This window comes from Limanda limanda, chromosome 9, assembly GCF_963576545.1.
Source record: "Limanda limanda chromosome 9, fLimLim1.1, whole genome shotgun sequence".
NCBI lineage: Eukaryota > Metazoa > Chordata > Actinopteri > Pleuronectiformes > Pleuronectidae > Limanda > Limanda limanda.
The window spans coordinates 4396739-4468827 of NC_083644.1; the positions used below are offsets into that span (position 1 = coordinate 4396739).

Genomic DNA, 72089 nt, shown 5'->3' on the forward strand with positions numbered 1-72089 from the left:
CAATACTCATCCATACTGACACCGAGAAGCAGGCTGCCGCTGGAACAGAAACAATGCAGAAGGTATCGATCTGGACGAGTTGATTCTTGTTTGTGTGTGTCTGTGTGTGTGTGTGGACTGGGAGCTTTATCATTGTGTACAAATATGTTTGTTGATTTTTCTGCACTCTCCACTTGGGGATGAATGATCTCCTCGAGTTGTCATAACAACCAGCAGCCGCCATAATTGTGTGAATGTGACTGGGAAACAAAACGGCGAATGTGAGAGCCGGAGGAGAAAGCTGACGCAGCTGGATTTCACCTGAACACCAAACGAGACTCGACCGTCTCAATAAAGGAAGAGTTCAACCTGAATGTAGGACAACGCTTGTTTCCTGTTAATGTTTTTCACTCGTGCAATCATCACGTACGCTTTGAATCGATACAACCTGGAGTTTCACTGAAAGCAGACTAACAAATTCCGTGATTGAATTTGCACAGTATGGTTCCCCCCCCCCGTACCTGAAATAAAACCCTCCAACTCCACTGGAAATATACCTGCAGTCACTTCATTACAGAAGTGTGTTTTTCTGATGGATCCTTCCTTGCAGGGCGGAAAAAGCTTTATTTAATTCCAAAGTTAGAAATATGAGAGTTGGTCATCGTCGCTCTCTGCTGAGATGAAGAGTGAAAATCTACGTTGCCATGGATTCACACTTTATACTTTACCTGAAATTGTATTAAATCCTGTTTAATCAGAAGCCAAGTAAATCCATTGAAATCAATGTGATTTGTTCCACATGCTCAAATTCAGCTGACATAATTCTCTCATTGTTTTAGTTGCGTTATTTTTCATTTCCAATGTTCTAACAAGTACAACTATACTTCATATTTGTGTAAAATCTTCAGTTTTTCCATCGACATGGTTCTTTGGCTTCTTCTCCATCAGTTTGTCAAAAAAAGCATGTGTGTAGCATTGTGTGTTCAGACCGCAGCAAAAGAGCAAATCCTGCTTTGTGTTGCTTTGAATTCAATCGAGAAACAACAAATTTCACACATTCATAGAGTTTTGCTGAAATACTTATTTTTCTTAGCAAGATCCATGAATTATTCCTATGGTGAAAATGCCAAAACGCCCTATGTCCCACTCGGCCCATTGTCGGGATCTGTGCCAAACTTGAATAGGTTCTTTCTTGGCTCATTTCTCATCCTTTTACCAAGTTTCATGAAAATCCTTTCAGTAGCTTTTTGAGGAGTTCTGCTGAAAAACGAACAGACAAGAGTGAAAACATGACCTCTGTGGTAGAGGTTAAAAATAAAAGAAGCCAGAACACCGTCTCTAACCAGGGTCAGATCAGTCTGGCTCTCACATCTTTTTATTTATTTTTTAAATATTACCTCATTCATAAATCACTGAAAGCTTTTTGAGGCTAACCTACATCCTGGCCTGAAGGAATATCCACCTAACAGACCTGGGGCCTCATTTATAACCGTTGCGTACGCACAAAACGGGCCTGAAACGTGCGTACGCCACTTCTCGCGCCAACGTTGGGATTTATAAAAACAAACTTGACGGGGAAATGTGCGTATTTTTACGCAAACTTAGACCCACCCTTACGAGCGTTTTGGGGAGACGGGAAAACGGCGACACAGACGTGAGGTGGTGAACTGCAGCAGATTATTGATCCAATTCATAATTTACATTAAAAACAACAGTTTTTCTCGGGCGACGTATCTGCTCCACACGAGCCTTTTAATTAAAAAAATATAAAACAACTTAAAGCAAATTAGGTTCAGATTCGATTTAACGGCCGAGTTACGGAGCCGATTCATTAATAGGTTTTAATAATATCTTCTAACACTGTGCGTGTATCATCAGATCGCTGCAGTGAACGGGACACAGAGCGCACTGGAGATTACTTATAAGAAATGAGGAAACTTTCCAAATAATATCCCAGAGGAGGTGAGGATCCACTGATGTGAGGGAATCGGTCCGATGCTTTAAATAAATAAATACTGCTGTGACACCGGTGCGGGGTTCTGCTCGATGTGTGCACGTGACTGGAAGGACGAGGAGGAAGTGAGGGTTCAGTGATGTCTGATCTCACACAGTGTGTTATCCACAGCAGCAGCGGCAGAGTGTCAGTGTATTTTCTTTATTAGTGACATCACTGCTGTCCCATAAAGTCGCTCTTCACCTCCACCTCACTAACAGACACCTCCATGTCTGTGTCAGAAAGTTTCACTTCCTCTTCACATCGCTTGATGCGGTGACTCCGTCAGGACTCACGGTGGAAACCCATTGGTCAGCAGCATTATTTAATATTCACGCCGTGCTTTGCGTTGACCATTTATGGTTGAAAGTGGGCGTGTGGAGGGCGGATCTGGAGGCAGATCCACGTACGAACGTTTCCAAGTGGACTGTGATTTTTAAAGCGAACATTGCGTTCAGGTGTCAACGCACGGTTTTATAAATCGGAATTATCTTTTGCGTACGCCATTTCCGGATTTTGTACGTACGTACACTTTTAGTATGAATCCTACGCACTCTTTTATAAATGAGGCCCCTGAAGAGAGACGGCACTGGCAGAGATGCTTTGAACATCTGTTATGCTTAAGTATAACAAACACTAGCTTATTTTATTCACTTTTCCTCCATGTTAAGTTGAGCCAGCTGTATGAGATATTCTACAGGTGAAACTCGCCTGTTTGCTGCTTTGAATAAGTATTGTCTGTAGATTTATTTCATCCAAGGTCGACAACAGCGTGAATATTTTGTATTTTGGGTGAAAACAAAATCTTCAGGTTCAGTCGAAGCAGAGATAAAAAACCAAAGTAAGAGAAATAATTGCCAGTAAATCAAAAAAAACACAGAATCTCATCACGATTTGCAGCAAATGAAATGTGCTTTTCTTGCGTCTGCTGCCTTTGATTGGCAGACTGGTAAACATCAGAGCTCCTCTCATCACAGCTCACCTCACAGCCCCCCACTCTCCCACCGCAGCTGGAATTCTAATACCCACAATACTCGCTCCCAGAGCTGGCTTTCAATGTATGTACCTCGTGTTAAGACCAACTTGGGGAAGACAGCTTTCTATTATAAAGCCCCCTATATCTGGAATGAGGTCCAAAAATCTTTAAAGTTGCGCTCATGTGTTTCATTGACAGAGTTTTCGAGTCTGGTCTCATGTACAGCTGACTTCTCCTGCAATGACTGTAACTGCTAGTTGACTTTGCCATAGTATTTTATTGACGAATTGTTTTATACCTTGTATTACTGTGTATATATATATGCATATTTATTTCATTCCTATTTATTCAATGTATTAACTTTTAATGTATCAACTTTTTTATTGTACCCTCGGCACCATTGAAAATGAGGGTCTTATCCCTCAATGTGTCTTCCGAGGCTTAAATAAATATTCAATCAAAAAAAACACTCATTCACCAGCTCAAGCTAATGAATCGTGACTGCGTCTGCAGGACAAAGTTTTTTGAACTGGTCTGGTAATTGCTCATTGAGCCTCGGTGCCTTTACATATCATAATCATTGCTCCACCACCTTCGGGATCTGTTGTGTTTTTGAAGTAGGAGCAGGCACGGTTGGGGGGGTGGGGGGCGGCAGAATTATGTTTCAGTTCTTTTTCCATTTTTTCTTTGAAAAACATCATCAATACCCATAATTACTCAGCTTGCAGAGACTTAATTGATTTTTCGGGGGAGTGAAAAATGAGTAAATTGTATGACTTTCTCTTACCCCTGCAGTTTCCTGTTCTGTGATCTCATTCCCTCCCACGCTCAGGGTTTGAAAAGCCTTTGGGGAGTTTCGCCTCCTCATTGTTTTTCGGGACTATTTCCCTGAATTTAACGACCTCAAAGTGGGAACAAAGTCACCGTGCAGACTCGTAAACAGAACCTGAGGTGCTGCCTCTCATCCTGTCAGAGCCGCCCCCCCACCTCACTCCCACCACGGAACTGACATGGAACGGATCCGGGAGAAGACACGCTGACATGTGGTAATAAATTCCACCAGTGGCTCATCTCATCAAACACAGCGCTCGCTCCACGTGGCTCTCGACAGGAGCCGGAGTTGAAGGGAGAGCAGACACAGGGAGGTGATGAGAGTTAACCTTCAGGAGCGTGACCTCCCTTTGGTCTGTGGTGTCCCTACCGGTGTTAGAGGAGGAAGCTTCTACCTCAGGTTAATAATTCAGGCAGAAACTCTCAGAAGCAAATCAGTGTTTGAGTCGTCGCTGAATTAAAACTCTGTCTTATTGTAAAAGATTAAACAGAAGCCTGAGTCTTGAACTAGCAGCTTAAGAGACAAGACAGTTTTTAAACACAAAAATGTTTACCGTTCCACTTAAAAGTTTAACCTTAATAACAAATCGTGGACTAGTGACATTTCCAAAGTTCACTGCCGACATGAATCAGCTCCTGAAGCTGGTCTGACTTGTTTACTTTCAGAGAGGACGGATAAACCCAATGTTAGATCAATATATCCACTACACTAAGGAAGTTGTTGATCATGACAACAGCGTATTCACGACAACGATGACAACTTATCGTCTAGCAATTATTTAGCTACACCGAACTTTGACTGATCAGGTGACCAGCTCTTTGTGCAGCAGTATCATGTGGGCGTGGCTTCAGGGTTCTGCAGCCGGAGCCCAGAAGCCACAATGAAACCCTTTCACATTACACAACTTTTAAACTGTCATTCAGCTCGTTAGCTTGCACACTAATTAACTAATTAACTAACAGGGTGCTTTGGTGTGATGCTTTTAGCTTTGAGATGCAACCACATCTTCAGGTTGTGTCTCATCAAAAACAAAACACCGCAGTGCTGTTCTATTTCAAATGGCAAGAAAGGATAATGATGCATCTGAGCAGGATTGTGTTCAGGATTTCCAGCTCAATATGAAATCAAACTGTGATCAAGCCGCACCTCTGCATCGGTAATCCCCGAAATATTGGAACACATGAAATAAGGCGAGAGTTGATCCTCTGCTTTAGCTTGAGAATCAAAATGGTGTTATGGTCGATCTGGTTAAGGAAACAACAAAGTCTGCACAACACTGTCCTCTGATCCTACACGCTCTGGTTTCCTTCCTTCATCTTCTTCTACCTCAGTCGACACACACACACACACATTGTGTAGAAAGAACACTTCAACAATTGGTTGTTATTCTGCTACTCACTTCACTTGTGCACAAAGTGCGGTGTACTGCATGAGCCTAATTGGTGTTTGTGCCATTACCTTGTCTAAACTAGCCGTGCGGTGGAAGCGGTACCTCAGCTCCACCGTCCTGGATCCGTTCAGCCATGGTACTGCCGTGTGCCCGAGACCTCTCAGCTCGATATAGTAGCGTATCTGTGTGTGTGTAAGCGATAAGCGAGAGTGGTGGAAGTGTTGACAAAGGCGTCAGGTCGAGCTTACGTACTTTATGTAAAGTGCGAGCACGGCACAAGCAGATACACAGCTGGTGTAGCCGGCTGCCAGAGTTAATGCAAACAGATGCTTGGGAAGAGTGGGGAGTGAAGATATGTTTCTAACAATGCACTGCAGAGAGAGAGAGAGAGAGAGAGAGAGAGAGAGAGAGAGAGAGAGAGAGAGAGAGAGAGAGAGAGAGAGAGAGAGAGAGAGAGAGAGTCAGACTCCTGCTTCGGCTTATTTCCATCAACTCCTACAGTAAAAATAAATATAAATAGTCCCGTCTCCCCAGACCTGAAACCACGGCTCAACAAACGCTGACACTTGGACTCGGTTCATGCTCGATTTTAGACCTCTGGCCTTCACTCATCCGTAAATGACATTTTGTTTTGCGCACCACTGAATCATATTTGGCAGCAAATTACTTTGATGGATTTACAGCCTTTGTGAGTTAGTGTGTAAGTGATTAAACCTGTGAGTGATATCGCCTTTCAAACACGGTTTCAGTTTTACATCAGCTTGCCTAAGTGCAGTGGAGTCGGTGTCTAGCATTAAAAATGGGCTGTTGGTTGTTCTTGAAGAGACGGACCATGAATTGATCTGCATTAGTTTTATTTAATTTACTAAAATGTTCTAAATCTGTCTGTCTCACACAAAGAGACCCGACCAGGACCAGTCAGTTTAAAGACTGATATCTGAAAACCCTTTGTGAGGCACTTTTACTTTGACCTGTTTGGGATTAACTTTTTTAAATGTTGGGCTTTTTGTCCTTGTGAGAAAAATCCCTGTCTGTTTTGTGAAGTGATGATAAAATGCTGCAACACATGGTCGGAATAACATCATCATTATCTATTTAAAATTTACTTGGAACCATTCCCATTTCCCCGACTCCAATTTCTTTTCAAAACGAGAGGAAATCTAATCAAGTACCATGAAAAAACGCTGCCACAGCTGGGATCTGTTATAACATGATGTTTTAATATCAATTTATCTACAAAATTTTTACTGACACCACTCTATTCTGGTCTTCATGGAAAGTGCACTGTCACCGAAGCAAAGAAACATATAAAAATTACAAACAAACATACTGTACCATATATTATCTTCTTTTTTTTTTAACCATAAAATGTCCGTTGATTTCTGTTTGGCATTCGGTACTTACAGTATCAATGAGCAGAATCATATCGAAACAGGATGGTTCAACGTTATGCGGGTGTATCTGAAACTCTACTGTTGAACTGGTTCCAGTTGTGCATCGTCCTGGCCGATCCACCTCATTTTAATATAATATAGCACTGAAGTTAGTTGCCCACAAAACAATAAACCAAAACAACCAGATAAGTACATTCGTCAGCTGTCCACAGCCGGTCCCCTCCCGGTTTACCAAACAGTTCGGTAATCCACAGAGACGGAGAACGACTTTAAGCCACGATCACGTCCCGCAGTTGTCATGGAGCCAGTGACAGTCCAGATATCGCTTCCAGCAGCTGTTAACTGCACAGCTTGGTGGTCTCGTAATCCATAGAATTGGGCAGACGTGAGCTGAAGGCCTGTAAGGAGGCGTGGATGCGCACCACCTCGCTGGGAGTCAGTTTGAGCCGGTGCCGGAGCAGACAGGCGAACAGGTCCAGCCTCGGTTGACCGGGAGGCGACAGCCGGTTCACCCGGTCCCGGATCTCCAGGAGCTGGAGCATGGCCGTGTCCTGGGAGCCCTGGGTGTACGGGTAGTCCAGCTGGAGGATCAGGTCGCGGATGGCCTCCGGGTCAAAGTGCATGCTGTAGCCAAACACCTGGATGCTGTTGATCTTCATGTAGCCCAGGTTCCGAGCGGGATCCGTGATCTCCAGAGGCTCGTAGTAGACGCTGTCGTTCACCCCCTCGTGAGTCTTTATCCTGCTCCGAAGGTAGATGTGAATGGTTTCAAAGAACGTCTTCCACTTGTTGCCCAGCGTCAGAGTCCAGTTGTAGCACTCGAAGGGCAGGTCCAGCTTCTTGGCCTGCCAGTCCGGGAAGTTGTTCTCGTTGACGGGGATGTACCAGCTCTCTGAGTGGCTCCCTCCGAAGGGGTTGATGTAGAGAGTCAGGACCGGCTCCAGGGTGCTGTTCTTAGTAAGGCAGATCTGGAGGGACACTCCCAGCAGCATGTGGACCATGTTGGACTTATACTTGTTGCTCTTCAGGGTCAGCAACATCCTCTTCCTCCACGAGGGGTCGAACCAGCTGTTGAGTCGCATGTCGTTGCTGATGAAGATGGCGTGGACCTGCAGCAAGCAGACATGGAACAGTATGAGTGTAGTAAGAAAACAACAATAACACTTGAAAAAAAGATATACCGTCTTCTTGATAAACCCCTTGGCCAATGTGGCTACTCTGTTATTTATTAATTATGTCTTGTTTCTTTCCAGATCGTTACCTCTGCCAAGGAGGTTATGTTTCCAGTGCCGATTGTCTGTCAATAAGAAATATTACGCTAAGAACTACTGAACAATGTTTTAGTAACCCGATGGAATTTGCTCCTATTCCAAGCTTGTAGATGTACAGAACATTGTACAATAAATCCAAAGGGAAACAAACTAGGGGAAACTATAAAGTTGCCCAGTAGCCAGAAGGTAAACACTTTGTAAAGCCGAGTGTCTCCCATGAGTTCACGTACGCACCCCCGGCCACAGCTGTGAAGGATGTGACAAGATTAAACAACGGCTAAAAGAGAAATACCTCCAGCCTGCGGTCGGCTCTCTGCAGGAGGTAGCCCAGCTCCAGGTCCTGGAGGTCGGTCTCGAACCCCAGGTAGTTCTCCGTGGAGTCGGCCACCATGGGCCTGCAGAGCCCCTGCACCAGGCCGAAGCCCGGGTTGCAGCTCCCGCAGCGGGTGTGGTTGTCCGGTGCACACGCCGCACACGCCGAGCCTTCCCCGACGGTGCAGGGCGGAGGCAGCTGACACGGGCTGTGCTCGTATCTGCAGCTGCAGCTGTGGAGCTCCTCGGAGAAGGCACCGAGCTGGTTACTCTCCGAGCAGTACAGCAGGGACTGGAAATGACTGAGCCAGTAGGACCGAGGTCTGAACCGGGGGAGGAGAGATAAACAGGAGATGGAGAGAGAGAGACAAGCAGAGAGAGGGAGAGTGGGTTATTGGACAGGACTTATGGGTTTAACTCGTTTGATAAGTAGAGACTTTATTTGGTCCAGGGCACCTGAAGACAGCTTTATCATAAAAAAATGTAAAAGTATTATATATGAGGTCTGAGAGGATTGTGGTAATGGTGGTTTAGATCATTTACACAGAAAGAATCCTGGTGTCCTAGATTTATAAACACAGCCATCATTTCAATCTGTCCATATCAGTGCATACTATATACTATACTATACTATACTATATCTATACTACATAGTAAATTACCGTGTACAACATAAAACCAAATGTTTTGAGGAGACAATTGAACAATGTCCATGATAACCAAGCAAACTCTTTCCACTGATGAAGTTTATAACTGGTTCTGTGCTAACGTCATCAATTCTGAGGGATTCAACATTCAAGCTCAAAAGTAACTTTAAATAATTGAATATGCGTTTGTTGATGGAATAAACAAAAAATGTAGCTCCTCAAAATTATTGCCCTTCTGGAATTTATGATTTTCATACATCACAAGTTTTTTTTAAAGAGAATATAACTCCCATAACTAGAGAAAGTTTCTGTCTGTTCCTTTAAGTTTCAGTTGGATATTCACAGCAGGAAAACAATCTCTAGACGTTTGCATAACAATCCATTAGGACTTTTCTTTCATCAGGATCATTTGTTTGCATTATCAATAGAGTTCTGCCTGAGATTCTTTCGGAGCATTTCCTGCGTTGCCTTCAAGTCTCCTGATGAGAGGAGGATGTACATTCAGAGGATATGGGCACAAACATCGGTGTTTGACAAGGAAGAGGAAGCTGGAGACGGGATGTAGAGAGAAAGTTGTTCTTTGATCAGACTGCGACATTAATATTAGAAGTGCGCTGCAGCTGCAGGGCAACTGGCTCTCAGACATGCACACTGTATAATTCCCCCTTGTGAGCCGGAGTTTGATTCCCGTCTGTGGCACTTTCTCGACTCTGATCCCTTTATGCCTCTGATCCTCTTTGCTCTTTGCTGAGGAGAAGAAATGCACAGCGCATACCGCTGGCTTCCCTTTCAGGAAAACACAGAAGAAGCTTTTTACTTTGATGCCGGTGTATTGTGGTAAACTTTATGCTAATCTGGAAATGTTGCAGATTACCGTCGGGGGGGGCATACTTCCTCCATGTCCCCATCTCATTGTGTGGAATTGACTCCCGAGTTCAGAAAATCACCCATTTGAATATCAAATAACCTTCTAATGGAAAAAAAGCAGCGAAGGGAACTGAACCGAAAATGGCATTTCCTCTCCATCACCCCCCAGCTACCTGTGGGCACAGCAATTCCCCCCCGACAGCGTCAGCGGGGCAAAGCGGGCGCCGGGACAAGCCTGCAGTTGTGCTCTTAGTTCCCCGGTGTGATTGTGTACAGGCTCTCTGCCCCCCCGCAAGCCTGGTTCCCACCCGGCGCAGTAAATCACCGGGCCGTCTCACTCCCGGCGTTGAAGGGGCAGGAAACACAGTTTGGGAGGAAAATAGAGTCGAACTCTGGGAAGTTTGACGTGCTGAAGATTTGTGGAATTTAAAGATTTAAACCCACAGTTGGATTCCCTGACACAAGACCAGAGCCGAGTTTTACTCTTAACGTTTTGACTGAAGTAAAAGGAAAATAACACCCTGACATTACACTTTCAATCCATCGGCACAAATCTGCCACTATACTATCCTTGGCTCCTTCTACATGGTTTTCAAACCTAGCTGAAGAGATTAGCTGCATGTGCATTAATGAGGTGAAGCACAGATCAGAGATCAGTCCTGGCTCCACTTCATCCCACGGCTGAGGTCACAGATGTTTTCAGGTCAACTTCTTTGACTCCAAACTGGGAGAAGTATAAATACAGTAATGCACCTCCTCTTTTATCAATGTTGGTCTTGAAAATCTTTACTCCATTTCATCTCATGTATTTTCTGTGTGGCTGATGATGCATATGGAATATAACATCAAATCATCATGCAGTGCTTTGCACCTTCACTCCTAATTACACTGCAGGGTGTACTTAAAGAATAACTGATGCGTATTTCAAGAATTTCTCTTATGAAAGGACCAGTGTGTAGGATTAAGTTCCTCTATCTGCAAACATATAATAAAATAGTCATAAGTATGATTACATTGGTATATAATCACTACATACTAATGTTATGAGTCTCTTGTGCCATCTTGCACTGTCATGTTTCTACAGCGGCCAATGAAAGACGAGAAGGTTTCATCATGTTTACTTCCCTTACACATTGGGAAGAGGAGAGATATTGCAATACGTCACCTCACCTCTAGATGGCACTACATTCTATACAATGGTCCTTTAACCCCTACGTTCTCTCAGAGGTACTCTACATATGAAAAGATGCTATAGTTATATGGTATTAAAAACCAGCCAAGTAGTAAAGTTAAAAAATATGACGAGTGTAAAGGAATGAAAAGACCACTATCTCCCCCTCTGGCCATCTTCTCCTAATGTGACTGAACCAGTGTGAGGCTGTAAAGATGAGATTGGTCTGAATGCGTCGACAAGTTCATTAAAAATCTTTTCAACATGTTCAGGGTTACATCTTAATTTCACATTTATCACGATCTTTCTGTGCGTTTTAAAAATAAACCTGACTCCTTCTTTTGGGGAAGAAGCGTATGAATAAGAGAAAGGTATTTTTTAAAAATCTAATTAAAGCAGCGGAGGTGAAAACTCCTCTTGAATGACAATGTAGAGGATTTTGCCAAGTGTGCTGTGTGTGTTTTATCATTACAAGCTAATAAAAACCAAGCAGCCTGCCCCCCCCACTGTCTTATCCTCTCATAATTGTCAGCACAGACGAGAAGGAGCCAGCAAAATCAATCACATATCTCTCATCTATCTCAAGGATGCTAAAGAGAGAGTCTCCCTCAGACAAATCTGCCATTTTCACTCTGAGATTTTCTCTGAAGACAGAAAAGAATGAAAGCTTCACAGTTAATGCTGCGGTAATGGAAATAGATAAACACTCCACGGCTGAGGATGATGACGATCCCCATTCCTTCGCCACGCACGGGGGGGTGACGGGGGGGCGGGAGGATCAGCCGCACACATCAGTGATTAATGTGTGTTTCTTTGAAGAGAGGAGTTGAAGGGAGAGGTGAGCCGAGGGAGAGAAAGGGAGAGAGAGGGACTGGACATTGAAGGGACTCCACTGTATAGATTCGTCTGCCGCTTGATTTATGTGTTTGTGCTCCGTGGCGTCTCGCTGCCGTTACCGCGGCGCCTCCGTCAAACTCAACGCGCCGTGACTGACAGTGACGGTTGGATTCATCACCTTCAGCCGTCGTACTCTGTGACAGATGGAGGCAGACTGCTTCTTCTGTTTTTTTGTTTTTCTGGTGATTTGTTGATTCAAGAGCAAGTTAAACCCACATCGGTCAAAACAGTTAAGGGACTGTGACCCTTTTTTAATGTAGAATAAAGTATAGTGTTTATTATTGTCCCCTTGGAAATGGATGCACCTGACTGGAGATTGTTGTTTGTTAGATCTGATCAAATAAAAGCTGTAATAATTAGAACATACACATTGTACATTGTGTTTTGTTATGTGCAGTGAAATATGTGTCGATAACAGCAGGAGCACGAAAGAAAACTAAAAAAGATATGGTTCAAATAACGTATTTTGTTCAAGTTTCAAAATGTTGAAATCTGTTGGATCAATTTGTTTTAAGTGTGAAGCAAACTTTTATTCAAAAGAACCTGGAGATGTTTGTAGTTTTGAAATGAATAACAAAATGTCAGATAAACATGAAACAGTTAAGGGACTGTGACCCTTTTTTAATGTACAATAAGTAAAGTCTCTGCCATTAACCACCTGAAAATGGATGCACCTGACTGTTGTTTGTTATATCTAATCAAATAAAAGCTGTAATAATTAAAACATACACATTGTACATTGCGTTTCGTGCCGGGAAAATATGTTTCAATAACAGCGGGAGCACGAAAAAAAAACTAAAAAGATATGGTTCAAATAACGTATTTTGTTTGTGTTTCAAAATGTTGAAATCTGTTGGATCAATTTGTTTTAAGTGTGAAGCAAAGTTTTATTCAAAAGAACCTGCAGATGTTTGTAGTTTTGAAATGAATAACAAAATGTCAGATAAACATGAAACAGTTAAGGGACTGTGAACCTTTTTTAATGTACAAAAAGTAAAGTCTCTATCATTAACCACCTGGAAATGGATGCACCTGACTGTTGTTTGTTAGATCTAATCAAATAAAAGCCGTAATAATTAGAACATACAAATTATACATTACATTTTGTTATGTACAGTAATATATGTGTCGATAACAGCGGGAGCACGAAAAAAAACTAAAAAGATATGGTTCAAATGATGTACTTTGTTTGTGTTTCAAAATGTTGAAATCTGTTGGATCAATTTGTTTTAAGTGTGAAGCAAAGTTTTATTCAAAAGAACCTGCAGATGTTTGTAGTTTTGAAATGAATAACAAAATGTCAGATAAACATGAAACAGTTAAGGGACTGTGACCCTTTTTTAATGTACAAAAAGTAAAGTCTCTATCATTAACCACCTGGAAATGGATGCACCTGACTGTTGTTTGTTAGATCTGATCAAATAAAAGCTGTAATAATTAGAACATACACATCATACATTACGTTTCGTTACGTGCGTTAAAATATGTTGATAACCGCGAGAGCACGGAAAAAAAAAAATGATTTAAATAACCTGTAGTGTTTTGTTTGTGTTTCAAAATGTTGAAATCTGTTGGATCAATTTGTTTTAAGTGTGAAGCAAAGTTTTATTCAAAAGAACCTGCAGATGTCGTTAGTTTTGAAATAAATAATAAAATGTCAGCACTTCTTTAATTTCTCAAGGTTAATTGACTTGCACGTTTTATCTTTACAGAGTTTATTGATAGAAAAATACTCCAAAAGGGAAAGATAGGAATGTCGGCCCCTCGTGAACCATTCTGATGTAATATGAATAATAACCCAAAACCACCATTAAAAGGGGAATTTCTTCCTTTGAAGCCATCAAACCAAATTTGAAAGGATATCATGGAGATGAAGCCCTTTTAAATGAAATTAAGTTTTCATGATTTTCTGTAAATATTTAATGGGGATTTCTCTGAAGTTTACTTTTATTGCAGCCAAAGACAAAGAGTGTATTAAAGAACAGACGTCTCACTTGTTTTACTGACGTTGATGACTGCTTTCCAGCTCTGAGCCGGATGAACGTATTTGTTGGTGAGAGCTGAACAATAGAGATTAAAATATGAAATCCTTTTGCACACACTGGTATTGTTGCGGTGGCATTTCTCCCGTGTTCACTTTGCAAAGAAGCCATCAGCTTGTTTACCTCCACCTACGTCTCCTGGATTAGTGAGAGAGAGAACTCCCGTGACTCAACGTAGCCTCGGGGCGAAGAAATGCCAGAACTTTGCTTCTCCTGTGTGGGTTAACATCAACATGATGTGTGGGAATTCACTCAAAGAAAATGAGATGTCTTATTTACTCAGGAAAGTTTCCCTTGACCAGGAACGTGTGGAGAATGGAATGGAAATGCATGTTTCGGGTGGGCTGGCGCTTACCGGTCCCTCGCCAGTCGAACTTGCGGCTGCTTGTGACATCTTTTACTGAGACTGAAGAGCTTGAAGATCACCCGCTGCGCTCGTCTGGAAAGGACCCGCATGCTGTTCTCCAGCTGCTCGTAGCGCCACTGGAACGAACCGTCCAGGGACCACAGATGCTGGATGGTCGACACGTTGAGGAAGTAGCTCTGGGGCAGACGTGCGTAGAACCCCTTGAATTCATCTGTGGCGGCAAAAAGACGGAAGACACAAGTTTAAGCCAAATGTGAAAAATATGGTTTTATGACACTGGTATTCATGTGGATGGGTAAATGGGCTCTCTTATTAGAGTTGTGGTTAAAGAACATCTCTGTGGCGCTCTAGCAATAACGGGAGAGAGGGTTTGAACGTCTGCTCTGATTGGCCGACTGTCCTCTGATGGACGAATGGCCAGACCAACCACAGGAGGCGAATCGGAGCCTCCTACTGTAGCTTGGTAAAACTCTAAAAGCGATAACAAGCACTGAAATGACCAAAACAAACCAATTTAGACGAATGCACTGGAGGCTTTGGTCTGACTCGGTTGCAAACCCCTGGAACATCTGTCTGTAATGAGGTGATTGTCCACATGGACCCTGTGGACAGACCGGTACAGTGCCCATGTGCATCGAGGGGAGCCTGCCTGGTTGCAGGAGGAACATGAGGGACAAGGATGGGGGGGTGGATTGGCAGCTGAGTCAAATGTGCAGAAGGAGAAGGAGCAGCCCAGCGATCCGTCACCAGCAGACCATGTGGCGTTTTGAATGGGATTGTTTTGGGACTGCAGACGAGAGGCCGTGGCATGACTGTGGAGTATGTGGGGAAATTATGCTGGAAATATGCTTTGCCCGGGAAGCGGCAGCTTATCCTTCCTCTTTTCTCTGAGCCCTCACTCCGGGCGGTAGATTTCATCCCTTAACTGTGAGTAAGCGAGTTTTCAGTCCACGCAGCCGTGAGATCGTCTGGGTCTCAGTCCGAGTGCAACTCACAGAACAACAGGATTGATCAAACTGGGAGAATGAAAAACGGCAAAGATAACGGTAATCCGACGATTGGTTGAAACAAAATATAGATATTTACAAACCAGACCTGCTTTATCATCGATGGAGATATGTAAATACTAATATAAGATATGTAAATCTCACTGTATACAATATATGGAACCTTTATCCATCCAACCTGCTCACACTGATGCATCTTAAAGTTATGAATAATTTACTTCTTATACATTTTGACCAAACAAGAATCTAACATTGTCTTTCAATATCTAGAAATACTATTTGTGAATTGAAGTAAATGCACAGTTGTTGTTTTGAAGTTCTTACATCAACGTTGATATGTATATAATTAGGCTTTACTCTTATTGTGTGGGTTTAAATACCAGCAGTGAAAACACAAGTCGTATAATGACTGAGGTTTACCATGTTAATAATAAATGTGTCTAAGTGGCCTAACTTTGATTTTCCTGCCCTACATGTTTGCGTCCTTCAGCAGCGTTTTTCATGCGTCCTGGTCTTGTCATATATTTACTAATCGATGATGACAACGTGAAACCAGAAACCTCGACAAGGCTCATTTCAAAGCTCTATTAAACCATTGATAGGTGCACATTGGATTGTGTTCTAGACACCAGAGGAAGCAGCAGAGCAGACGCTGCTTCTCTCTGTCGCTCAGAGGAACCTTTGAAATTGAAAGCGACCTTGGCAGCCGGTTTTATTTGGGCTGGAAACGTGGACTTTGTAGAAGCTGCTCTGGGACACGGCGTCTGGCAGGTGCCGCTGTGAGAAAGATCACTTCTAGCAATTTGAATCATCTTCGGCAAAGCAAAAAGGAAATCAAAGGCTACTAGGATGTCACTTAGGAGGGTAAAAGATGAGGAGGGGGGTCTGTTCTGCAGCAGGAAGCCAAATGTTTTATGGGAACTGTGGTTTTAAATCTTGCAAAAAAACGCCGGCGCTGTTGGATTGAGCTTTACCACGGTATCGTTAACATTTACTGACTCATCATCGTCAAGTTTGAAATGATTAACATCGCATCACTGGTGGTTTTATTACTGCAAATGCTACTCTTACTATTATAGATTATTGTGATTCTTATTTGTGCATCTTCCTCTACTGCTGCTGAGGCCTGGGAGACGGTCAGTCAGGAAGAAGGTTCTCCTGGCGCCTCCTGGTCACATGCTATCTTTATCTCTTCTCAGCCAATCACAACCTGACACTGTCGCCTTGAGCCAATCAAATGTTCCCTCTGTCAATATCTGAGTGACTCACCTCCACTCCTACACCACTTCAACGCCGGGTCACCTCCCTTCTCATCAGAAACCACTCAACTGCATTTCTTCTTGTTCGCATTACATTCAATAAATGTATATTTACTTGTGACTCATCTGTTTCCTAATAATACATCTCAGACTGAAATAAAGAATCAACTCCCTTGAACATTATTATCTCCTCAGAGATGAAACCACATTTATTCACTTTATTAGACTTATCTTTACTTTCCTCCTCCCACATGTCACCGTTCTGTTTTGTAGAAATTTCAAATTGACTTTGTGATCACTACATTTTAATGAAAATTCATATTCTGCTCTCTAGTCATCATTCATATTACATTTATCTTCATAGAATGTGTTTGGCTATAATTGTGTTTCTTTCATCCGCTACCTTTGCCATTAATATCAAATGGGGTTGTATTATTTTATTTGTCGTCACTGTTTTTAGATTTTGTATCGTATAATTTGCTGTTTTTGATTTTGATTAATTTAGCTTGTTGTCTCTGATGTATTGTTTCCTGGTTCTAACTCGTCCACTCTGTTTAAACACTTTATAACTTCTCGTTTGAAAATAACTTTACAAATAAGTTATTCATCATCATTATTACCTGCATTGCACATGAAGAAGAGCTAAAAAAAATGACCTACACTTTCTGATTTTAGTATTATTTCCTTTTATGTCACCATTAGATTTAAGGATAACAATAAGAGGCTGGAATCACTGTTCTTCATCTTACTTCAATCACATTTCATGCTTCTGTGTTGACGTGCAACAGCTGTGATTGGTTTTGCTTGCTAGCGTTGCAACTCCGGCAAACTCGCTGACATTTTTTAAATGAGTTGAAGGAGCGATCACGGGCGACATCTTTGTTTTCTTCGTTGTAGTTCTTTAAGAAAAGTAATTGCTCTTCAACATCTATCAACTCAATCTCCAAAACGATCGGCTGAGCAACAATCTCCATTTTTCTGAAGTAAACAGAGACGGCAAGACACGCAATACCAGCATAGAAACTCTCTCACGACAATGCACAACTATGAATCCTCGGCCCTGTGTGTACGTAATGTTCGTAACTTAGACGCAGAACCACGAACCGGGCTCTAGCTTCAGTATTTTCACCACCTACTGTCCTCGTCTTCTGCTGATAAAGCAGCAGAGCAGAAATCAGTGGACGTTTATGGATTTGCACATATCTGCATTCTGGGCACGAGCTTGCCCTCATTTCACACCCAGCCATGAAAACATTGAGAGTAATTGCACTTTGGGACATTTCAGCCAAATCTGAAGAGCGAGAGAAAGAAAAAAGAAAGGATGCATCCATTTTGATTTCACCTGAGTAATAACGAGCAGGGCAGGGTGACCGAGCGCGGCGATAACAACCCAACATTATGCTAAAAGCTTCCATTCCAACTCTGTCTCCCTGGTGATGTGAAAAGCTGGACCACCAATAAATGCTTTTTTTTTATAGCTGATTAATCTGCCGCAGACATATTGCAAACTACCCGAGCAGAAAGCTGGTGAAATGTTTAATTTGCTATTTCCAGATGTCGTGCCAGGACCCAGGACCGACAACCACCTATTATACTTCACCTATAAATCATAGAATAGGGAGAAACATGCATATAGGATCCACCTCCTCCTCCTCAGAGTTAATGGTGGAGATAAAACAGTTGAATTCCTCCTCTCTTCCCTCTCACATGTATGATTTATACTCTACAAGTAAGATTTCTCTGCAACACTCTACATTTCTTTCAAGGATTTTTTTTCTACCTGATTCCTCGAACTCTTTGTAGAGAATCCCCCAGGTCTCTGTGATCCTCTGCAGACTCTCCTCCATGGCCTGGATGTCCATGTAGGGGCAGTTGCATTCTGGGAACTTGGGGTCACAGCCGCACCAGCAGTCGCTGTCCCGGCACACGAATCCGCCTTCTCCGTTGCAGGCGATGTAGCTGAGAGCAGCCTGCACGAAACTTTCCCTCAGGTAGTCCGGGAGGATCATTTGCAGACCTGTCAAACAAAAAAGTTAGATAATCATCTTTGCGGATGTTTATTCAATGTGTGTGAAAACATATGAGAATCACATTAAAATCAGAGGTGGTCGTACGAACCTTGCAGCTGGACTTTGTTTTCAGGACTCTGAACCAGCACGGAGCTGACGGAGTCCAGGTTGTCATAGTTACTGCATCCGAGAGGACCTGTGCGGGTCTCCGTCACCTGGGAAACAACAAATAGAAAGTTAAGCTCATCTCTGAATTCTCCACAGATTTCATAGCACAACATTCTCCGGGGTTGATTAATTTCTTTGCTCAAAACAAACAGACGGTTCCTTGTGCAACTTTTCTCTGTGTAAATGAAGTCAATTCGACAAAATCAACTGTGATTGCAAATGTGAAAGAAACAGAAAAGCCTTTATTTGGATTCTTCTTCTGCACTCTTATATTTTGGGCCACACAACGTTTCCCTTTTTATCATCTGGCCGCTGATTGAAGACGATTCCTTTGACCTTTGCCACAAAGCAGCTCCAGCAAAGCTTCCTTTTTACACTTCATTTGCACGAGGAGATCTCTTTCCAGCGCTCGGCTTTCTTCTAGGCGGGGGGGCGGGCACCTGACCCACTCTCATTTTTTTCCCTTTGTAAAAGAATATGGTTGCGGGACACCATATTTTGTCTTTAATCAAAAACATGATCCGGAGGAGAGAGGTTGGCGAAGGGAGGAATAAAAAATCCACGATGAACGAGCGAAAAAGGGAAAAGAATGAAGATAATTCGAAGCGTAATTGTTCGACTGTAATATTTATATCACATCAGATCCCTTGTTCCTCTCACGGGGGAGTTTTTAACGCTGCTGTAAATGTGAGGAAATGAGATACAAGCCTCTGAATACAGATTTCATATCAGGAATGATTTGATAGTGCCATATGATACGCCGTATGGCAAAAAAATATATTGACTGATGAGCAGAGCATTCAATTTCCGCTTTGCTGAGCAGCTGTTGTTCACTGTAGATACATTCTGGTATATTAAAAAATACTTAATAGGAGGTTATTGGCCACCTGCATGATGACACGTAGCCTGGAGCTCGATCTCAGACTTCCTCTGTTGTGTAATTTAAAATCTTAACTGTGCTTTAAAAAGAAACACAATATTTTATACCTTGAAAACAGCAGTGTAATGAGTTTGATGGAGGAGTGGGAGTGAATCTGGATTCCTCTTTCATTCCCTGAGCGTCTGTTCTATGGAATTGAGCTGAACTGCAGATCAGTTTAAAAAGACTCAGAAGTTATTTAAAAAACAAGAGTTTGTCTCCAATATTCAGGAGGAAAACTTTTAAAAATATGAAGAAACAAGAGTTTGGTGGATTTGTGACAAGCAGCAGCTGCTCTGGTTCAGGAAGCAGAGGATCATGGGTAATATCCAAGGTTTAGTGAGTGGGACGGACACTGAGGCCAACGGAATGAATCACCAAGGTGTGGCTGCAGGGGGCGCTGTTGCTCAGTAGGAGTTAGAAAGTGTTGCTTTAAGTATTTTATTTCATTTACCCATACAAACAGAGGAGTGATCGTAAGAGATTCACAGGAAACAGTGGATTTCGAACCCTTGAAAAATACCTACAATCTTCATATACCACAATTATGCTACAAAAATCAATAAACAAAGTGAGATAATGTGGAACTGAGCTGAACTGCAGGTCAGTTTAAAAGACTCAGAAGTTATTAAAAAAAAGAGAGTTTGTCTCCAATATTCAGGAGGAAACTTTTAAAAATATGAAGAAACAAGAGTTTGGTGGATTTGTTACAAGCAGCAGCTGTTCTGGTTCAGGAAGCAGAGGATCATGGGTAATATCCAAGGTTTAGTGAGTGGGACGGACACTGAGGCCAACGGAATGAATCACCATGGTGTGGCTGCAGGGGGCGCTGTTGCTCAGTAGGAGTTACATAGGGTTGCTTTAAGTATTTTAGTTTATTTACTCACACAAACAGAGGAGTGATCGTAAGAGATTCACGGTAAACAGAGAATTTTGAACCCTTGAAAAATACTTACAGCAGATGATTAATAGCTAAAAATCTTCATATACCACAATTGTGCTACAAAAATCAATGAACAAAGGTCTTGGTGAGATAATGTCTGATTGGAGATGTGACACAAAAATGCATTTCTCCTCCACAACGAGAACACGACACAATGAAGAGGAAGAAAACACCTTAAGGCCCTCGAGGTTCCTGCTGTTTCTCTCATTCACATCTGTCGCCGGCTCATCAGCTCATCGGAGGACAGACAGGAAATGATTTTGGAAATGATTCAGTCGAGAGGGAGATTCTCCGACGCTAACAAAACTGACCCCCCCGCTCATTGACTGGTGTCATTACTCACAAGAGACAAACAAACAGAGCCTCCGATCACAGACTCTGAGTTCTTTAGGAAAGGTGAAGCTCTCCTCCATCCTCTCTCCTCCATCCTCCCTCCTCTCTCCTCTCTCCTCCTTCCTCTCTTCTCTTTCCTCTCTCCTCTCTCCTCCCTCCTCCCTCCTCCTTCCTCTCTCCTCCATCCTCCCTCCTCTCTCCTCTCTCCTCCTTCCTCTCTTCTCTTTCCTCTCTCCTCTCTCCTCTCTCCTCTCTCCTCTCTCCTCTCTCCTCTCTCCTGTCCTCTGTCCTCTGTCCTCTGTCCTCTTTCCTCTCTCCTCCCTCCTCCCTCCTCCCTTCTCTCTCCTCTCTCCTCTCTCCTCTCTCCTCTCTTCTCTCTCCTCTCTCCTCTCTCCTCCCTCCTCCCTCCTTCCTCCTCCTTCCTATCTCTCCTCTCTCCTCCCTCCTCCCTCCTCCCTCCTCCCTCCTCCCTCCTCTCTCCTCTCTCCTCTCTCCTCTCTCCTCTCTCCCCTCCTCCCTCCTCTCTCCCCTCTCCTCTGTCCTCTGTCCTCTTTCCTTTCTCCTCTCCTCCCGCCTCTCTCCTCTCTCCTCTCTCCTCACTCCTCTCCTCTGTCCACTCTCCTCTTTCCTTTCTCCTCTCTCCTCTCTCCTCTCTCCTCACTCCTCTCTCCCCTCTCCTCTCCTCTGTCCTCTCTCCTCTTTCCTTTCTCCTCTCTCCTCCCTCCTCCCTCCTCTCTCCTCTCTCCTCTCTCCTCTCTCCTCTCTCCTCTCTCCTCTCTCCTCTCTCCTCCCTCCTCACTCCTCTCTCCTCCTCTCCTCTCTCCTCATCTCCTACTCACCTCCTACTCACCTCCTCTCCATCTCTCCTCTCTCCTCTCTTCTCCTCCCTCCTCTCCTCTCTCCTCTCTCCTCTCTTCGGAGCATGAAAAACCCTTTTTCTCTTTCCTCCTCCTCGCTTTTTCTTTTCTGTGGCTACAAAAAGAAAAACCCTCTAATTCCCAAGAAATGAAACAGACAAAAGCATCAGCCTCTGCACCTCAGCTGCGAACGACCACCCCCCCCCCCCGCCCCCCCTCCTCCCACCCTGCACACAATGCACAGCAGTGAGAGGACAGAGCTTTGATGATAAGTACAGGGAGTCTGATTCATGTTCTGCCGCAGTGGAAGAAGAAGTCAGTGCACATCAGGAGTCGACTGTACGGAGGAATGAGAGAAGGAGGTGTGGAGGAGGGTCATCTTCTCCCCCCCCCCTCACCTCGTTAACCCCGTGCAACCTGCAGGCGACAGCCGGCGGCACAGACCTGAGACCTGAGCCGAGTTTCACCCGATTCATTCATCTTCCCTTTTCACTTCACCCTAAACTCCGTGTGCTTCCTGGAGCTGGAGATCATATCTCACCACACACAGGCGGATGAAAAGCATCGTCGTATGATTTTATTATTACAAGGACAGTGTTGACAGTTGTTATAACACATAAATGCACATGGTGCAAGTTTAAATTACAATTAAAATCTATTAAAGTGTTTTTCTATAAAAGGATTTATAACAACGTGTTTACACAATTTCACACTTTCTTCACAAGTCGCTTAATTCTCAGCTGTTTGTTTTATCACTTTCCCTCTGAAATATCATGACTGTATATTTTGTAAGTTTCAATATTTGCATGATTTCTCAACTTAGCACCTTCTTAAATTTGTATTGCCACAAAACAACAGTACATTGGTCGTGAATCCTGGATCTGCAGATATCATCATTAAATACTGTCTTTACCATGGTCTCTCACTATCAAGGTGAATAATGGAAAGTATTGCATATTTCATGGTTACAGATCTATTCTACTATTTTATACTATATGCTGCATAACTCAGGTTTTGCACTTATTATCTGTGCCATCTTCATTTCTGTGAGTGAAACTCAATGTCAATATATAATCCATTTCACTGCACATGTGTTCTCCCACATTTATAAGTATGCTTCTTATTATGACTTTACTTTGCTGATGTCTATTTCTGACTCTCGCTGCTGTCAGGTTCCACATCTCCCCACTAAAGGATTATCTGTCTTATCTTACCTTATTGTGACAGTATTTCAATATTTCTTCATAAATAGAAGATAAGAAACTATGGGACAGAAACTCAAATCACTTCTCCCAAAGGTAATTCATATTTAATTCAGCGAAGGGGTTTCTGAAGAAGCTTCTCTTGGTACTGAGGTAAATCTGAATGAATATTAAAACCCAACAAATCATGAAGCATTACTGTCAATGTCATGTTTACTCTCAAAGCCAGTGATATGTAAAGGGAGGGGAGACATATGAATGTGATATTCCAGACCTTTGTTAATATTATTCATAAAATACTTGATTTATTTGGACTAACACTGTTTGATCGGCTCTACTCACGTCCCAACTTTGCCTTAATCAACTTCTTTGCTTATTTTCCTGAGTAGCCGCTGATCTTTCAAAGTGATTTGCTGTTTCTTCTCCTCTCTGCTTACTGGAGATCAGCCTGCCTCATGAGGACTAATGATGTGACTCTGCCCTGTTATTAGCTCAATATTATAATTTGCAAAGTGCGTAGCTTAGCAACGCAGGATAATGGTTTTAGTACTGACCAACAGACAATGAGAATTTACTCCCTGGTCGTCTCCTTGGCTGTTGTGGGTCATAAAGAGGCAACGATATTAAAACGAGATTGTTTTATAACCAGTTAAAAAGTTTACAACAGAAGTAGAGGATGACTTCATATGAAAGATGGAGACACACATCTGTCAGGAGGATAAACCTTCCTGCTTTACACCATCTGGTTTTCATTTGCTGGGATGAAGTGAGTTTGACGAGATTGATGAATCACGGAGAATCAACAGTCAACAGAGTCTTCATATAATTCGTCGCGTCTCGGGAACGGAGGCGTTACCTTGATGGCGGTGGAGGCGATCTGGATGTGGTGCAGCTTGCGCAGCGTGCTCTCCCGGTCGATGAAGTAGGAGGCGGCCAGCTGGTGCAGAGCCTCCAGCGTCACGGCGGAGGAGTTGCCCGAGTAATCGCTCACCTCCGCTTTCTTACTGAGCTTCCTCTTGTCCACGAAGATCGTCAAGGCCTCCTCTCCTGCACGGGGGGGAGAAAGGGGGTGTGGTCACATCACCTGCTGCCATTAAAGGGCTTTGGAGAATAAACTCAGTGAAGCGCTGAGCTGCACGACTCTGACAGGAAATCAAAGCGTGAACATCTTGAGTGACTTTCGGTGTTTGTCTGTATCTTTGCTTCTAAGCACTCGTTGCTGAGGTGTTTCAAACAATGCACTTCCCACAATGCAAATTCCCAGAATTTAACACCCTATCGGGTGTTAAATTCTGTCAGAACTCTTTAACTCAGATTTCCCGGGCCTGAATTTGCATCTGGAAAACGTTTCAACCCGGCACGTTGCTCATTTTCTCCCAATTTCACTACAATTTAGCTCATTTCCGTGTTTTTTTAAAAACCTGCCACCTGCTCGGCAGCTCAGCCGGAGCTTTTTCCTGTGAAGCACAAAGATATTTGACCTCAGTCAGGACACCACCCCCCCCCCCCTTATCAGCCGCCTCTGATCACAGCTATCAGCCCCTCATAAGAGCCGGGGTCTCGGTGCAGCACACACACACTTTGCTCTGAGTGCACATCCCGTTTCTCATCCTAACGCAGCGTTAATGCTTCAGGGACATTTTTCTGCCGACTCTCTCTCTTTCTTCCCCCGGCTGCTGAAGGGGCGGCCTCCTCTTAATATCACAATCTATTTATTAATTACATTAACTCCAGTTGTTTCTGAACACGCAGGCAATCCATTCAGAAGCACGCAGGCACATCTCTGGCTTCAGCCCAAGACAAACTCCTCATTCTCCTGTTTGTGCGGCTAAGTGGCCGGGAGCCAGCGTGCAGGGCTGCAGCCGGGGGGGGGGGGGGGCGGGGGGTTGTATTATATGCATCCACTCACACTAAACCTTTCCTAACCAAGGAGTCAGGTCTGAGGTAATTGGCAAGCGTTGCTCTTTGAGAGAGAAAAAATCTGCTCTGGGCCTCTCCGGCTTCTTAAATGAGTTTATTTCTTTCTCTCCGCTCAGACGACCATTAGCGCTCGTCCATTCATCACGCTGCAGAAACACGGAGAACTGGGTTACTGTGATTGGTGGTGGGAGCCGTGTGTTTACAGTACACAGCCATTTGCATGTACTCATACATCTCCGAAGAGGGATCTCTGTGCCGCCGGTGGCGTATTATTCTGCTGCAGTCGGTTCTGCAGCTACTTACTATGACCGAGTTCCTGCGCCACGTCCATCTGTTTTTCCCAGATGCGGCGCCGGGAAGAGAAGATTCTAAAAGCTTTCATCAACACAAAGTGTGGACTTTCCTGAAGTCATCGGGGAGAAGTGATTCCTGAGGACGTGTTTTCCTTCTAATGGTCGAAAACACTATATCTGGCAGAAGGAGCTCTAAGGATGAACCTGCTTCTTAATTTTAAAGTTAATCGTACGACATCACCTGAGACTCTTTAGTTTTATCATCACTGCAAGATCATCATGCATGAAGACCTATTTTGCTGAATTCTCATTTTCTGTCGAGTTCATTGAAATGTTTAAAAATCAAGCAGCGAGCGAGAGAGAGAGCGAGAGAGAGAGAGAGAGAGAAAGAGAGAGAGAGAGAGAGAGTTTTCATCCAACTCACAGAATTCATCTTAATTATCCGTCTGGTTACAGTTGATTAAATCTGCCAGCAACGGTTTTTATTTCACCTGGAAAAACTGACGGTCGCTCATTGACAAAAAATAAATAAAAAAGGCTTCTTGTGTCTGCGTCTGTGGGGAATCAGGGATCTGTTGTTCCAAAAATACAATGGATTTAGAATCTGCCACTAGTGTAGCTGCAAATTGGAGACATACTGAGCTATAATGAGGTTGTCATTTCCCCAATTTATGAAATGAAAGAGTGTTTATTATTGCCAGTAAAAAGACGGCATAAACAAATGTATGCAATACAATCGATCAGAGTTCAATTTAAGACAGTGATCAAGTCAGGTAAGACTGATATGAAGGGATTTTGGTGTCCCAGGATTATTAAACTTTTCAAAAGTTACAGAGTGTTGTTCAGAATAACCCTCAGACCACCACGCTGTTATATTGATACGACAGAAACAGCAGGAATCCATAGTTTCTCCAACAGCTAAACCGAGCAGACTAGATAATTAACAGCAGGGGGTTTGAAGATGATCAGTATCAGTTGCACGTTCGTCATTTTCTTCAAAAACTAATTTCTGAGCAGTTAATTTAATTTTCAACATTATTAAGACTCTATGAAAACATATTGAAGACCTACCACGTAATATTGTACATTTTTGATTGAATTTCAGACTCTTTTAGCCTTTTTAACCCTGTAATAAAATAATAGTCCAATGCTGGTTTACCTCCCAGTGTAGCTGACAACAGGAAGTGGGTGCCGTACTTCCTGATCAGGTTGTCAGTGACCATCTGGGTGGTGGGCCGGCGTCCCAGGAGTCGGATGTTCCTGATGAACTCGGGCGTCAGAGGTAAGGCAGACTCCAGGAAGTCTCTCCTCTCTACAGCCAGGTTGTTCACCTTCCATCTCCCGAACTCCCTGCACACAAACACCAGAGCACCAACATATGGTGATTAGTTAATATACATCATTATAACAGAGCATTCAGTTAACAAGAGGATCATAAGATAATACAATTTAAGTTATTTGTAATAATGGGAAATTGAATGATCTATTTTAAGATGAATTATTATTCCAAACATTTGTATTATGTATTATACAGACTTTGTACATTTTATTCAAAAAGAAAAAGTAATTTCCTCATGTCCTTCACCTTCGTACTGAATTCACAGCACATGAGTCTAAAGAGGCAAATTCACCCTCTCTGAATTTTATATATATATCAATATCATATCAAACATCCTTCCGAGAGAGCGAGAGACATAAATTGAATCAATGTCACTCTCTGCTTTTTGCGATGTAAGGAATCCCTGGACCGCCGCTGATAGAGAGCGAGCTGAAGTGAGAGTGAACTGATGGAGTGAGAGAGAAGAAGAAAAAGACAGAAACACGGTGGAAAGACATCCAGAAAAATAAAAGCAGGTATCGTACACGACACAGACGACAGATACTTTCCCTCAATGGCTTCCTCATGTACATGGAAATGAATGAAGTCAAAAATGAAGAGAGAAATCAGAATATTGTTTTTACAATGAGAAACAAATGGTGAAGAAAAGACCGAGAGCTTTTGTTGCATTTTCCTTTTCCTCTTCTGACCTCAGACAACTAAACGACCTGACCCCGGCTGTGAGTGCTGCTTATATGAATCCCTTGTGCTTCATTGATTATAATCTGTGTCGCATATATAGCCAGACCTGTCTCCCGGGCGCTGTGTCAGCACCGTGGAGCCATTATCCCTCCGCTGCAACGCCGTGTCGGGTGGGAGGACATGTTGTGCACACGGGGGGGGGGGGCGATCCCATCATTAAAATGGCCGATTCCACACAGAAGAGACAGATGTTTGTGGACTTTGCGAAACGCCGAGATTTACTTCCTCATCAAAACCTGGTGTTTTCTGTGTGTGGGTTTCCAGCTCGGCTCCTGTTGTGAAACGTGGAATTGAAAACCATGTCCCCATGTGATCAGCCCTGATAGGACATTGCTGTTCCTCACAGCAGGAAAGGGAAGAACTTGAATAACAGCTTTGAATCCTGCAAAGAAAAAAAAAGACTTTTCTTCCTCCGTATCTCCGTCGTACAGCTTTTAAGCTTCTGTGCTTTTCTACTTTCATGTAAAGAAAAAAAGAAGCGCAGCACATGTTATTAACGGAAATAAATAGACGAGTCAAACGCAGCTGAACTGCAGCCGAACTCCAGGAACCAATGGATACAAAAGTCAGATCAATAAAGGACGAGCTGGCATCCGACCTGCATTATTCCTCGTGTGTTTTGTAAAAGACGTTTTGCTCGAGACGCCGCTTCCTGAGGTGACACTGGATTCACCGGCGCCTTGACTCACGCGGCATACAGAGTTATTCCACCACCAGTTCAAGCTCAAGCTGTTCAGTGGGAGATTTCCATGCAAAGTGTCCTTCACAGATGCTTTTGTTCACTCTCTTCTCTCCAGCGCCGCCACACTCACTTCAACAGGCGGCGTGCTCCGTGCATGGAAATCAGCCGACGCCGTGTTTTCTTTGTCTGACACTCGGTGAAAACAGTTCAGATTCAAGACGCCGCACGTTGACTTTCCAGAGGAGACGTGTGCATTGCATCTGAAAAGCTCTGCAGAGTCAGATAAGTCACCGAAGGCAGAGGTGCGCTGAGATATAAAGGCTTTTTTATTTAATGTGAAAGAAGCGAGGTGTTCATATTTCTTAAATTTAATAAGGAGCAGCAGCCACCAGGTTTTATTTCAACAATAAACTCAGTGGTCAAACCTCGATTCCTCGCCGCCGGCGTTTAGACGCATCCAGTGACGTGTGTTTCTCAGTCATTACATCAAATATAATTAATATGATATCAGGCTCCGTGTTACACCTGCGACCCTGAAGCTGCTCATCTGTGCTGATTCCTTTTTAAATCACAGTTCATGCAAGTTTCTTTGTTCAATAAGACGAGTTAAACACTCACTTTACATTCATACACTTATCAATTAGATAATATCCCAACATGATTTCTAAAGGATCTGTTTCAGAGCCACAAATTCTAAACTGGCTCAGTTCTGCTTTTCAACATGACCCTCCTCTGTTTTAAGAACATTTTAGAAAAGTGCTCTTTCACATATGAATAATATTATATATTGTTTTACAAGTTTCCATCAGGAGTTTTGTGCCTGAAAGAAACAGCTTTTTAGTAAAATAACTCTCAGACCTGATGCTCACTGCAGTTTCTGCTGCTGGCGTTTTGCTAGATTCAAGTTCTGTATTTAATATTCAAATATTATATATTAAATTTATTTATTATATAATAATATTATAACATAATATTACATATTATATGAATAAATACCTTAAAGACTATTACAGCAACTGCACCTGATATATTCCATTGCCATTGGATAGTGTTAGACCACATGACCGTGCAGGTGTGAATGTCAAGCAATCAATTAAAACACAAGTGTAAATACATTTGTGGTGACAATCCACATGCAACATCAACATCAACATTGACATTGAATCTCTGCATCAGAGCACAACCACAAATCTGTATCTCATCTCCACCTTGTTCCAAAACTCTTCTGCCAAACTTCTGAAGATATTTAACCATAGTAGACCTGCACTTCATTGATCCCCTGCTGGTTGTGGCCTGCTACTACACTTTCTTTGTGCCCTAGGAGGATATAGCTGCTGCCTGTGTCCCTGCAGTTGTTTGTAAATGAAAGAAACTTTTAGTTCGAGTCCTGCTGCTGTGGAACTCCCTCTGTGGGAGGAACTTACTTCTACAAACTCAGAACCCTGATTTAAATTGTCCTAAAAATCTGTTGGGAATCTATTTTTACTTGTTTTTATGATGTGCTCCATTTTATCAGATCCTGTGTCCTCTTTGTAAATCTTAAATATTTATGTGTTTTTTTTCATAGCAGCTGTGTGTTTTACCTGCTCTGTGTAGATAGTGGGAATGAATAGATATTAAATTGATGGTTTATACTTTAATTAATTAATCCTGCCCAATTACTTTCTGATCAATTAGCATTAATGACAGCAGGAGTTGGACCAACTCTGTCTGCAAACTGGAACATGAAGCCAGTGTAAGTTACGGAGAAGGAGGAGAAGTATTTAATTTTGTCATTTGAGTTTTGACGAGACACTAATGACTGAATGGCTTCTAACGAGCCTCAAGAGTGAGACGTTAATCACGAAGGAAACAAGGATGAAACTAATCAGCAACTTCTGTCACACACACACACACACACACACACACACACACACACACACACACACACACACAAGCTGCCATGTCAGACTGTGTCAGTGCCTCTGAAAGAGTTTGAACTCATTTCTGATGGAAGCGTTGCCACTTGCCCTGAGCAGGTGAGACCAGAAGCTTTCTTCTGATGACTGAGCAGCGAGCGGCTGGACTCTGACCGACGCCCACCTGCTGGATCAAAAGAACTCACGGCCAAACTCCAGCAGAATAAACTTGCTTTAACAGAAAATAAGTTCAGAGAAATGTTCGCCGAGCTCAGGGATTCCACATCTGGAGCTCCTCTTTGAGTTTAAAGACCTGAAAACACACGGACACGCTAATCCTTTAGGTTATTTCACTTGACAGATTCCTGTATTTGTGTTTTGTCTGTGGTTTTCTCTCTGGACTGGCTTCCAGTAAAAAAAAAAGGTTGTTAGATCCTCACACATATTGTAAATTTGGATTCGTAGAAAACGTGTGGTGAGATTTTTGACCACTGCTATTTACAAGGTAAAAAATCGGCGTGGAGCAGAAAGTCTTTCATTGCTTACGATGTAACTTTTAATCACGTTAAATATGTTTACAAGGAAACACCTCTTCTAAATCTTTCAATTTCACATTAATTGTCCAAGTCCCTAATTTTCATTGGCAATTATAAGTTTGTGTCAAGCCCCAGCAGCTGTAGACGAGAGACCAGGATAAAAAGGACTGTGAGCAAAGTATTGGATTGGACCCTGGAAACCACCGGGGAATTCTTCACCTTCTGAGACTTTATAACTTGCAGCCATAGAGAGCAGAACACCCGACGAGACCTGGAGCAACGTGCTCCTCTGTCCGAGGACGTCTGAGCTGCTCAGGAATTTGCACAACAAACAACAGGTTTGAGCTCAGGATGGTTATATTAGGACTTTGGAGCAAAGCACCTCGGGGCAAAGATTCATGATCAACAAAAACACAAATTTTCCCAAAGGTCCCTCAGGGGTCACTGGGACACTTCCTGTCTGTGGTTCTTGTTCCCATTCTTAGCAACAGGTGCACGCTGGATGTATGGGATATGGAGGTTATTTATAGAAGCCATCTGCTCCTTATGTTCAGCGAGCTGTGTGAGAGCCACGGCGCTCGCTGAAGGATTGTTTATAAGATTTCCAGTCGCTGTTGGCTTCTTGCCGATTCTGTTTGTGATTTTCATGGACAGGATCTCAAAGTGCAGCGAGGGGAAGGAGGGCGTCCTGTTGCCTTTCCTGCTTTTTGCAGATGATGTTGCTCCGTTGGCTCCATTAAGTCGTGACCTTGGCTTGGCACCAGGAGGGTCTGCAGCCGAGTGTGAAGCGGCTGGAAGGAGAGTCGAGACCTCCAAGTCCGAGGTCTTCTTCACACACACTGTTACACCGAGCCGGAGATTGACGGACGGATCGGTGAAGCGGCAGCAACAATATGGACGTTTGTATCGAAGAGGGAGCTGAGCCGGAAGGTCAAGCCTTCGATTTACTCCCACCTATGTTGTGCATTTTTGGAAGTTGAGAATATATATCCTATATATCCTGGATTCAAGTGGACAATGAGGTTCCTCCTCAGGGTGGCTGGACTCAGACGATGGAAAGTTTAAGGAGCTCGGACATCCAGAGGAAGATCAGGGTTTAATTAATACTCAGGCAGATCATACGTTCCCCAACTGGTTTGATCTCACTACAGATCCAGAACAGGCTGTAGATACATCTCATCTGACCTGGAGGATGACGTTACTGGGGAGATGGAGGTCTGGTCTACTCTGCTTAGCCTCTATTACCCGACTATGGCCATGGCAAAGAAAATTGACGAACGGACATTTTTTCTAATATATCTCCACTGCTGCTCATTTAACGCAAATATCTAATGTGCAAGAGAAATAGTTCAGATTCGTAAACAAGTACAGATGCTATTAGTAGGAAATGAAATATAATAAGAGCGCTATTATCATTCTCAGACCTATATTTTGTTCAGAATTCACCAAGGTCAAAAACATTAACAGAGACTCCAAATCGATTCTTTAAAATGGTTCTATTTTCATAACCTCAGTGAAACTATCATAACTGCTGCTAACAGACTGTGGAGTATTTGTGTTTTACCCGTTTATCTTATTGTCTCTTTGTGAGAAGCCCTTAAACTCAGTGGTTCAGCCATTTGGCAAATTTTGTCTTTTGCTGTATTTTTTCGACATAGTTTCTAAAGAGTTCTATATTTCATATTTAAAAGGTATAAAGGAGATGTCACCCTTGCTGTCAGGATTTCAGTCTAAGTAGTTGTTTAGTTTTCCTGCATGTCGAGTAATTGGCTCTTCGCTAAAGCTTATGTTTGAAAAGGTTATTATTAAATATAGACAACATGAAACGAGACAAGCCACCTCCGGAGCAATAACCTATCTGAACTGGAACTAATTAAATGTGTGCTTGTAAAAATTAAGATTCTGTCTGAAGCCCACAACGACTTCTTGATGTTTTTAAAAACCGAAACCTCTCTGATAGGACGCCAGAGTGTCAGGAGCACGTTTTCCTTCTATATCACAAATCTGCACGGCGATGGATTTAGAAAGAGACAGTTATGAAGTCGCAGACAAATATAACAACAGCTGCAATTATAACACATCGGCTGTGATTGCTTTGAAATGTCTCGGGGAGTGCGATGCCAATTTTTTTTTTGCTCGGCTCTTGGCTCTGCCACCAATTTACTCACATAATCACGCCTGTGTGAGAAGAAAGAGTCGGAAGACGAGTTCCTCAAAGAGACGTCTGTCTCCTGAGACGGCGCTCCGCTCGTTTTTTTAATTTTTTAATTTGAAGGACTACATAGTGATGCTTTTCAGAGAATAATTTAAAAAAGTATATATCTGTCTTTGAAGGAGTCACATAGAATGATGCGGTTGAATTGACAGATGGATGTTTGTGTCAGATCTCATCGTGTGGGAGACGCCGAGAAACGTTCAGCGAGTTAATGCGAAGCGGCGTCGGCCCTTTAGTCTGATGCTGCTCTTCTCTCGCCTGACTGTTGTGATCAGACCGGGTTGAACAACCTTGGCCACATGATGATGGATGGGCCGAGTTTGGCCTTTTGAAAGGGTATACATCACATTAAACCAGGAGTGATGAGGAAAGCTCAAACAATCCAGATGTTTGATTCGCTCAAAGAGTCAAATCCAAGAAAAAGAAGACAACGAGCCGAGATCCACAACACACACACACACACACACACTTCCTTTTCCATCAGATGCGACAGGAGGCCGAGGCAAACGGCGTTAAGCAGAAACCGCCGGCGCCGAGAGCGGGAAGTAAACATAACGATGCTAAATGGATACGTGGCGCCCGTTGACCTTTTTGCTGACACTGCAGTATTCAGACAAAGCCTTTGACTAATCTGTTGCTCACATGTGTCTAGTGTCGCTATTAATCTTCACCTCGTTTCATGCCACGCAAATAAATGACCTCTTCAGATGGGACGCCGCGTTTCTCTCTCTCTCTCTCTCTCTCTCTCTCTCTCTCTCTCGAGTTCCACTCTGCAGCAGGAGCTCGGAGCCGCAGCACGTTCTGTGGCAGCAGAGGAAAATAAACAGGGGGAGCGGGGGGGGGGGAGCAGGTATAGAACGAGTATTCTCAAATCCCCGCGCTGTCGTCTCGTTTCTCCCGTTATCGTAGACGGAGATAAGCTAGGCTCCGGTCTTATCTTAAACCCCCTGTAGGCCAAATGGTTCATCCTGAGGGGAGAGAGGGGAAATGAAATGGGTTTCACCACGGAGCAGATATTAGGGGGGGGGCTGCAATCCCCCCCCGACAACCGGCTAAGTCATTATTATTATCAATTTCACTGCAACTCGTCGCAAGAGGCACATCGCTCTCATCGGTTTGACTCTGTCAGAGCCGAGTTGTTGAGTTTTTTTCTCAGAAGGAGAAGGAGGTTTTTTATTCTCAGCTGCTTCGTGCTATCTGCAAATGCACTGGTGGAGAAAAATAACAAAAGATCAGGAGAATAATACGGTTTCTAATATTCATACATCACTTTTTACGACTGCATGACAAATTAGACGACATCTGGTTAACCTTTTTTTCTCCCCAGCGTATTGATTTGAAAGCCGTTACTTTGAGTTATAACCAACATTATGCACTTACACGATGCAGAGTGTGATTATGATTTAAATAGTTTTAGATTAAGTCTGTTTTTGTACCTTTTGGGCTGATGAGCCCTCAACAAATGAAAAATATGCTTCTACTTGTTGAAATAAAAGTTGCAAAGAATAATTTCTCCTCCTCCTAATGAAACTGTCTGGGTCCAAAAAAGGTGAAATTACCACTATTACAAAGTCCAGAGGAATCTGGAAAACTTTAGCTTATTCTTTCATGACTTTCCAGCTCCATTAATCATCTGATAACCTGTAGATTTATCTGGTGACCCCTGGGAGGGAGTCTCAACCTACCCCACTGAATATTAAGTAGTTACCATGAGCTGCACCTCAAATACATAACTGCTACTTCAGTTTGTCAAATGAGCCATTTTCTGCAAAATAAACTATTTTAAAATTGTGCTGCTATTTAGCTGATAATATTTAAGGTGATTTATGGTTCGTGTATTTTAAGATACTTAGGTACTTTAGTTAAGGAAAGAAATAGTTCCTCTGCTATTGTGCTTTTAAAACTTCCTTCATTTGCATTTATATTCACATTTATTCACCGGGTTTAAGCAGTTTAATAATATTTAATGGGCATAGCGAGTTCTCCGCTGCTGAATTGTATTCATAATGAATGAATTCTTGGTCCATAAAATCATAATCACAGACATTATCCCAGTGCAATATGTTCAGAAAAGGGGCCAAATACATGTAAACACTCCTGCTCTCCCCCTGGTGCAGGTGGCAGCGTTCCCTTGGCAACGTGCGCCGTGGACAGGTGGCTGAAGCGGAAGGCCCACATTGTGTTTGCACTGGAACCAATGGGTATGCTCTCCCATATCCAAAACACACACACACACACACACACACACACACACACACACACACAAGCACACACACTCTTTCTTCATTCACTTCTACACCGTTGCCGCGGCGGCTCCAACACTGTAACTCACGCGGCTGAATCTGGTAAATTCATCTTCTCCTGTCATCGAGCGTTTATGAGGATTTAGCTGAGGTCTGGTCTGCACATGGACCAAGACCAGACCAGAAAATAATGGTGTCACTTTCAATCACCCTCCTCCTCCGCCTCCCTGCGTTCTGGGCGAGAGAGATGAGCCGCTCCACCCGACATGGACTTGTCACAAATGATCATTTACAGCAAACACAAGCTGGAGATTTATGTATCGCTGCGGCCGTTTGGATCTTCTGGACACGTCAGGACGTGAGCGTCTCACTTCATCTGAAAATGCATCTGCTCAGAATCTGCTGACACAACGAAAACGCTGCTGGTTTTAGAGTCAGGATTCAGGCCGATCTAAATGTTATGTCCATCCGTGCAGAAGTTATTTAGATATTTCAGTTGAGAGCTAAGTGTTGGATCCTTTCATGTTGCTGTTTTGGTCGTTCCTCTGTTGCAGTGGAATCTTCACCACTTTTTACACTTTAACTGAATCCGACTCTTTGCGAAGCGGCTCCACGAGAGACAGTTGCCTGCAGCGCCAACAAATTGAACACGAGTGAGAACCAAAGGAAAAACCTGAACAATTAGCAGAGCTCGCTCAGGGTAGAATATCTAATGTCGTGTCTCCTATGACTTTCCAAAAAATAAAGAAGTGATATTTGATATTAAGACTGGGGGAAAGCATCTAGAGTATATCAGGGTGTTCACCACAAGCAGCAACGTGGAGCTGCTGAGACCTGGGGGGGGATTTCAGGTGAGGACACGAGGAGCATCAGTGAGAGTGTGATGAGGAGCAGCGCCGAGGGAATCTGCTCTAAAACCTCCACGCTCCTCTGGGCTGCTGCAGACTCCCTGAGGATCTCAGAGATCTGCTGCTGTTCCTTGTGTCTGAAGCGGATCTTCTATCAAACGCCGAGCGGCTTCTCCTTTGATGGAGGTGAACTCACAGGGTGGGTCCCGAAGACACTCATTAAAGATATCAGTAATTTACACCTTTTGAAACACTAATCCGTGGTTTGCAGTCACTTTACTGAGTTTATCAGGTATTTCAGTTTGTATACATGTATAACTATCTATTTAGCCTTACTTTTGGTATTTATCAATATAGAGAACAGGTTAAAAAACACATTTATAGATATATAGAAAGCTGAATTAAGTATAAGATAATTATTAATTCACGATTTATGGAAAAGAAGAGATTAAACATCTTCCCTCCCTTTTAGAAAATGTAGATTAAATAGTTTCAATGAGTTTGATTATTTTTCTTCCTCATCAGTTTGTAAATAATATTTTTAGATTATGTTTTATTTTCACCACATGTTCAATCATTTCCACATTAAAAAAGGAAATGAGAAATAAGGCATTTCTGGTTGTGGATGTCGAGGTAAAGCGGATCGTCTACTACCCACAAGGTCACAGGTTCGATCCCTGGGTCCTTCAGTTCCTGTTGAAGTGACACTGAAGCCATCAGAATGTGATGTAGTGATAGAGAAGCTGTATATAAACTATATGAATGGATGAAAAGCTCTTTGAGTGGAAGAAGCCGCTCCAGCAGCTTTCTCATATGGAGGTTTGATTCAGGGACGATCAGCTGAATCTATTTAAACAAATCCATACTCTTTGTTACTTTTTACACTTTAAATCACATTTGAACCTTGAGCGACTTTGCTATTAAAGATATTTTATTGGGAAAATCACTTTGAGGACGTGTTATATTAAATAATTCACAAATCCAGTACGAAAATTGACCCAATCGTTAAAAAGTCGATCGCAGATCAGCACTAGTGGTTCATTTCAAGTTTAAAGTTTGAATTAAAGTTTGACTTGATTGCGTCGACATCCCAGAACCCTGTATTTGATTTGGTTTGTTATTATTCAAATTAAATTATAATTAAATATTATAGAAGCCTTTGGTTGCGCTGCTCGATCCAGGGACGATCGGCTGAATCTACTTTTTACACTTTAAATCACATTTTAACCTTGAGCGACTTTGTTATGAAAGATATTTGATGGGAAAATCACTTTGAGGACGTGTTGTATTAAATAATTCACAAATCCAGTACAAAAATTGACCCAATCGTTAAAAAGTCGAGTGCAGATCAGCACTTCAAGTTTAAAGTTTGAATTAAAGTTTGAATTGATTGCGTTGACATCCCTGAACCCTGAATTTGATTTGGTTGGTTATTATTCAAAAGAAAATTATTACTAAATATTATATAAGCCTTTGGCTGCGCTGTATTTTCAACCTGTGGTGAAGCGCAGAGCAGAAGGGTTCAGACTGGTTGTGCGTCACCTCCACGGAGCGTTGTGTTATTTTCCAGTTGGCACGCGAGCGCTCGGCCTCGATGAGGAAACTCTCAGGACGTCTGATCCATATCAACACACAGCAGGGGGCGTCGCTCCGAAGCCACGCCCCCTGGAGAGAATATTGCAATTTCACAATAAAACAAGCGGGCTGAATTCTTTACGAGCCAGCTCCAGATGTGCGTTTCTGAAAAACGATCACCACATCTCAACCCAGCGGCGTCAGCACTGAAATAACGACATTAGAGATCTGCTCCAACAGAAGCTGAACCACAGCTGGGTCCCTCTTGTCTTTATTGGATTCTTATCTTAAAACATCCAATGGGACAGAATCCAAGTGAATTCAATTTGGGGAAGATTTACAGGCTATTTACTTTTTAGGTTAGTTTTTTCCTTTTTAATATCATCACGATTAATCAATGCCGCATTGTGGTAATCTAGAGGGCCTCAAACGCACCCTTGCAGCTGACAGAAGCCTCTCAGGGGATTCTGTGATAATGCAGAGTAATAAGTGCTAAGAGCTCACTAATCACTTGGCCACATGATAAGACTATTAATCTCGCCGCTCCTGCAGCTCGGCTCCAAACGGGCCGCTGCCTTTTGCCAGGGAGGGAAATATTAAACCTCTCTAACACGGCAGCCGAGCGGTGAAGCCGTAAAGCATCCGGATGCGAATCCATAGATGTCAGGAACCCTGTCCGTCTTTTTTTTTTTTCCCGAGGCCTGGACGTCGTCCTCCTGAATGTCGACGGGTGTGATTCACGACCCCGGCTCCTCTGATCCGCTCACATGCCGACGCCTCGGTGCACGCCGCCGCTGCTGCAGCCGTGACAAATCATCTGCTTCATTTTCCAGTCGCTGATTAACATATTCCATTCCAGCACCTGATCAGGTGACCCGCCCGGCGGCAGAACCGGGACGCTCGGCCGGGCGACAGCAGCACGTCTGCACGCCACGCATTGTGATTCCGTGGAGGCGAGCGCCAGACGCCCTGTGAACGCCGGCTCTGAGGAACCTTCCTGCACGACAGCATCGGCCAAATCCTGCAGTCTGCCTACTGAGCAGCCGGGAACTCACAAAGCACGTCCTCCCTCCTCTAGTGCACTAACATCACACATGCAGTTGTGTTGCATTGTCTCCCATACATCATTTTGATGGCGCAATAACAAAGAAGGCAAATGTACGAGTAATAAAAAGAAATGTCCCGTGCAGCTGTGAGCGCGGCCGTGACATCATCACCACGTGTGTAATGAGGAGGAGCACGACCTCGGAGTGACCTTGTCCTCGACTCGAACCTGCTCCTCCTCCACCGAACAGATGTCCACTCGCAGGTCGAGTCCGCCGGAGCAGAATAAAGTTCACCTACACCTCCTTCCTCATCTCTATCATTTAATTTTCGACTCCACCTGAATTAACTGCAGCACATTTCACTGCGAGCTGTATCATTCCCGCCGCAGAGCTTTAATAAGGGTCAGGTGAGGATTTGTATGAGTTTTTTGTGGGGCCTGGCCTTGAAGCTGCTGGAATTCATGGTCCACATTAATTATGAAGAACACTTCTCTAAATCTAGCCTATATATTTTTCCTCTAACGAACCAGTTCAGAATATATGCAGTGTATATCCTGTGTGTGCAGTATTAATAGCATCACGCAGGGTTTCTCTCCCTCCACTTTACAGAATGATGCTGAATCCTCAGAAACCTCTTTAAAGGTGTTTCTCCCCGAAGCAGCGAGTGGATCCCACAAAGAAAGTGACTTATGGAATTATGGAGGATAATTATTGTTGTGACATGTTCACACGGCAGTAACGATGAAGCAGGGGTGAACTCCTCCTCTTCCTCCTGACTCACCTGTAGATCTTGTACCTGGTGGAGAAGCCTTGCCGGTTCTTCTCCACAAAGTCGATGTACTCCGAGGAGTGGTGGAAGGGCCCCTTGTCGGACAGGAGCCAGTCCAGGGGGCCCCCGGGCTTCTCATTGGGGAGGCTGGGGGGTGCGGCCGCTGCTGCCGTGGCGACAGACCCTAAACACACCCAGCAGTGAAGGCTGAGGCTGACCACGCCCCATAGAGCCATCAGAGATGGAGGGGGCGAGGGGGGGGGGGCGGCGGTCGGCGGGGGCGGCGGCGGTGGTGGCGGGGGGGCGTTCAGAAGCCCAGGCCACTCGTGATTCGCTGGCTCCTCCCCTGGGATGAGCGGGGGAGCTGCATCACCTGAATGTCCCCCGGACTCCTGCGGAGGAAAGACAGACGAGAGCTGAGGAGACCAATCAACACACACGAGCATCACATTTCACTTTTTACTTTACTTTTTATATCTTTTATCTTTTGTATCTTTTTATTTGATATATTGTTTTTTATTGTTTTTCTTATGTGTGTTGTATTTATTGTGTTTTTATGTTTCTATGTTCATTGTATGCACCAATAACCAGAGCAAATTCCAGGTCGGTGTAAACCTACTTGGCAATAAATACCTTCTGATTCTGATTCTGAAGAAATTATAAAACTGTTCTGATCTGATCCTGTGAAGAACTTTTAATGACTTTCTGATTGGTTTTGATTTTGTTTATATTTCTTTTCGCCTAATTATCGAGATTCCGCAAAAACTACTGGATGATTTGCCAGGAAACTTGATGGAAGGATGAGTCAAGGAAACACCAATCAAACTTTGTTATGAATCTGTATCATGGGACGGATCCAGGATTCAGTCACTTTCAACATTTTTGAATAAATTTCTCTTGATGAAAATTATTTTAATTTTAGGAAACTGATATTTATGCATGTGCGCAATTTGGTGCAGATCCAAATTAAAAGAAACATCTGGATCTAGTGAATTTGAATATGGTTTCATGAGGGGAGTGTTCATCCATTTAGTTCCCTGGTGTTTTCTCACGTTTCTGATTGTTCCTGTTTAACTTCTGACTTGTTCCCTCATGTTTCCTTTTATTCGTTTTTTTAGTTTGGGTCCCTTTCATTTCTCTTTGCCTGTAAACTTGTTGTCATTTTATTCATTTAAAATCCAATGTCTCTTCCACCTGTAGTCTTGTTAAATTCAAACCACAACACTAATAACATTTTACAATATTTTGAGCTTTAACTGGTCCAATTTTCCGATTTTTCAAAAGGTTCCAATCTGCATAAATACTTTGACATGAAAAATATCATAGAATATAATAATTGGTTTTGTGCTATTATCAGTCCTTGTTTAGACAGAAAACAAACGAATTAATCTTCTCCTCCTGTGAGTTGAGACTTTTTTATTAAATTCAACTGACAAACTTCAGTTAATTAAAAAGATAAAAGTTTTGCAGGTTTGGTTAAAAACAAATGATCTAATACAAACTTCTCACCGGAGACAAGAGCCGCCGCTAAACTGCAGCTTACGATTCTATTTGTGAATTCACAGTTTCAAAGTCTCTGTAACTCGTCTAGAATCATATCAACATGTATTATCAAGGAGACGTTTCCGATGCAGAATAAAGTCTGTTCTGCTGCTGCTGTGTTCCCTCAGACGACCTGCTGTTCACACTGATGTCCGGGGCTCGTATCAGTCTCCATCACCATCCTGAGGCCTGTCAATCATCCCCCCCGCTGTGACACACTCCTCTACAATGTGTGTGTCTGTGTGTGTGTGTGTGTGTGTGCGTGTGTGTGTGTGTGTGTGTGTGTGTGTGTTTGTGTCCGGGGGTTTGAGTCCCATTCCAGTATTCCAATGACAATCTGTCAAGTTAACTCAGCCACTCTTTGTGTGTGTGTGTGTGTGTGTGTGTGTGTGTGTGTGTGTGTGTGTGTGTGTTTGTGTGTGTGTGTGTGTGTGTGTGTGCACTTCAACACTCCTTGCTATCACACTCCACAGCCGACAGCCTGGGATGAACACGCATGTGTGGATGTGCATGAGGAGCAGCAACAGATATGAGATGTAGAATTAAACTCAGTCACTCTGTGTGTGTTTCTGTGTGTGTGTGTGTGTGTGTGTGTGTGTGTGTGTGTGTGTGTGTGTGTGTGTGTGTGTGTGTGTGTGTGTGTGTGTGTGTGTGTGTGTGTTTGTGTGTGTGTGTGTGTGTGTGCACGAGGAGCAGCAACAGATATGAGATGTAGAATTAAACACAGCAACTCGTTTAGCCGCAGACAGCCGGGGTTAGAGTTGAGCTCGTGGGTGTGGACTTTAATTTAGTAACTTTAATAAGATAAGATTAACAGGCAATTTGGAAATTGATTCTGGTGAGACATCGCTGTCCCCAGCTTTGTGTGACCCCGGTGGGGGGGGGGTGTGTACATGTGTTGGTGTGCAGTTAATTAAAAATAGGCAACGACTGGATTCTAAAGCTCATACGTGGAGTTTTTATTGATTTGTCAAACCGCTCCGTCTTTAAATTTGATTTCTCCTCATTGACAGGAGCTGGTTTTAAGTCTCCAGTCTCCCAGATGAAAGTCCTGGTCCCAGGTTAGGGACACTTCAAAGCGTTTTGGGTCTTTTTTTTTACTTTCAAGGCCCTTAAAGTTTTTTTCACATCGTCAAAATGCTTAATTGAGTCTCAGCTCTGACTCCGGACTCCAGTCTCTGTGCCTCTTAAGTCTCAAGTCACGTTTGCGGAGCAGCGAAGTACAAATGAAGTCTCACAGTCCTAATTGCTCGGACTGGGAACAAACCCGGAGACTATTAAAACCTACAAAGAGCATAACTGTTCCCAGATAGATGGAGAGAGGAACCGCTTTCTAAGGCCTGGGCAAGTTGGGGGGGGGGAAGGTAAATGCAGGAAACCGGGGGACTCTGCAGCCGGGAGATAGAAAAGCTTTATGGGAATGAGGTGAACTCTGCTCGGCTGTTGCTCGACAATGAAATATGAGGAAGTGGATTAAACTGTTCACAGACAGCAACACACGGCGTAACCATTCGGTTTGACGGCTTTTACTCCACCGAGCAAAGAGGATGTGATTTTCTCCCCAGTCGGCTTGAGAGTGTGTGTGATTGTCAGCAGGATTGTGCAAAAAACTAATGAACAGATTTACATAAAACCTGGTGGAAGGATGGAACATGGGACAAGAAAGAACCCTCAGACTTTTGGCACTGATGGATAAATCAGTTTTCCATTTTCTTTAACATTGTGACATTTAGTTTTTTGGACATTTTCACCTATTTCCCAGGAATCTATGATGAATCTATGATGAAAAATATCTCAGAGAAAATTGTATCTGACTTGTATTTAAGGTACAATAACAAGTATAGGTGAAAACTTGCAACGAGAAGCAGATTCAAGTTGTCCACTAATTGCATTCTCGTATTTGCACGTTTTTTACAACTTGAATCATGTTTTATCGATGGGCAGAGACTTGAGAAGAAGCACAAACTAAATTTGGTTCTTAATACACGACAGAATATTTAATTTTATATCCCAACTGTCTGACGCTCAGACTGTGACGGTCTCAGCTCAAACGGGTCCAATCAGTCTCGTCCCAATATCCCTCGATGGTATGTACAACATGATGGAAGATGCAGGAGTAACTGAGGTAGAATTCTGCTCAGTACTGCAGCCCCCCCCCCACTAGTACTCTAACTTCTTCTGTTGTTGATGCAGTTAAACTACGAACAAGTCCTTCAGCGGTTTCTGTTCTGGTTCCAGCTGTGTTGAATAGTTTATTGGCAGCGAGACAGAGGAGTGAGACCTCTGTCTTCTTTGTTGTTTTTCGTATTCCATGCTCTCTGTTCCTCTTCCTCACTTTCTATTCCTTCTGCAGAGGAGCGACCACACAGAGCTGAGCCGAGAGAGTTTCAGGGAAAAATCTCACACTGGGTTTTTTGGACTTACTTGTTTCTAATCTTTAAATTATTTATTTATTTCCTATACCTTATCTTTAACTGTAAAAATATGCATTTATACAGTCTTTGCACGACACACAGAACAAGATGAGGTGTTTCCATCAGTGTTGGATAACGTGTGATCTGACTAATAGCTGATGCTCAGTCTTCACGTTGTTAATTTTCACATCTCATGGACGTGATGCGTTGTGAGTCAATCTGCAGCTGTCGAATTAAATAACCACAAAGTCCAGCGTCGACTTCACTCTTTATCCAACAGATGAAAAGTTTGCAGCCCACTAACTCTGCGCTGACGTCTGGAGACCAGGTTCCTGTACGATGACTCATGACAATGTGTCTGTGCTGCAGTAAAACAAACCCCAGATCACCTGCAGGTCCATGTTGTGTCAGTAAATCCAAATCTATTCTGAGCTTTGACTAAACATGGTGGGTGGAACCAGGCCGTGCTTTACATGGTGCAGGTTGTGAACAGCGTGACCTTGCTCAGAGCGTGTGGCGTGTTAATAACAAAACAGAGCACGGAGGTCAAATTCAAAGACGCTTTAATCCCATCATCCAACAGGCAAGTGTCCAAAAAGCTGAGGCAGGAGAACGCAGGCGTCTCTCAGCCTTCTGTTGCTCACCTGCCTCCTTCCTCCTCCTCTTCCTCCTCCTCCTCCTCCTCCTCCTCCTCTGAACCTACTCTCGTCCTCCTCTGCAATAGCAAACACCTCGAGAACCCACTCCTGACTCTCTCCTCCTCTTTGTGTTGTGTTTTTTATTTACACACTCGCTGTGTCTGCAAACACTCACTGTTTTCAGACAGGTCTCCGCCAGCCTCATAATCAAATTATCACCCAAACAGAAGCCGTGCACACACTCAGCCTTTTTGTTATCGGCCGCCCGGGTGATATCAGATTCCTTTTTCACTTCACAAGGACATTTCATCACATTTCCAATCTTATGCAAACACCGCTTTTCATAAAACAATGTTCAAACGCTCCTCCTTGAGGCAGGGAGCCCCCTCGTCTAATCTAGGAACAACAAATCAAATGCCGTGTGATACAGGAAGTGATTTTCAATTCAGGCAGTAAGCAGCCGGAGCCGGTGGATCCACTCAAATATGATTTTTGCACAACATGGGCCAGCGATGACCCCGGGCTGTTTGGAACCTCGGTGCGAAATGAAAGCCGTGTTTGTTCCTGTGCGGTCCTCTCCATGGAATAGTGAGGGGGGGTGCACATGATGCGGTGACAGATTTTCCCACACACGGATGTAATGAGGACTGGAATCACCGGAATGGGCAAACGCCATGAATAATATTGGGGGTGAAGAAGGGACAGATGTGGCATCATCCAGCAAATTCGGCCCCTTTACCAATTACTCATGTTTACTTTAGCTATCGAGTGACTCTCCGGAATCTGGTTCCAGATTATGAAAACATTGCCAGACGTATTCTCAAAGCACCGAGGTAATCAGAATTTCGAGTTAAATTAAAAATTGCACGAGTTTCCCTGAAGCATTTTTCTGTGTTTTTCCCACTTCTACGGGCCCTCAAGGTTCACAAGGAGTTCTCTTGTGGAATTGACGCACGATCACTTAAGCTTTGTCATAAGACGCATTATTTTTCTTTTCATGTCTTCAGAAAACATGTTTACTGGAAACAAAATGCTCCTCCGAGTCGAGGGAAATCACGTTCACTGCCGTTCATCTCGGAACAAAACACATACGACGGGATCCTGTTGGTTTCTGCACAGGAGAGAAATAAGTCTTTTCTCCCTCGCTCTGGCAGTCGGATAGAGAAACAGGAGGCGGGGGGGGGGGCAGAGGTGTTAAACAAATGGCCATTCCAGTGAAGTACAGCCAACAGTGGATCAGAATCAACACCATTCCCTTTACGCCCACTGCTCGTCATAATGACAGGCTGCGTTCAGTAAGCACCAGTGAATGTCAAACACTCCGGCAGCCGAGCCTCTCAGCGAGACGCCGGTGATGACTCCTGTCGGCTGCAGGGTTTTAATATCTCGTCATTACTCGAGAAGAAAGGCTCAGCACGGTGACGACCTGCTGTAGGTTTTTCTTTACCTCATTCTGTTCACTTCTATTTACCGAAGCTGACTGAACTTTTATCAAATAATTACCTCCACCGAGGAGCAGTTGTGTTTTCCCCTCGTGTGCGTTTATGCAAAACCCAAAGAAAAGGAATTTTTCCATGAAACCTGGAGCAAGAGAGAGAAGCCGAGGAGTTCTGGTTTGGATCTTGACCGAGGAGCAGATCAGGATTTATACTTATTTATTAACACTTTCTTTCAAATTGCCAGATTTAATTTCAAATGCATGGATCTGGATATGATGACACAATAGAAAACAAAATGGATTTAAGACTCTTGCTGGTGGAATGGATTCTCAGCTGGATGAAATAGGATAAGAGTAAGATAAGAGTAAGATAAGATTATCGTTAATTAATCTCACGACAGAGGAATTTGCTGTCTTGCAGAAATAGAGAACAGTCAGATAACAGACATCGGTAAAATAAATAAATAAGTAAACCTGCAATATAGAAATAGAATAGAAATTATATAAACGATGTAAACAGAATGTGTTCAGTGTGATCAGAATATAAACTCAGTGTTATACACATTTTTAAATATAACCTCGGATTAAACAGCAGGATTTGTTTGTTTCTTAAATAAAGCACAATGCATCCACCAGCAAATCTTTATATTTCATCTCTTTTTATGAGCAATGGACGATAAACAAGGAGGAATTCACTGTTAAATCTAATCTGTGCATGACAGCAACAGCAGGACAAGGTGGGAGAAGTTGAACAGAGCTTTCTTGTGATAAATAAAATATTGATAAGAGTGAGTATCAAATGTATGTAAGTACCTGAAGGCAGATCTGATCTCCAGCTACGTCTGAGAGGTCGTCCACCAGACTTCTACCTTCATATCTCACTTTACACTTTGTTCAACTTCAATCCAGCTGCATATCCGTTGACTCATTTGAATGATTTTATAACATTGCGTGGTTTCCTCATTTCACTCGAGACGATTACTCATCTCCGGTAGAACCGAGACCAGCTTGGAACACAGCACAGATCCCAGCAGAGCGTTCTCACTGTGGGAATCCAAGCAGCTTCGGAGAAAACTTCCCGATGTTAAGAAAAGAGGAAATGGTTCTGAAAGACCATTCAAAGCAAAAAAATGAGAAACGCACTCGTCGCTTGCTCATGTTCTTCCCCGAGGCTTCGTGTTTTAAAACGTCGATGAAGTGACGAGAGCAGTGAGTCAAAGGCACTTTTCATCACGAGCACTCCCAGTAGCTGCGTTAAGGTTCCACGTGCACGGAGTGACGTGCACGGTGTGGGTCTGTCCTCTGGCTGTTTGGATCCTCAGAGGGAAACGATAACGCTCTTTGTTTTCACCCTCTTCCTCTGGATGACCAAGAAAAAGAAAATCTGCTGTTATATAATTTAATGTTTACTGCTCGACTCGTACTACAATTTATAAATCCACAGCCTTCGGGGAATAGATATAGAATGTCTGCAGATGTGTTTATCCATTACGATGGAGTAAAATGGCCGTATTGGCAAAAAATTGGATTTTAAGCGTATTATTGTAATATTAAAAGACTAAAGTCAGAGTTTAATGAACACAAAGTTATAATACTATTAGTATAAACTAATTATTTGAGAAACTACATAACCTTTTGACACAGACTCACTCAATCTGGTTCTATCTTCAGAACAGACTCCGTTATGGAGCTGAATCCTCCACAAGATGAAGGATTTCATTTTTTATATTAAAGTACAATCTATCAAGATGCTTCACATTCCTCATTTCAACACAGGTGACGGACCGATCTGCTGATATTCACCCTTGGAAAATCACACGTAGCCTAAAATAATAACCTTTTTCCTTTTAATATTTTGACTTTAGACTTAAAACCTCCAACTTTACACCACGGTATTAATTTGAAAGGGACAGGAAGTAGTGACCCTAAACATCCAGGCGTCAGTTTTCCCCAATTTCCTCTCATTCCTTGAAATCAAGTCATAGAAGTTGGGATTTCTTTCACTCCCGACATTAGTCAGCTCTTGTTTTGAAATTACGTGATCGATCCACAGCCTCCTCGAGCTAATTGAACCACATTGGCAGCGTTGCTACTTTGAATTAATACCTCAATTGATCCAAACGTCTGAAACAACCCTGGTTCCTCCGCCTCCGACGCCAACCCGCTGCCTCCGTGATGAATGGGCTCATTCTGCCTTTAGAAATAACTGTTGGTAAATGTTTCAGACTGTAGTGCCGCGACTCCTTCTGTAACTTTGGTGCAAACAGCCAGAATCGCTCTTAATCCACAGGTATAATCCCGGCAGCTGACAGCAGAGTCGGCTGCAGACGCTGGCCCGAGTCTCTGGGAGGACGCAGTGATCTGGATGAGACGTGGGAACTCTGAGCCTAATCTTCCTTAAGAGACTCGGCAGCAGCTTTTCATCGGCGACGTAGACAAAGAACTGAGCATTCATCTCATAAACATCTGCTCCGCTCACTGTGCAACACCAACGCTGTAACTGTCACCTACTCCAGCTGTGTGTGTGTGTGTGTGTGTGTGTGTGTTTGTGTGTGGATGCATTGTTTGTGCGTTTCCCTGCAGTGTGGTCGCTTTCCATGACTGGAGCCACCGCCACAGCAGAATCCTCTTTGTTGGCAAATTGGAACGAGTCTCTTTCTGCGATATCTCACACTTTGAGCCCATTCGAAGGAAAACAATGGGGCAGAAGGAGAAAAGATGGAGGGGAGGTGCTCTCTCTGCAGGTGGGTGGGGGGGGATGGTTGATTAAAACGTTTCATTAGAACCTTTCTTCAACAGGATCCACTTTGTTAGTTGTCTGCGGGCCAACCCCAGAACCATCCTCAAAGTGGGGAAAACAGGAACTGATAAGCTCTACATCTTCCCCTCCAACGCTGACTAATGAGCTTTTTGGCCCTAATTAACCCACTTATCTTTCCTCCTACAACTGTCAACAATACCTCTCGCACCAGCGCCCGGGGGGGGGGGGACGCTGCCTTTGTGAAATTATAATATGGCTGCCAGTCGCACTCATCCGGCTGTCGTACAAAACAAATACAGAAAGGAATGAACTCCCACGGTGTCCCGGGAAACGACATCAAACACAAACGTGTGATTCTATTAAAAGGTCTTTTTACACACGTGCACGAGAAGCTGAATGTACAGATTCATAAACATCCACGTTAGAAGCTTCAGAAGAACAGATCTTTGAACTTATACACGAGAGGCAGAACTGGGTTATAGCAGAGATGTGTTTGTTTTGTAAGTTGTGTATTTGACTTCTCAGCCTCCTGGAGAAGACGTGGAGCTGATTTATTGATATCGAATTTAGTTTCCAAACTCAAAACTTCCCACGGAACACAACTTCCCTCACTGTGGTCTTCAGGTCCAGCTCCAGATTAGGGAGCTGGACACCGTGAACCATCGTTTCATGCATATTAACTCGAAGCTTTCTAAACAACTTATGCTCTTTATCGCTGTAGTTGGACTTTAAAGTGCAACGCTTTGCATTTTAGCTGCAGCATTTCCTCATCTTTTATAATCCTCTTTGTATGTAAATTAGTTTCGGTGAAGTCGCAAGCTTAAAAAAAAAAAAAAAAAAAAAAAAGAAATCTTATTTACATTTGTTATTTACATATCTGCTGCAGCTCTGTATGCAGACTCACTGTATGTGAAGCTTTATCAGGAGCGACTGTCGCCTGCGGCTTCTCAAACTCTCGACCTCTGTTGAATTTGGCTTCACTTCCTCTTTGTTTGGAGCCTGTGATTTCTGTGAAAGAGGCTAATGTGTGTTTGTCTTTGAATTTATCTTTTCACAAAGCGCTCGCATGTAGATTCAAGATGGATACGAACACTTTATCAGGCCAAATATGTTTGTAGACACATGAATAACAGACACAAATGACCAGAAAGTCCAGATTCTCTTACTCAGACGTTTGTGTTCTCACATAAGGCTCCTCCCGATAATATCAGGAGATTATCGAGAGTTCAGTAAATGTCTGGATGCTGCTATAGATGCACGTTATTTTCCTTTTAACGTCTCTAACACATGTGCATCAATATCAAAATCATCTCTTAATCTTTTTCTTATATTTACCTAAAACTCTATTTTCAAACAATCTTTTAAAACTGTAAATTCGATTTAATGCTTTCAATTCATCCTCAAGATAATTTGATGAAGGTTCAAAATAAATAAAAGGTTAAATTAAGGCAAACAAAGAAGTATATTAAGTTCCACATTCAGCTACTTGGGCTGCAGAGGAACATTCTTATATATATATATATATATATTCTCTTAGCAGAGCAGTTGAGTAGGAAAACGATCCTCATTCTAAATCATGTTCTCGCTCAGTTTGACCTCAGACTCCCGAGGTTTGAACTCCTGAGCACAAATTGTTCTGAAACTCAATCACAGACACGTTTGACTCGTCTGTTGAACTCTGCTGAACAGCTGAGGCTCCAGAAGGCTCCTGGAGCACGACATCACTTCCTGCAACCGGCGTCTGAACCGCGCTGTTATGTCACCCCAAACTATTTCACTGATTCTCATGAATAGTATTTAAAAAAAGCTCATTACACATCAAACTGGGGCAGTTTGGAGCAGTTTGCAGGAAACCAAAGAGAACATGAGCTCGGCCTCATGCCCTGAACGATCTGTTTTCTGTGGCTGTTACAGAAAAACAAAAGGTCTTTGTTGTCCGTGTGGAATGAAAGCAGCCGGTGGACAGAGGAAACCACAGAGAACATCCTCCAATGAACCCGGTCGGTGTTATTCTGTGTGATCTGTTGTCCGAGCCGGAGCATATGTCACTTCAGAATCGTGTCTTTTCTCAGAATCCAGTTCTTCCCGGCTCCCGACCGCTGCTGCGAAATACGACTGAAGAGGGGGGGGTCCAAATCAGATCTGTCCTCGGAAACAGATCAGGCCGACAAATCCTTCCCTCTCACAAGAAATAAAACTGCACGATGTAAATTTGTCCGACAGAAGCGATAAAATGAGAAGAAACACGGCGACCCTTCCTCTCTTTTATTACAGCGACTAATCATCACGGATTCTCTCTGACAGCCAAACACAACACGATGCAAAGATGGAAGAAGGGAGAAGTAGCTTCACAACAAATTCAAAATTGTAGAGACTATCAATTATTAATTAGCAATCAATTACGTTAATATAGGCAGAATGTGTGTTTGTGTTACAGCAACAGTCATTATTAAGGTAAAGATCCAACACCCTGCTGGTGTCTGTCTCTTCCTGCCCATGTGCATTTACTTATATAAGTTCAAGTTAAAATCATCTCAAGCTGATTAAAAGCTGAAAATGAAAGCGAACAGGGGGAGGAGTCAGAGGAAAGACGGTTCCCAGACAGTAAACTTCTCTCTGGCACGTGTTTTATTCGGCTGCAGATCACCGAGCGGCCGAGAGCGCCCGTTAGCGAAGCTGCTATGAATCACGGTAAAAGCTCAAATAGAGCTCCTCTGCTGGTGGCCTTGTGCAAACAGGGACAAGAGTCGCTCTTAAATTAAAAAGGAACTCACTCGCCTCTCGCTGCCCTTTGCCTGTGATTTATTTTGTTTGGGTCTTCAGCTGCTGCTCCGACTTCCTGATGACCTCCCGACTGAAAAATGTTTATTCCATTTTGTACAATGGCTGCAGGGTTGAAATCAGATTTCACTGTTTGTTTTTTCTTTCCTTTCTGTACAATCGAGAATTGCTTTTTTGAGTTGCTAGATTATTTTTTAATGGGGTAACATATATTTGCATGAATTGTTTAGGTTATCCCTCCGAGCTAATGCATGCTAACTCCCAAACCCTAGATGTCCAAACCTCATCTTAATCGTATGAGGTTTCTCTCTCAGACTCGACCTGAGTGCAGTTGTGCACATTTTGCAGACAGGAAAACTTGACAAATCTGACCCTAGTGAGCGGTATAAAAACTAGGAGCGCCCACTCTGCAGCTACTTCTGGAGACCAAAAACGTACACAGAATTTGCTCCACAAGGGCAGGCAACAAGTACACAAAAATACACAAAGGCTTGTCTTGAAGTGTTTCCACTTTCAGGAAGCAGCTCTGAGTTATACTTCACTTCCTGTCACTACACAGAAGTGGTGGGGTTAGGAAAAGTATGAAGCTCAATATTTTATTTCTTCTGAGGGATGCATTGTAATGATGGATTCATTTGTATTATTGTGTTGTGCACATTACGTCCTCAGTCTAAAACAGGCCTGTAAGACACCAGAAGAAGAAGAAGAAAGAAACTAGAGCAGCAACATCGATGATAAAAACCATCCTGAGGTTCCTGAGGTAGCCAACTCAAATTTAAATAGTTATTCCATTCTGTCATCATCACTGCACCAGAACATCTCTGGATTTCGTACCGACATTACTTATAATTCAGAAAGAAAATACGATTCAGTCTCATTCTGTCTTAATTCGAACAACTTGTCGTCCTCAGAGATGTTTTTGAAGGATTCCTGTTCTCTGCTCCTCCGTGTGTTTGCGTTAAAACAAATAATTTAGTGGCTTAAGTGATTTTTATTTCAACATATGTTCATAATTTTGGTTTTAACACAAGATCTTTGAATAATTTTTCTTTATATGTATCGAAAAAACTCTCTTACTTTAAATGAGCTAATCTGTCAATTCTGATGCCTTAAATTTCGGTTGTCTGATTCTTATTCATGGTATGAGGGCGTTTAATTACCATCCATATTTCAGAAATTAACCTTTTCAGAAAAGATCAGAGTTCAGGACGTGTTTTGAGATGCTGATGTTTTTAAAACTTATGAACCAAATTTCTCTTTTTCATCCTCCCTTTCGCTCTAAAATGTTATTATAACTATTACATAAACTCATGAAAAGAATATGGAGTCATTTACTTTATAATCTATCCCACAGGAGTGTTCGTGTGACTGAAACTTCTTGATCACAACTTCACATGTGGAACCTACATGTTCCCTCTGAAGGCAGCTTTCATTCTGATTCATAATGACAATCATTTGGTTATTATATTAAATATAAGTTATAGCCTGTCGGCCATAATGTGAAGATGACAGGACTGCAAATTTTGCACTTGCCTCGGCCGTCTATTATTGTGTTTGATTTTAGGAGAATGTTCAGATTCAACATTCACTTATCAGCTGCCTCAGAGAGAGAGAGAGAGAGAATTCAGTCGAACGCCCCAGTCGCTGCTAATCTGAGAGATTCTATTTCAGCGTCCGAGTCAGTCACAAATCGTTCTTCTCTCCTTTTCTTTTTATCATTTTCCTCTTTTGCTCTCACTCTCATCTTCTCATCTTCACCACTTTCCACACTCTCCCGCCAGCTGCTCCTCGCCATCATTTCAGATTGAAGTCAAACTCGCCGGTTTTTGCTCATTATCATAAAATAATGGGCTGTGGATACTGAGCAGAATCTAGTCAAAATTCTCTCTTTCTTTCTCCCTCGTCTTCTTTTCAGACTTCGTATTACCTCTCTCCCTGTCTCTTTTTTCAACTCCCACTTTCCTGCAAGTCCAAGTCCTGTAATGCACTGCGGCAGCACTTCACACGGCGAGGGCCCTCGTTCATTAACTCCAACACTTGTTAGCATTCTTCTCCCACACCTGCTTATCACTCTGGAGTTATGATGGAGAACGGTGCGTACTGAGCACTCTGACTCTGTTGTGTGGCATGTTGACAGTGGCAGTGGGAGGAGGGCTGCAGTGAGCCTCTCGTCTCCCTCCTTCCTCTCCCACTCGCACACCCACACGGAGGATGACGTCTCATCCAGCCGCTCGACGCTGAGCTGCAGGAGGGCTCGGAGTGGAGATGCTCTGTGTGTTGTCATTAGTCCAGAGGCCTAGAGATGTGAAGAAAAAGATTTTCTCGAGCTGGAGCAGATCCCAGGTACGTTCTGTCCTCAGCACCCAGACGAACAAGTGCACTGAGACGTAGAGAATTAGACGAATACAAACATGGAGCCGGGCCGCACGTCCTAACGGTGACAAACGGTGGCGTCTGGGGATGTAATGAGCTGAAATCTCTCCCTTCATGGGAGGAGACAGTGTTCCTTTCAGGCCCGGACACGCTCGGGTTCACCAGTCTCCCAGGAGGATCGATGGGGACGCCTGCTGAACAGTGGCCCCTGTTGTGGTCCTATAAACAGTCTGAGGCTCTGGCACCACCGGCCCAACCCCTGGCAAGTGGCAATGAGAATTACAGCAGTGATTCACTGGGCTCTCTCCTCCACCATAAAGCCCCCGGCTACAAAACTGCCTTCCTGCCACTGGGATGGGATGGGAGGGAGGGAGGGAGGAGGGGTTTCACTGTGAAATACTGGTTCAATATAAAGTTCCATCTAAAATACTACAACCTGCACCTGTGCCAGTCGGCTCCTGGGCCGGCCTGATTGCATTTAGAGTGTTATTTGTTTTCTTGGAGGGCATTTGGCTCATTATCAGAGGCTCCGCTGCCGGGTCCCATGCGGCCGCCCTGACTCATGCGCCTCAACGTGGGTGACGCTTCAGGGGGAAATGTATAATTATGAAATCAGTGGGACTTCTTTCCCCTTTTTTTTTTCTCCTCCTCCTCCTCCCATTTCTTTATAGTTTTATGTTTTTCCTCGGCAGAGAAGGGAAACTGAGCAGCGTGCACACATCAGTGTTACAGATCTGATCCTGCACACGCGAGAATTCCAATACACCCCCAAGGAAAAGAGATTAGACGTGTTCTTTTGGAAAGGGAGATAAAGGGTGGGTAAGGGGGGGGGGGGGGAGGAGGAAGAGGAGGTGGGAGGACATGAGTCTCATTGTGCTCATGTACATATAGTGACAAGGCATGAAAAGCAATATTGTGTTTGGTTTCCTGAAAGCAGAAGCAGGAGATGGGTTTGGGTATTTGTGTGTGTGCTGTGTGTGTGTGTGTGTGTGTTCATTGTGTGTGTGTGTGTGTGTGTGTGTGTGTGTGTGTGTGTGTGTGTGTGTGTGTGTGTGTGTGTGTGTGTGTGTGTGTGTGTGTGTGTGTGTGTGTGTGTGCATTGTGGACCAAGCCTCAGAAAACATCGCACACACACTTCAGAGCCGTTCCAACAGAAATCCTGCGCAGGTTAATTGAATCTATAGATTCATATCCACACAACCCTGATTCAACAACACATGATAATAATAATAATAATTGATAATAACTCACCGTGGTTTGGAACTGCAGATAAAGTTCAGCTCAGTATTTCCCATCCTCCAGATGAATCTCTGTGGCTCGCTGATGCCCAGTTCGGCGAGAAACTCATCTTCCAGTTCCGAGGGGAAAGGGTTGAATAGTAACTCCGCAGATGAAGAAACAAAACACTCCAGGTAAATAAAAACAAAAAACAGTCCTGGATCCAAAGTGATCGGTGAAGCTGCTCCGGACGAAAAATCCCAGATTCTGCACCGGAGAGAAACTTTGGGTCTGAATCCCAGTTATCCCAGTGCGATGCAGCCTTCTTGCAAAACACAGGCTTTGACCTTTCTGCTCATAATGACTTTACAAAATGAAATCATCCAGGAGGAGATGTGGTGGAGAGGAGAGGAGGAGGAGGAGAGGAGGAGGAGGAGGAGGAGGAGGAGGAGGTGGAGAGACTGGAGGAGCGCAGAGAGGTTTTGTCGATTAGCAGATTAAAACGGAGCGTTTACGCATCGTTTTCAGCCTCGAACCTGCGGAGGAACAGCCTCAGGATGCTGTTCCGCGTGGACGCTACTACCCCCCCCGTGGAGATGGATGGATGGAGATCCCGTCCTGATTCCAGCCTGGATCCGGTTCTCCTCCTCCCGCTACTTCACCCTCCTGCTCCGCATCGCCGAGTGGAGGAGCTGCAGCGGAGGAGACAGGCTCGGGATGCTCAGCCCCCCGCCCCCCCCCCACCAGTGTCCCTCTCTCACTTAATCACATGTTTAAGACACAAGGAGCCTCTGTAATAGCTGCCAACGAGGGGATGGGGGGGTGGTGGGGGGGTGGGGGGGGGGGACGTGTGGAGAATCCTAACCAGTGCTCGGTTACCAGTCACCTCCTCTCCTCCTCCAGCACTTTAAATGAGAAGCACCGGTGCGCACTAAGCGAAATGACACTCCTGTCATTAACTTTACGCCCCGATATACTTTCCCTTTAATGCTGCAGTTATTTATAAAGACATGGGCGATGGATGTAATTGAAATACTCCCCCCCCTCCCCCTCTTCCTCCCCCCATCTTCCTCCCATAACAGCTGGGGCTCTCCATGCAGAGAGGACGTCAACATTCAGAGTCCTGATTTGTCTGAGGTTCATGTCTCATCCTCCCTGGTTCTTCCACCTGGTGAAGCGTGGACGTGCACGAGCCTCAGGTCATTAAGTGGCAGCGTGCACGAGCCTCAGGTCATTAAGAGTCACCGTGCACGAGCCTCAGGTCATTAAGTGGCAGCGTGCACGAGCCTCAGATCATTAAGTGGCACCGTGCACGAGCCTCAGGTCATTAAGTGGCACCGTGCACGAGCCTCAGGTCATTAACTCGCACCGTGCATGAGCCTCAGATCATTAAGTGGCACCGTGCACGAGCCTCAGATCATTAAGTGGCAGCGTAAACGAGCCTCGGGTCATTAAGTGGCACCGTGCACGAGCCTCAGGTCATTAAGTGGCAGCGTGCACGAGCCTCAGGTCATTAAGTGGCAGCGTGCACGAGCCTCAGGTCATTAAGTGGCAGCGTGCACGAGACTCAGGTCATTAAGTGGCAGCGTGCACGAGCCTCAGGTCATTAAGTGGCAGCGTGCACGAGCCTCAGGTCATTAAGTGGCACCGTGCACAAGCCTCAGGTCATTAAGTGGCACCGTGCACAAGCCTCAGATCATTAAGTGGCAGCGTGCACGAGCCTCCAGTCATTAAGTGGCACCGTGCACGAGCCTCCAGTCATTAAGTGGCACCATGCACGAGCTTCAGGTCATTAAGAGTCACGTGCACGAGCCTCAGGTCATTAAGTGGCACCGTGCACGAGCCTCCAGTCATTAAGTGGCACCATGCACGAGCTTCAGGTCATTAAGAGTCACGTGCACGAGCCTCAGGTCATTAAGTGGCACCGTGCACGAGCCTCAGGTCATTAAGTGGCACCGTGCACGAGCCTCAGGTCATTAAGTGGCACCGTGCACGAGCCTCCAGTCATTAAGTGGCAGCGTGCACGAGCCTCAGGTCATTAAGTGGCAGCGTGCACGAGCCTCAGGTCATTAAGTGGCACCGTGCACGAGCCTCAGGTCATTAAGTGGCAGCGTGCACGAGCCTCGGGTCATTAAGTGGCACCGTGCACGAGCCTCCAGTCATTAAGTGGCACCGTGCACGAGCCTCAGGTCATTAAGTGGCAGCGTGCACGAGCCTCAGGTCATTAAGTGGCAGCGTGCACGAGCCTCAGGTCATTAAGTGGCAGCGTGCACGAGCCTCAGGTCATTAAGTGGCAGCGTGCACGAGCCTCAGGTCATTAAGTGGCACCGTGCACGAGCCTCAGGTCATTAAGTGGCACCGTGCACGAGCCTCGGGTCATTAAGTGGCACCGTGCACGAGCCTCAGGTCATTAAGTGGCACCGTGCACGCAGCTCTTCCAGTGGATGAATGGATTCTGGCGGTTTCATAATGACGGTGACAGATCACATTACAGCTCCGTGGATCAGCGCTAGTTTCAGAAACTGTTCACGTGCTCAGAGTGACACCTGGTTTCATTCTCAGACTGCAGGTTGATAGGAACCAGTGCAGCCACAGCCTGATGGAGGTGAGAGACCAGGAGGAGTCTGGTCCTCTGGTTGGCTCTTATAGAGATCTGAGAGCAATTCTTCATATGCAGAGATACAGAAGAGAGAGAGAGGTCCTCTGTGTGGAGAACATCTGAGACACAATCTGACTCCCCCAGTGGACACGCACATAGACAGAGGACACTTACTTACTTACTTAAAACATCATATTCACTTCATGTATTTACGCCAACCGGTCCCACAGAACTAGGTTTAAAATGGGAAAAAAGACGAGATGTAATTATTACTACAAACCTTTAAGCAGATCTCTCCAAACTGTCTTAAAGGGATAGTTCACATTCATTATACAGGATGCTGATGGAGGTGGTGGGTGAAGTGTTGGACTCCACAAATCACTTTTGGTGTCTCAGGGGTGCAATTGTAGTAAATGGTGACCACTTATTGAAACATTAAAAAAAAAAAAACAGACATAAAATGCCTCCAAAGTGTCCGGAAGCCTCAACATTCAAATATGACTTGAAATTGCCTCATTTAAACCAAGTTTTAAGCTTTAAAGTGGATCACAGCTGACATACAGGCTGGAAACACGGTGTAAAAGATGCTGTTTCAGATCAGAAAGAAAACAGACTCTAAGCCCCAATTAAAGCTTGATGCTAACCAGTTCACAGGCTCATGGGAACAGGATCTAACTACGAGCTAACTGCACGGATCCATACGTACAAAGTGTTAACGTATAGGAAAAGACAATCGCAATAGAAGCTAAAACTGCATCTTAACATGGAATCAAAGTAGTTTCACCTTAAAGACTTGGCTTAATGCAAACAGCATCCAGGTTTAACCTCTAAGAGAAGGAGGAGAACATGAGGTTGGTGTAAAGTAAAAACAAAGATTGTAAAACGAGCATAAAGACAAAAATTGTATAATAAGGTGTCAATATTTAAGTTTACAGAAGCAAATTGTACAGTTGTGCTAGTGGCTCTCAGGCAGCAGCAGGATAAATGTGTATAAAGTCCACTTCCTCCACTTGTCTTCCATCTGTTCTTGTAGTTTCAGGCCATGTGTCAGTGTGTAGATTTCTTTACTCCATTGCCTTCGAGTCAGGATGTCGATTCCCCCCCATTTCCTTTTAAAAGCCGTTTTTTGCAAGCTATTAAAAATGATCTCTTCTAGCTTCCCATCTTTAGTTCGTATATGTCTTGTTCTTTGGAATTAAACCTACTCCAGAAGCACGTTTTAATGAAGATAAAAACCGGTGACACGTGGCGACGCTGGGTCCGGGCGCTGTCTCGTCCACGACACGTTGTTTGCTAACTCGTGATCGGGGCCCGGAACTGAACAAATGAAGCCCACCTTTTTAAAAAGAGGAATTGCAGAAATGAGTCCATGGAAGCAATCAGGCGCGGAGTGGTGCAGGCGCAGCCGCCTCAGTGTGCTGCTAATTAACCCAGTTCCCCGTGAGCTTTAGTGTCCGTTTAGTATGCTGCGCCGCGCCGGAGCTGTCCATAGACCTGGAGTTGATTTATGTCGCGTCCCGGCAGAGATTCGTGCCAGATACGCTGAGACACGGACCCAGTTCCATATTCCCGACTGTCAATTTGCCGTCAAAGGCATCGCCCGCGAGATTGTGACAACTTGTTAGAAAAGTGTCATTAATATAACAATTTCCCTAAGTGGATTCATCCGTGTGTTTGCTGCGTTAGAAATAAAAAGTGTTGTTCCCGCTTCGTGATCCATTTGTCCTATTAAACCGGACTGGAGCCGTGGTCGGGGGGGGTGAGGAGCTGATGGTGGAGGAGCAGAGAAACCACCAGACTGGTCGGAGCCGTCAATGTTGGACTCAGATTAAAACACTACTCACGTGATTGGATAAATGATTCAGTGTGTTTGTATTATCGAGCCTTAATTTCCCTTAAAAGACACAATATGAGTCAGTGTCTTTAATAAGATGTCTTAAAACAACGAGACTATTGTTATTCAGTTGGTTTCCTTGTGTACTTATATCCAGATTGTTTCCAATCATGTTCAAAAGGGACGTTTCTGTTTTGGTTGACAATAAAGAAATTAAAAAAAAAAGATAATTCTGCCTAAAACCAAACTAACAAGCCCTGTTTTTGAAAATGTAAGAAGTGGAAAGAAGAGACATCTCTGTTAAAATGTAGGAAACAGAAGTAAAAAGTCATCGGAGCTTTGTTTTTGTACTTTCTTATTTCCCACATCTTGTGTTTCACGACACAAATCACAACGATGACTAAACGACTGACACGATTTTTGTTTTTCACTGGCAAAGACATCTCAACAGAAATATTATTATTCAGTATTATATATACTGGAACTGCCTCCGCTGGAAAACTGTGTCCCTTTCTTCCCGGCCACGACCTGGTAAGTACCATAATTCCATTAACTTCACTATCAAGCATTAATGACTCCCATTAGCATATTAATGAGTGATGTTCATGAAATGGATCTCCATCATGTCTGCTGGAAGCCGGAGCAGCAAACCGGTGGATTCGCTGCTCCGGTGTCAGTGATGATGAGTAAGGCTGCGTAACTAATTTACACCTTAAGCACAGACTCATTAGAGGAGCTGAGAGAGTCTGGAGAGGAAGTCTCGTCCCGTCTCTGTCTGGGACGAGTCCTGAGAAACTGTCTCTCTCTTTACAACGACTTGAATGCACGACGCCATTAGCATGTTCTCCTTGCTCTTGCTCTCCGTCTTCGCAGATCTGCGTTGAACTCTCCAGGCAGTTTCCTCCACAGTCACCGACGCCATCCTCCCTCCGTAGTTTGACCTTAGCCGTCTCCAATATCCCTCAGGCAGCCGCGGAGGACGCTCGATTCAGATCACTCCATTCCACCGGGCCCGTGAAATGAATTGAGGTCTGTTCAGCTAAGCGCCGGTTCATTTTGGCTTCATTTTCGCCGTCTATCATTTCCTCCCGAACGCCATCAGACCCGCAGTTATCTCCTCTATATTTAAAACAGCTGGGATTATTTGGTGCAGGGGATGAATAGGCCTCATACTTCATAGAGATTCCCTGAAGCGATCTGGCGTTACCTTCTATCTACTGCGGCACTACAGATTCTCTATTAGAATACAAGCCGGGCACCAGCAGCTTTATAGCCTGTTTATTATTATGAATGCTTATCGCTGAAGACTTGGGAACAAAAAGTTCACAAAACAAAAGGAGCTTTTTAAAAAATTGCTCAGAGATAATATTCAACTTTTTGTTGCATCACAAAATTCTGATGCTTTCTGTCCTGTTGTTTTTTCTTAAGAAAATCAAGAAGCAATAAATGTTTTTTCCTCTTTATTGAAGGAAACTAAATCTCAATTATGCATCACACACAAGACTTAATGAGACTGTCCCGGGTTAACGATTTCATCTATATGAATTTCCCAAATGCACTTTTATCATTAATAAACAACTCATTTCATATTATGGCGTGTTGATGACCCTCATGAGAAGAGGAGTGAAGCTGATACCAGACCCAGACGTATAAAATCAAGAGATTACCTTATTAACGGCTGGAAACAAGAACAAAAAGAACATAATACTATGATACTTATCAGTGTTTTGACTCAAGATATCTCTCACTGTACTGCAGCCGCTGCTAATTCAGTGGGAATGGGGGGGGCGAAGTGCGTAAGGTAAACAGAGATTGCATTTTGCAATCTCATGCAGATAATGAGCTATTCTTTTGAACATCGATCTGCTCGCATGACGCCAGCAGCACAGCGGGGGTGAAAAGTGCTTTACTAACTACAAATGCAAATTGTGTTCTTGCATTTGGAGTAAAGTAAACTCTTCACAAACAACAAACCCCCCCAAAAAAAAGTGACTCATGCTAAAATCCCTGGACGGACTCAGAAACAGAGAATCGTCTGCTGTCGACGAGCCCTGAGGTGAGACCCTGAACTCACCACGACCCCCGGCAAGCTGCTCATTGGCCGAGCCCGAGCCGCGGTAAACATTTGACAAAGAATTCCCGCTGCTCCCTTGTTGCCGCTTTAATGTCTTCGTCTCTTTAACAACCCGAGCAGATTCAAACATTAAAAGAACCACAACAAATAACTATTTTCATTATTACGATCCGCGGCACAGCTGGAGTCCGACTTTGTAGTTAGAAGTTTTAACAGCGATGACGTTATCAGTCGCTTCTCCCTCCAGAGAATAAAGATAAATAAACTTAAAGAAATGCGGGTAGGGACACACCGGTGCTTCGATATCCAGAGTCCACAGCCGTGAAGGAAGCCAATCATTTAAACCCAACCAACACATGGCTCGGAGATTTATCAGAAATGATATAGTGCCGTGAAAGAGAAGGCTGTGGCTTCTCCATTACCCATCCATCACCGATGATGTATTACAGATAAACTACGAGCTGCAACAAGCTGGCGCTGAGAGCCTGACCTCGTTGATGAAAGAGAGAAACTCCCCCATGGCCGTGGCGGCGAGCGCGGCCCCCCCTCTCCGGCACACACCAGTCAGAGCCCGTCTCTGTACCAGGGATCTCATATCAACAGTGTTGCTCGTTGGGGGTTGGTGTGTGTGTGTGCGCTGCCGCTGACACAAGAGAACAAACACACAATTTGTCTCCGGACACGCGACGGCAAGCCGCTCTCCTCGACACCCCGGCTCCTTGAAGGTGAAGTCAAAAGGCTGCTCTCTCACTCTGCCTCTTCACCGCAGTCTTTACCTTCGCTTCTCAAACAGCAGCCGAGCTTATTCCACACAGACGGTGATAAACAGACCGGAGCTGCCTCGGCTTCGTTTGATGGGAAAGGAGTGAACCGTGAAATCTGATGGGGAAAAATAAATCTCTGTTTTCGTGCTTATGAGAAATAAAAAACAAGACTTTATCCAAAGGCTGGGAAATAAAACTCATATCGCAAATAATTACAATATCGTCAATAGCAAGGTTCAATTTATATTTATGTAAACCCAGTAGGGAGGTGTTGTTCATAATTGATATACGTCAGTAAAGTGTTTGTCATTCTCTAATTCAACCTTCACTCAGGAGAATAAATCTTCTGTGTTGCCTTTAGATTAGAAAATAAGACATTTATCATGACAGTAATTGATATCGACTGATATGAACATGTTTATCTTGACGTATCATCCATACATCAGCTGTAGGACTTCTCCTTTTAGGGTCATGGGAGGAGTAGAACCATTTCCAGGTGGCGTACTCCCAGTCTGTCATAGGGCTAACATCTAGAAACCATCAACCAGTCACACGTCCACCCAATGAGCAACTTAGAATCTCCACTGACTCGTTATGTTTTATGAGTTTTATGTTTTTCCACTGGGGGACAGAAGCACACCAGGAGCCGAACCCACAACCTCCCTGCTGCTAATTGTGAACATGAGTATCCAGGAGTCAGTGAACTAACTCATTATCAGGCAAAGTCGGTCCATAAACACAACTAAAGCGAAAGATTCATTTAAAAATACGACCCTCGGCAGCAGCTTTGCATAATAATATTCTGGCAATAACAGTTTCTGCCTAAGTCCCATTAAGGTTTCACTCCTCAGTCCTGATTTAAGTTCTAATACTGAGGTTCGGCTCAAAGAGGTCAACTCCATATTTACACTTTCTGTCAGACTTTAGCTGCACGGTGCATAAATTACATCCTGCCCAGATCAAAATTAATAAGCCAATTTATAGATTTATTTTAAATCGTTTGCTGCTTGCATTCAGGAAAATACCCTGATACTATAAAATGTAATTGAGTGTTTGAATCTGGGCGTGTGGTTTTAGGTTTGGACGGGATTAGGATTTAGCTGTTAGCCTTTGAGAAATGTACTGAAGTTTAGATTGATGTTCAAAAATACATTTTAAATATTATTATTATGATCCCGGTAACTGCTACATTATTTATAATATATTTCTGAGTCAGGCTGTACAAAAGATTTGCATTGTAAATGTGGTAAGGACGCAGATGTGTTTGTTTTAACGAAGACATATTCTGCTCATATTCAGGTTCACGGTTTTAATTTGTGTTATTGGTTGAAAGGGTTAAAATATTCATCAAGCTGTACATGGCTAAGATTCAGCTCCATGTATTTAAGCAGAAATTTGTCTTCTCCCTCCAGATCAAACATCTGCAAACATCTGTGTGAACTTAAGAGTCTTGTTGTTCAAGAAGGAACATGAACGGGATCTTAATGTTGTTGTTAGATCACATGCTAACGACAATTAGCTGCTTCGATGTCAAGGCCCAGAGTCACGGAAGAAGAATTTTTGATTAAAACCTGCTTATTAAACCATTTCAAGACTAAATACCAACACATGTATTATTCTTCTGGGAAAATATTAAGTCCAACCTTGGCCTGAGCAGACACTATTCCTTCTGAGGTTTTTTCTTTGGATAATCGTCCATCACTAACTGAAATACTCTGAGCGTGTGAGGGTTTTTCTTGCATGTTCTGCCCGTTGAAAATCCCTCCACCACATTTCAATGGGATTCAAATGTGGGCTTTGACGAGGTCTTTCCGTAACCCTCCATTCCTTCTGTGTGAGCCTTTCCTCGGTGGGTTGGAGCTCTCAGGACCATTATCCTATTGCAAGATCCACATTCGGACAGATGGCCCCACATTATCTTCAAGCACTCTTTGATACACTGCAGAATTCATAGTTAAATCAATGGCTGCAAGCTGCCCAGTTCCCTGAGGCGGTGAGGCGAAACCAAACCATAACATTTCCACCACCACGCTTCCCGGCTGGTACGAGGTCTTTCTGCTGAAAAGTCTTTAGTCAGCGCCCAAACAACTCTATCTTTAATTCATCTGTCAGGAGGACATCATTTCAAGTGGATGCTCGTTGGCAAAACTGCAATCTCGCCCTAATATTCCTTTTGGAGAGCAAAGGCTGTTTCCTGGCACGCGTCCCGTGCAGTTCACATTCCTGCAATCCTCTTTTTCTGATTGTAGACACATGCACTTTGACATCAGCAGCGAGAGTTACCTTCAGAAGCTGGGATGAAATTTTCAGGGTGGTTAAGGGGGGGTGGGGGGTGGGGACAATCTGTTGCCTGGGCTGAACTTGCAGCCGCAGCCGTTCCTGGACGAGTCGCCGGTCGTTTGTAGATGAGTTTAGCTTTTTTCTTCTTTACAGCAGAGAGTTTTATTTTAAATAATTTGGATATGTTTTAATAATCTCTCGCCAGACGAGCTTTTTTCCTAAAGCCCTTAGAGAGTTCTGCATGATGGGAACACTGCACATTTAGAGAGAACACCAGACCCTGTTTTCACCAGTTAAGTACGACAAGCTCCACCTGCTCTCTCTAAGAAAAAACGTTTTAATTTATGCCTACTTTTAAAAAATACATATTTTAATGGTTTATATGTATTTTGTTATTTATTTTATGTTGCATGTATTGTCTTATTTCATAGGCCTCTCTTAGATGACAGCACACATTTTGAGGTCAGAAGAAAAGTTATATAGAGTCACCATTTATGTTATAATACAGAGTTCCCTCTTTTTCTCCTCATGAAGTTTAAGGGCTTTAATGAACTATTATGCGAGGACAACTCTCTGTTAACTCAATAACGTCACTGCAGTTCATCTGTCTAGTTTCCCTGAAGCAAGTGTTCAAACTTTATTTCATTATCCTAAAAGATTTCTCTCTTTCTTCACCATCGTCCCACAGTCCAAAGACGTGCAGAGTGGGATTGGCTCGTTGCTTGAATCCAATTTTTATTTTTGCACATCTTGTATTCATTCTCATTTATTTCAGTCATGTTGTTTCCTTTATCTTTGACAGCAATTTTGCCTGCTTGTCTCTTTTTATTGTCTTTTTTGTATTTAGTCTCTTATTCTTTCTATCTATCTATCTATCCATCTATCTATCTATCTATCTATCTATCTATCTATCTATCTATCTATCTATCTATCTATCTATCTATCTATCTATCTATCTATCTATCTATCTATCTATCTATCTATCTATCTATCTATCTATCTATCTATCTATCTATCTATCTATCTATTTATCCATCTATACATCTATCCATCTATCCATCTATCCATCTATCTATCCATCTTTCTTTCTATCTATTTATCTATTCATCTATCCATCTATCTATCCATCAATCCATCTATCCATCTATCCATCTATACATCTATCCATCTATCTATCCATCTTTCTTTCTATCTATTTATCTATTCATCCATCCATCTATCTATCCATCAATCCATCTATCCATCTATCCATCTATCCATCTATACATCTATCCATCTATCCATCTATCCATCTTTGTATCTATCCATACATTTTTCTTTCTATCTATCTATCTATCTATCTATCTATCTATCTATCTATCTATCTATCTATCTATCTATCTATCTATCTATCTATCTATCTATCTATCTATCTATCTATCTATCTATCTATCTATCTATCTATCTATCTATCTATCTATCTATCTATCTATCCATCCATCTTTCTATCTATCCATCCATCTAACCCATTGTTGCACATCTTATACTCGTATTTAAATGAATATATGAATATGAGTGGTCTTTGTTTTTCTCATGACTAAGTCTTGTATTGTCGATGTGTTTTAAGATCTAAGGTCTAATGAGATGACTCACAATGCGTTGGAGCTTTTTACCCACACACAGTTTTTCTTCCCCAGTGTTTATAACGGACTTCCGTGTTTTATTTGGGTAAATATGATAAATCCATGGTAACTTATCTCAGCAGCACTCCATGATTTAAGGTCGAGGGGGTTTTACATAGAGAAGAGCATCAGACAGAGGATTGTCGGGAAACAGAGTGGCTCTCTTGTCTCTTCTCTTTTTTTTCCCTGTGTGTTCTTCTTATCCAATCTTTTGCTTCAGCTTGAGCGAGTAAACAAATGACAGAAAGCTGAGTTGAATTCGGAGAGAGAGATAAATCCTCCACCTGTGGTTCGCGGAGGATTGAGAGCTGGGAGGAGGGACAAGTGGAGGCATGTGAAGTGACCCGGGCCACATTACCCCTGTCACTATCTGTACTTCCCAGCCTGGCCTGATAGATCCATAGGCCCTGTGCTGACAGAGATAATACAAGGCAGAGGGAGAGACTGGTTTGTGACAGCGCTGGGAAAAAGAGAGGAGCAAGGCGGACAAGGGGGGAAGGAAAGTGCATGAGTCAGCGAAAGGTGTCGCACCATTAAAATTACATTTACAGCTGGTTTCAGACAGATCTCCGAGCCGTGTGTCTGCAGGAGGAGGCGGCTGGGCGTTTGGAGGACATTACAAATTGACACGCCGGTTCTCGGGACTTCTGAATCATTTATTACACCTAGCACTACTTAAGCTGTCTGAGCCGCGATGGGCTTGGCTCTGTGTTGTCCACAGTTAATTCATCAGAGGTGAGCCGGCTGCTGCTCAGTTCTGTCGAATCCTCCTCTGTCATTAAAGGAAATGTCCGGCTTCCGTTTCGTCAGCGGAGCTAAAAGGAGGAAAAGCCGGTGAATGTGCTCGATGGAGCGTGAAGCAGAGGAGATTTACACGTGTGTCGATATGAAGGATGGACGTAATAATGCAAACATGCATCGTCGACAGCTGAATGTTAGAGGAGCAGAGCCTGGTCACTTTGAAAGGGCACAGGAGGTGCACCCTCCTCCTCCTCCTCCTTCTCCTCCTCCTCCTCCTCCTCCTCCTCCTCCTCCTCCTCCTCCTCCTCCTCCTCCTCCTCCTCCTCCTCCTCCTCCTCCTCCTCCTCCTCCTCCCATAATGCAACATGGTCGACCCCTCATCATGGCATTGCTGCCTTTATTTGTTGATTTATTTTTTAACTAGTGTTTGTTTTTGCCTTTCATATTAATTAAAACCCAGAAAAACTTGAAGCCTATTTTAAAATGTATTTATATTAATGTCAATATGTCTGTTTTTTCCTATGATTTTCATCTAGAAAAATTAATGAACTTGTATTTTTACCTTTAATATCTGTTTGCCTTTGTTAACGGTTTGTGAACGTATGACTTATGATTTTAAATGTGTTTAAATGACTTTAATATGTCAGTTTTTTTCCTTAGTTATTTATTAATGAAACTTAATGATTTAGAATATTTCTGGCTTTGCCTGTTATTTATTACTTACTCTTTTTGATTTAAACTGTATTTAAATACATTTTCTATGAAATTGTATTTAAACATATTTGTATATAAAATGGAATAAAAACCAAAAACCTGATGAAAATATAATCAGCTAATTAAAAATAAATATTTATCTGGATCCTCTTGGGACCAAGGAACACGAGAACTAAAAGCTGGTTTGGATGAGGTGAGATTTTAATTAAATTTTAATATCAAATATTCTGGTTGTTGCCGTGTTGCCTCCTGTGTTGATGATTCTTTCTTTAGAAAGTAAGTCAACTAATTAACTTTTGACTTATACAACTTTGCGAAAACAGAGCTTTTATTATTCTTGCCAAAGGAATTTGTGAGTAACCAAGTCTGACAGATACATTTAAATGTTTGAATTAATGTGACTCAAAGACTTTAGAGGACGTGATGCATTTCTTCAGTGAACTATGACCCCTGATTGACCACAAATTAAAAGCATGAGTTAAGCCTGCATGGATTTCGTTGTTGTTGTTGAAATACCACTTATAATAGCAGCACTTCCACCATTAGCCAGAGGAATTGATTTTTTTCATTCACATTACTGTAATAACCCTCAAATTAATTATGTCTATTACATTGCAGCTTAGAAGAATGGATTTGAGTTTTCCCAGGGCCAGAAAGCTAAAGCCAGTCACTTTTATTCTGACAATCAACCCCTGGCTGTGCTTCCAGTTGTTTGAAGTCCCTTGTTCTTCAAAGTCCTCCTGATGTAATACTTTATTAATGAATTAATTGTCAAAACAAACGTCTCTTGTGTATCAGCTCTAATAAATGTGTTTTACTTCCTGTCTCTGTCAGGCAATGAGCTTTGTGCACAGCAGGTTCACACAACGTTCTGCTTCACTGTCAGCAGACGATAACACAGTGAAGGTTTCTGCTCATGAAGAACCAACACAGAACATTGTCACTCTCTGACCGTTGATCCTGAGGAAATGTAAATTCATGCTTTGCAGATTTCAAGATCTAGTGTCAACTCTGTCCCTCAGACTCTCCTTGGACGTGGAGTTTTGTATCAAGAGCAGAAAAGTTTAAATAGGAAACAGTTATGAGCTTTATTAGTAAGAGGCTATGATATTTATCTACTAATTCCAGAAATCTCTGTCTGTCTGTCTGTGAGTCACATATCTGAAGAACTGTGCATCTTATCAGCTTCACACTTCACACATGTCCGTTGTGCAGTGGACATACGATATATCCGATATTCATAAACAGTTAATAAGCAGGTCAGGTGACAGGAAGGACGTATCAAGGAAAGTGTTGTCGTCAATCACGACCACGACGATGACCCCAGATTCTCCAGCTCCGAGTTCTGCTCATAGATGAAAGCTTCACTGAGCTTTGACTAACCAGGTGAGCAGCTGTTTGTGCACCAGTGTGTGTGGGGGGGGGGGCGGCCTCAGCAGCTCTTTACCTGCTGCAGCTCCAATTACCTGGAGGTCACTTTGACAGTTTCACAAAGAAAACTGCAGCCAGCTTCAGCACAGGCCGAACAAAGAGCCCATTTCAAACAGGATTTCATTCATTTAATAAATGTTAACCTCACTGAATTCAAAGAAATTCTCTCTTTTGGGTTATTATTTTTGCTCTGAAAATTAAAGAATTTGCTTTTGTCTGAATCTAAGGTTCCTTTTAAATGAATTAGAATTTATGTAACTGCACTTATCTGAATAAAAAGTATTTTTTAACTCACTTCACATTTCTGAAAACCCTCTTTCAAGCATCTATTCAATCCAGTGCTGTTTCTGCTGTTGTGGCGAGTTTTTAATGAATGTAATAATAAATACTGATCGGGAGGGTGAAGTGGTTTTGGGGAACCGGCACCAAACTGGAGCGCTGCAGTCTCGAACGCTGCCGCCGACCTTCGTCGTCCCAACTGTCAATACTGGCTCAACATCGTGAACATGCCTACAAATTAAAATGTTGGTCTCTTTGTCGAGGTGGAAACAAGTTTGAAATAACCTGTAATATTTCTTTTCTAATCTTATTTCGCTCTGTTTTTGTTGCTGTAACTGTTTTATAGAAACACGCAGAACAGTGGTCTTTTGGCTTTTGACGCTTCAACACCAACTTTCACCCGTCACCATAAATCCTGAGTCTGAATGTTGGACAATCTGTTTTTCAGGGGGCTTTGGAGGAAGTTGACTGGGAGACCGAGCTGTCCCCAGTCCCTTGGTGGTGATGTTTTATCCCCAGTACAGACAAGGGATTTAGACGCCCCTTTAAAAGACTGTGATTGACAGCCATGTCAATTACAGAGGGTTTCCAGATGAGGCTTCTTCCCCTCGTGGTTCCACCGGTTGCAATTTCAACCTCAGTCCTGTGGAAACGTTCTCCTGCTCCCAGGCCTCCACCACCTCCACCACCACCATGCACTCACTGCTGAACAAAAACCAAACGCTGCTAATGCCGTCAATACTGGCTCAACATCGTGAACAATTGGTCTCTTTGTTGAGGTGGAAACAACCTGTAATATTTCATATTTAATCTTATTTCTCTCTGTTTTTGTAGCTGTAACTGATATATTCTCCCGTCACCATTTAATTCTGAGTTTGCATGTTGGACATCTGTTTTTCAGGGGGTTTTGGAGAATGTTGACTGGGAGTCCTCTGGTGGTGTCGTTTTATCCCCAGTACAGACCAGGGATTTTAATCGCATCTCTAAAAAGACTGTGATTGACAGCCATGTAAATTACAGAGGGTTTCCAGATGAGGGATCTGCCCTCGTGGTTCCACCGGTTGCAATTTCAACCTCAGTCCTGTGGAAATGTTCCCCTGCTCCCAGGTTCTGATTTAACAGTCCTAACCCCCCCCCCACCACCACCACCACCACCACCATGCACTCACTGCTGAACAAAAAACAAACGCTGCTAATGCCGTCAATACTGGCTCAACATCGTGAACAATTGGTCTCCTTGTCGAGGTGGAAACAACCTGTAATATTTCATATTTAATCTTATTTCTCTCTGTTTTTGTAGCTGTAACTGAGTTAATTAATAGAAACGCAGCTGCCCGGGCCTCAGACAGACGTGCGGCGCCAACAAGGAAATCTTCTTCCCTCTCGTACGTGTCGGATGTGACAGTAACGCCTCGGGTTCGGCGGGACGTGCCCTCGTCTCATTTGCTTTGTTAATTTTGTTTACCGAGACGTCGCTGCATAAAGAGGGTTGTGATTAATTCCGTTTTTTTTTTCTCCATGTGCCGTCAGATCTGAGAGGAAGTCGGTTCTTCTGCACGTTTCCACTCAAAACACTCACTCGTTAAGAATTCGATCTGATGGAATCCAAAGGCTTACAAGAGAAACCGCCCGCGCTCATGAGCCTCAATATTTAACAGCTCTGAACATTTGCATCTCTTCGCACAACACGTGGGTTAAAAAGAAAAACCGAATCTGTTTTCCCACATTATATTCAAGTGATGAATATTTATCAGCGTGAGTCCTTTATTTTGTCAAGTGTGGATTGATGCAGTTGGAAAAGAAGCAGTGTATCTCCAGCACTACACAGTACTCCCACACTATACTCACAGAACATACAATACACAAACTACAGTATACTTCAACACTATATTATGAAATGCCGAAGGACCCGACTGTTTTGAAAAAGGTCAAACTCAACATTACAATAAAAAGAAAGCTCTTTGGATCCAGCAACAACTTCTACTACAGACAGAGCATGAAAGCAGCCTGTGAGATAATCACTGCATTGAACACACCAGACCTTCATCCTTCAATTACAAGCATCTTCTTCACAGACGTTTTCCTATGTAATCCCTCCTCCTCTTCATCAAGGGACCTGGGTAATTGAAAGGATAGATAACAGCATGTTTGCATTGGGGCGCGAACGCTTTATCTAATCCAGTTTAGAGGAAGATAATTAAAGGTCAAACGACTGACCAGGGCAGTGCCTCCCCCCACCCCCGCCCCCCCCCCACCCCCTCTGATAAAGCACCGTGTCACCCAATCATTTAATTGACTTTTGCTTTACATGTGGTATCTCAGAAATGAAGAGCGATATATACGATCGGGGGGGAGGCAAGGTCATAAATCATCGAGTCCGCCTGTAAACACTATCGCTTAAAAAGGAATAGCGGAGATCTCACAGGCGCTGTTAACAAATCTCCTTTGACCTGAGAGAGAGAGAGAGAGAGAGAGAGACTGGCAGCCCCCCCCGCCCGCCTTCAACACACACAGACACACACACAGACACACACTTACCATTCTGTATCCTGTCCTTTAATTTTTTCATCTACCTCCTGATATGAGCAGGCAGGTCAAATTGAGAAACATTGCCCCGAGTATGGTAGCTGTGGTCAGATAATGGCCCTGAAATATGTACGCACCCCCCCCCCCCCGCCCCCCCCCCCCCATGCTATTGATTCCTTCGGGGGTCTTCATCAATCACGGCGATAACTTCACCGTCACATAAGTTACTGAGAGCCATCAATCAGGCCGGAGGCTGAGAGAGGCCACGACAGGAAGGGACAGAAATCTATGGGCTCTTTTATCTTTCCCTTTTATTTGACTGTGTTGTTGCCGCCGCCGCTGACTGTGTGTGTGTGTGTGTGTGTGTGTGTGTGTGTGTGTGTGTGTGTGTGTGTGTGTGCGTGTGTGTGTGTGTGTGTGTTTGTGATGTCATTTGAATCGGCTGACAGGTTCATTGACAGTTTCCCTCTTTATTGGATCGTCTCCTCTTTGTCGCCTCTTAACTAATCAGTTCCGCAGCATTGTCAACTCGCAGGTCTTTGGGATCATGTGTCATCTCGCTCATATTTGTCGTCGCACACAAACGCAGAGTTTCAACATTTCATCTCTGCTCCACTCACCGGTTTGATTCCTCAACAGGGACGTGCAGGTAGTTCAATAAAGAAATAAAGTTGTTTTTAAGCCTCATTAATGACAAAAACAATTTGGAACATCAAATTAAGTGGCTAATTATGTTTGTACCTTTTAAAATGAATGTATTCCCATTTTCAGTTAATTTGGCAGCTATTTTGTAAATGATCAAAAAGTTTATATAATGTTTAAAAGGAGAAAGTTACCAGATCCCAAGGTGACAAACTTTTAAAAGTCCTTATTTTTTTCTTTTGCTTTAATAAACCAAACTTAAAGTGGCCATTTCTCTTCTTCATTTGTTGACAGTTTTAAACATTTCTGAATTATTAAAAGCCAAAGTTCGCTTCTTCATCAAAATTATAATCACTGCTGCCTGAAACGTCTCATTAGCGTCTTTGTCACCTGACAACAACAGAGATGTTTGTTTTTGAAGAAGCTTCTGAGGAAGAGG

The 72089-nt window shown here is 43.3% G+C and overlaps 1 protein-coding gene across 1 annotated transcript; it reads right to left on the reverse strand.

Annotated features, from left to right (window-relative positions):
* Positions 1-6902: 6902 nt before the first annotated feature.
* On the reverse strand, positions 6903-39191 carry brinp3a.2 (bone morphogenetic protein/retinoic acid inducible neural-specific 3a, tandem duplicate 2). The gene is made up of 8 exons (XM_061078533.1): positions 38953-39191; positions 26208-26398; positions 23692-23882; positions 18523-18628; positions 18185-18421; positions 14127-14349; positions 8128-8470; positions 6903-7673 (listed from the first exon to the last, which is right to left on the reverse strand). Exons 1-8 carry the CDS (start codon positions 39174-39176, stop codon positions 6903-6905), a joined length of 2286 nt encoding a protein of 761 aa, XP_060934516.1. The 5' UTR covers positions 39177-39191.
* Positions 39192-72089: the final 32898 nt, after the last annotated feature.

What these genes read in the sequence shown, in the direction of transcription:
- brinp3a.2 (XM_061078533.1), bottom strand. Translation starts at nt 39,176, where the DNA reads ATGGCTCTATGGGGCGTGGTCAGCCTCAGCCTTCACTGCTGGGTGTGT. An exon ending in CAAAGAGTTCGAGGAATCAG is followed by an intron (nt 14,350 to 18,184) that starts GTAGAAAAAAAA and finishes TTGCCGCCACAG; the next exon opens with ATGAATTCAAGGGGTTCTAC. An exon ending in GAGCCGACCGCAGGCTGGAG is followed by an intron (nt 7,674 to 8,127) that starts GTATTTCTCTTT and finishes TGCTTGCTGCAG; the next exon opens with GTCCACGCCATCTTCATCAG.